Raw genomic sequence first — 72,089 nt, 5'->3', positions numbered from 1 at the left:
CTACTTATGTAGATAAGGGTAAGGGTGTAATATGGTATTTGGGTGTATGGATTTTGAAAAGGATTTAACAAGTTGTAATATAAAAGGCTTGTTTAAAAAATTAGCTCTGTAGGGGTGAGAGAAATTAGTAACAATTGTCAACACCAGAGGAAGTCTGGCGGATTTACCACCAAAAACATTTTTTTTTCTACATAATCGGCCATCTGCACTTTGTCTTTCACGGGGAATCGAATGCCGGACTTTTAAAGTCCATAAACTTACCGTTGTCCAACCGAGGGGCCCAACAAGAAATGAGGTGGTGTCCACGCAGATGTCACCAGACAGAACATCAGAAAGTAAGTATTAATGTTATACCAAAGAAATGGTCAAGGTTGTTTATTGGGTTCAGCAGTACGAAACAACAACACACTAAACTGACCATGAAATAAGTTTGTATCTCTTTTAAACAATAAACAAAAGCTACAAGTTTTTATCTCTTTTAAACAATAAACAAAAGCTAGAGGTTTTATTTCTTTTAAACAATAAACAAAAGCTACAAGATGTTTTTCATTGTAAATTATCACTAATTTTATTGTTATTGTTAAAATTGTAAAATATTATAGAGACAAGCTCTCAAGATTAACATGTTTATAAGGGGACTGACAGATAAAGAAACTTAGATGTTGATTACAAGACTGCCAGAACCTGACACTGATAACGATGAAAACTGTATTTTATTCATTTAGGTTTGGTTTGTTTTGAATTTCGCGCAAAGCTACACGAGGGCTGTCTGCGCTAGCAGTCCCTAATTTAGCAGTATAAGACTAAAGAGAAAGTAGTTATCACCACCCACTGCCAACTATTGGGCTACCCCTTTTACTAACAAATAGTGGGATTGACCGAACATTGTAACGCCCCTACGGCTGAAAGGGCAAGCATGTTTGGTGTGACGGGGATTCGAACCCGCGACCCTCGGATTATGAGTCGAGTGCCTTAACAACCTAGCCCTATTCATTTAGGAGGAAGTAAAATAATACACTTGATGAAACCACATAAAACAAACCACTACCTGTTAATCCAAAGTAACGTCAACTTGTATATGAAATATCAAAATGATAGAAACGTTGGACTTGCCATTTGCTGATAAAACCCTTGTCTTCAATACAACATCTTTGTGGGATTGGTCACCTGATTTGAACCCACTGAAGCCTAAACGAGGAGCTAGCTGTCATTCTCTTGAATAACTCCAACTTGAAAACCACCTTCGACCTTTGTCGACGGAACGAGGGTATTAGATCGTGAAACTCAAGAAAGACAACGATTATAATTCCAGTTTAGCAAGTATGTTGACAAATTCGGTATCGTGTAAGTCATACCGGTAAATCTTTGGAAAAACAATATAGACCTATCAATCTTTGGAAAAACAATATAGACCTATCAATCTTTGGAAAAACAATATAGACCTATCAGTCTTTGGAAAAACAATATAGACCTATCAGTCTTTGGAAAAACAATATAGACCTATCAATCTTTGGAAAAACAATATAGACCTATCAGTCTTTGGAAAAACAATATAGACCTATCAGTCTTTGGAAAAACAATATAGACCTATCAGTCTTTGGAAAAACAATATAGACCTATCAATCTTTGGAAAAACAATATAGACCTATCAATCTTTGGAAAAACAATATAGACCTATCAATCTTTGGTTTTATTTGTAGAAAATTATTTTTCTTCATGTTTCTTGGTGCTATGCGGGATCTCATTAGTAACTATAAATTTTCAGTCTAGATAACAAACGATATCCTAAAAATCGCATATTTTCCACCAACATGTAATTACTTGTTTTTTAAGTTCGCTTGTATTTTTTATATAGTAAAGCAACCTGCTGTGTTTACCGAGAGGAATCGAGCCCCTGATCTTAGCGTTGTAAATCCAATTAGTTACTGCTTCCCAAGTTTTGGGACTAAAGTTTAAAACTAAACAATATGTCAGAGAAACTTCAATCAGAATGTGGTTACTAACAATTCTGACCACAATGAACTACATAATTATAAAGGTGTTATAAAGTTTTGGGAAAATAAAGATATTTCTTTAACTAAAAGCACGTTTATTATACCAAATAAATACAATAAAAATATGAAAAGAAAAATTTGTGGATTTTCCCCAAGAAATAATTTTAATTTTATTTTCTATTGTCTATCTTTCAGTATAACGACAGTAGGATTTGGTCAATAGGGAAGTAACAGGGAAGTTTTCAACATTCCTTCTACCTATAATTTTATTATTCTAGAAAAGTACTTAAACTTTCTCTAAAGTTTTGAACTTGTTATATAAATATCCTTTAAGTTGAGATCAAGAACAGGCATTCTACATTGTGCCCACTGCGGGTATTTTAACCCTAGAAGTTAGTTATAAGGCTTAGCTAGAACTTACCGTAACTCATTCAGTACTTCAAGATATTAAAATCATGATATTTTACCCCACCTGGCCTACAAGCATGAAAAGATACTTTTAAGAAAATTAGATTTATTTTTATATGACAATAAAGAACTAAGAGTTTGAGATTTTAATTTCTAGTAGTTCATGACTTTTATTTGTTTAATTCGGATTGACATAATATGAATACTTTGTTTTATTGTACTTACTTAGCTAGAATTCTTTTTATTTTCCTATTACGAAATGTGTGTTATATTCAAAATAAAACTACAAAAGTTATCTATATACTTGGTTATAGCTCCTGCCTTTTTTAGATTTATATATATATTTTTAAAGTAATACTTAAACGGATTTAAGTAGAGTACACCAGGCTTCATTCAAATAAGTTTTTGTTTTTTTTATGAGTCTACTTAAAATGGAGGAGTCGAATAAAAAAATACGTGTTGCTAATTTTCTTTTGTCGTCAAAGATCACAGAATGAACTATCTGTGTTCTGTCCTCCGCAGAGAATTGAACACTGAATTTCAATCGGTTAGGGTTTCTGTGGGAATTAAAATCATGTACAGGACTATTATTCCAAAATCAACTATTGAAAGAGTTTGTTTTGAATTTCGTGCAAAGCTGCACGAGAGCTATCTGCACCAGCCGTCCATAGTTTAGCAGTGTAAGACAAGAGGGAAAACAACTTGTCATCACCGCCCACCGCCAACTCTTGGGCTACTCTTTTTATCAACGAATAGTGGGATTGACCATAACCTTATAACGTCTCCAAGGCTGAAAAAGCGAGCATGTTTTGTGTGACAGGGAATTCGAACCCGCAACCAACAAATTACGAGTCGAGCGCTCTAACTACTTGACCATGCTAAGCCTAGATGGAGAGAAAGAGAACTTCTTTGCACATAAGACTTTTTCACAAATATCAAAAGGCCTACACAACGTGAAACAACTTGCACAATAAATAATACACGAGAATCACTGTTTGGTACCAAACCGAAGAATACTCTGTGATGTGGAACACCGTAGTTACTGCGTAGTACGTGCACAAATGTTGTTTTAATTCATTTCTATCAATGTTTTGATAGAGGGGTAGGGAGCTGTGGTAAATATTCCTACTATTTGTGAATTTGTGTATTCTTTAAGCACAAAGCCCACACTATTGGCTCTCTGTGTTGCGCCCACCACGTGTATCGAAATCTAATTTTTGGCATTCTAAGCCTTCAGACTTGCCTTGTGCTAAAGAAATGGTTCGTCACCAAGCTTTGTACTATTTTTCCCGTCAAAGTAGAAAGTTGGGTGGTAGAGACGTCCATTTTCCTACGTTTACAGGTTTCATATAATTCGGTAGGTTGTGTACAGAGTTTAAGGTTTTTAACCGTCCAGAAAAGGTCAGACTGAGTAATGTTGAAATGTTTAGCACCAGCCACCACAGTATCCTTTGTTTAGGCTCTTTTAACCGAATAACAGTGATGACTTTCATGATTGCAGTAAACCATGTGGGTTCAAGAAGTCTTGATACGAAGTCATAGAAACCCTATAAGTTGAGTATTTTCGAAAGGTGGACCTTCGGGGTCAAACTGAAGAAAGGTCAGCCATTAGAACGTGCTCGGGTTGTAGAATTAACTCACTTTTTAACAGTAATGACCTACTTTCATAACTTGCCCATATTTAAAGATTTTATGAGCACCCTAACTAAGTAATCCACAGCCCGACACATTTACCACTAGACCACGCCTGGATCTTAAATTGAATGCTAGTAAGCATCCTGTTTAAACTTTTTACTTTTAACACAGTGGCTCCTCCTTGCAGCAAGAAATTAACATTTTAATCAAGTGACTAATTTAATCAGCCTTAGAAAAAATAAATAGTAATTACAGATTTAATTAAAACCAAAGACATTCCAAAGTTCCCCTGAGAAACACGACGAATATTACATCTGGTTTCTACCCCGTTCTGTTGTTTTTAGCTACGCGCTGTTTTATTAAACCTGTTCAGACACAAATGACTTAGTTTGTCGAATCACTGGACATTCTCGGGAATAATATTAATAATTGAGAGTTATTAATTAAACATCTTGGTTAGTCATGCGTGTCTATCACAATGAGTTAATCGTCTAACGAAGGGTTTATGTACTTTACTGGTTTATCATATACTAAACTATACCTCCTTATTTCTTGTTTCATTTAAAATCATTAAGTGATACTGGATATCTTAACTGATACTCTATGTGTGGTTCTATTCTTACAGTAAGGTATACTACTATTAGAAAACGGAGGATATTCTATCGTAATTAAACGGTGTTATATTACAGTTACTAACCGGTGTTTACTGACATTAATGTAATACTCTTTGGCATTTTTCAGCTTTAAGAAATGCTAATATTACTACACGAGGGTGTTCTACTATTGCTCTGTTGGTGTTCTTTTATGTTTCGCAGCCTTGTGTAAAATGTCATCACACCCTGGTGTTATCTTTATATTTAATAAAGTTCTAGAAGGAAAACTCGTGTTTCTTGTACAAACGATTTTGTTTGATTATACTATCTTGTATTTGAAACCACAAGGTCTATGAAGTGTAAAACCTCTGTTGTATATTGAAAGTGATTACAACTGTTAAGTGACCTACCTAAACTACTTACCTTAGAGGTTAGGTACTTGGGGTTCTGAACGAATTTGATGGCCGTGCGGAGCGTCTCAATGGCTGCGATGTTAAACCTATTCCACAACACACTATTCCAACCAAATAAACGGTTCGATCAAAAATTAGAAATTGATCGACTTGTGTATTATTAAAAGACACCGGATCTATTGACGGGATCGAAACCTGGGTATATGGAATAAGTATCAGAAACCAACAGGGTAACGGTACTCTAAAACTTGTATTAAGAAAACGAAGAATTCATACATACAACATAAACACTTCTGTATAAGATGTGGTTCTGAATAATGGAACCACTTGTCTATTTTTTTTCAAATTGTAATAAACAGTGCTATCTACCCGTGCCTCTGTCTTGTGGTGACGTTGTCCATACTTCTCTAAACCTAATTTCATTTTTACTTAGCATAATGAAGTCCTAAACTCTTTATATTATATCGATATTGTACGATAATTTACTGGCCTGTTTATTTTTATTTTCTGCCACAGCCACGTCTTTCAAGTAATCGCTCACCAATTACTCAATCTAGTAAAGAAAAACTCACCGTTCTAAGAAATCTTCATAAAATAAACACTAACTATAGCCCTTTCTTATGGAATTCCCAAACTTTATCAACGTATTTATCAGAGATTTACATTAAACCTACTCATATACGTCAAACGTAAAGTTCCACTGTCGTCTATGTCGCGATGGTTCTAATGAATGACTGATTTATTTAACCCTGATCAGAATATTATAAATTCGACGAAGATTGGTACTAGATTTCATGTTTGTTATAAAACTGTATGTTTTACGTGTAATCCATAATATTTAAAATTTCGTATATTAAAGGGAGTAACTAATGTTATAAAACTATTGAAAAAAAAAAAACGTCATTCATGAACAATCTAATTTGGATTGGTATTATTTCAGTTGTTTCTTTCACGTTTAGATGTAACGACCTCTATTGATGAATATAAAAGAATATACTTTTGAATTCAAACATTTGCGGCTTTATTTTTAGAGTACAGAGGTCCTTTTAGCTAAACGTTTTTATCAAAATCTTTAAATCCCTTCAGTATACACTGTATATTTTATCTTTGAAATAAATCATTACTCTCCAGTGCATATTTTAGGGCCCCCGCTAGTACAGCGGTATGTCTCCGGATTTACAACTCTAAAATCAGGGGTTCGATTCCCCTCGGTGGGCTGAGCAGATAGCCCGATGTGGCTTTGCTGTAAGAAAAACACACACACGCATATTTTAGCACTCTAACGTTAAAAATGAGAACTATATATATTTATATATAGGTTACCACGCGAGTATGAAAATAGTACACAGAATTTTTAAACTGTGAACACTTCCATCAACAATTTTTATAATCATGTTATGTTTTTTTTATAAAGTAACTTGCAAAAGAAAATACTTCGTATTACTAATATCAGAAAAAATGTTTGAAATATTGTGTCACTGGTGGCACGGACTCGCAACCTTTTCCACACTTAAAGTGTAGTTGTATCGAAACTTGCATCTGTGATAGGCGCTTGTCATAAAACTAACTATTGATTGATACGAATAAAACAAACTTGTTTATTCTTTTGTTTTAATTTACATTGGGGGATATAGTTTTAGTTGAAATATAAAACTTCCTGAGGTATATAATGAACACCACGTCATTTACAGGACTGCATTTATTCTAGTTATTTATAAACTATAACTAGAATAACTAGACTGGTTTGGTTTGTTTTGAATTTCGCGCAAAGCTACACGAGGGCTATCTGCGCTAGCCGTCCCTAATTTAGCAGTGTAACACTAGCGAGAAGGCAGCTATTCATCACCATACACCGCTAGCTCTTTGGCTACTCTTTTACCAACGAATAGTGAAATTGACTGGCACATTATAACGCCCACACAGCTGAAAGAATGAGCATGTTTGGTGTGACGGAGATTCAAACTCGCGACCCTCAGATTACTTATGTTACTTACCCTAGAACTAAAAGTATCGGACAATACTCTTAATTACAATAACTACTGTAAAACTAAAAGTTTCGAACATTCACTATTGTAAAACTATATAACTCTCAGACAATAACACCAGACGTTTCGGATAACACCGTTTGTTATGTTAACTACTGTAAAAACTGAACGGTAATGATAAAAATAACTAAAAGTCTACTTGTAGTTACTAAATCTAATAGAAAGAAGGCTTAAACGTTTGAGAAATAGCTGATTATATGCCAAACATCAATCGAGTTGACGTGCTGGTCGTAAAAAAATACGTCGCGAAAAAGGTAAAATCCTAAAAATAAATATCAGTTTTTGGCGCACGTAGCAATTAATTAAAAATATTTAAAACAATTATTTAAAATGTTTTTTATGTTACAAATCCAACAGTTACGTAAACATTTTGTTTACCTTGAAAATCGGGATTGGTAAAACCTCTAATTGTTTTGTTTACTTTAAAATCCTGTTTTTTTTAATTTTCATTTAATTCTACTGTAAACGAAATCAACCAATTACGACTTTCCCCCAATCGAAATGTGTTTAAAAACTGAAATTTTTAATATATAGTATTTTAATAATTGTTTTAGGCTTACATCAGCGTGAGTTTTGTTATCTTTATATGTAACTTTCCATTTGAATTCCTTGAACGAAAGTCTGAAATATATATTTTCAATGTTTGAGTTTAAACTTGAAACATTTTTTCCCGTTTCTTTAAGCATTTTAAACATATTTTATGTTTACCAGATAACGGTGAAATCTCTGATGATTGTAGCTTTATTATGTAGCTATTTCTTTGATGTTTTTCTATTTTTTATATTTCAACCGCATTCGAAAGTGTGAAGGTTTCATTATAAGACTATATTTACGTAGTGTTGTGTTTCACTTTTTCATATAAAAGTATATTCTTATTCCAACAGCCTTTTTTATTGTTGCTATTATCGATTTTGAATAGCAGAAATACTTACGTATATTTTCGATTTTTATAAGAGACTAGCTGTCAGTATTTTATCAAAAATTGCAAAAACGTAAACTTGACAATCATTATTTCATTTATGCTTGTGTTTTATGAAACTCTTTTTAGGCCTCTCTGTCTAATAGAGACTTGTATAACTTGTATAATAAATACAACTATTTAGTATTGCACTGTGGTACGACAAACAAAAAATATCCTTGAAAAACAAAAACTTGAAAAGTAAAATTAAAGAACCTTTAGAATATTAAACATCCATTTTATGCCTCATACCGTATCAGAAAAACCAATCCTATGGTACTCGAAAAAACGAATTTAGTTTTTTTTAACCAAGAACCCTTACGCTGTCCTTGGATAGATATCGATTAACTCCAGAGTCCCGACTATTTAATTTTTAGTTTCTTCTGGAATAATAAATTCTTTTAAGTGACAAATCGCAATAATAACCATTTCGTGCCACTGAATATCTTTTACAAGCTTTTTGCCTTATGGCCACTAGTGGCCAGATGGTCAGTATGTTTTGGAGAAGATTAATATGGCTGGAAAAAATAAAATTGCATTTTAAAATTCTGATCAAATTCCTAGCTGCAAATATAGCAACCAGCTTAAGAAAACGCTGAAAAAAATCTTCATTGGTAGAAAATTAGGCCTAACGATCGTTGGTGCCCGTAGTAACAGTAAGACTAGGCCTAAGGAGCGCTGGAAATATGAATTCGTTATGGTCAGAAGATCTATAACTATTGAAAGAAATATTTAACGACCAACGTAAAATAATACAGTCAACATTTCTTGGAATTATTTTTTTTCTGTACGCTAGCCTTCTTTGTTTATCTGCATTACAATTAACATTGTATTAATTAGCGAACTTACGTAATTCATGCATCTGAGTTGTTTTTTTCTGGGAGATTAGTCGAAAAATAAACTTTTTAATAAATTTTAAAATTATTCCTTTTTTAACATTTCACTTTTTTTGGTAAAACTCGTACAGTGAGAAGTGTGTGTGTTTTTCTTATAGCGAAGCTACTTGGGGCTATCTGCGCAGCCCACCGAGGGGAATCGAACTCCTAATTTTAGTGCTGAAAGTCCGTTGACTTACCGCTGTACTAGCGGGTGACGTCCAGTAAGAATTGAAGATATTTAATAAATTATTGATTTAGAAACTGAATAAAATTCATCATAATCGCAGGTCAGATAATGTGATTATGTAATACAACAGTTAGAGCAACAATCTCTTCATTTAATTATAGAAAAAAAATAATTTTTCCTTTTCTTTACATGTAGACTTAGTGACTGAAATATGATTTAATATATATTTATGAACGAAAAGCTAATTCGTCTTCTGTGACAGCTCTCATTGGTAGAAGTCGGGAAGTTTATGATTGAAATTAGTTCATTAACTGCCTCAGTTTCATGCCAAGAGACAAACAAAACATTTAAAACATGATCGTAAGTTAGACTGTAATGGTGAGAAAAAAAACACGAAATCTCGACATTCTGCTTCTATGACGTAATAAGAGACAAGAAATGTCGGCACTGTTCGTGACAGACAAGAATGTGCACATTGATACTGTTGGATAGAAATGTAACACGGTGGTAATGTTGAACAAGTTTGTGATTATGTATATTACATGTGTTTCGTTCTCCTGTGTTACTACCTTCCTCGGGGTACCCCGCTGGTACAGCGGTAAGTCTACGGATTTACAACGCTAAAATTAGGGGTTCGATTCCCCTCGGTGGACTTAGCAGATAGCCCCATGTGGTCCGATGTAGCTTTGCTATAAGAAAAAAGAAAAACACACAGACCAACCTCGGGCACATTTCTCTATTTTTGTTTTGTAACCGTGGTTACACGATGATTGACACCATGCACCTAGCTACTACATAAGTTTGGTTACGATAAAGAAAAACTACAAGAAATTGGTGGTACACAGAAGCACGTAACTGAAACCTGAAAGCGAAATTGTTTCTAATCGAATAATATAATTAGCTTCTGAGACGAGCAAGAATCGACATTAACGTTCGTTACATCATCGGAAACAAAAATCGAAGTGAGACAGACATGATTGGACCGTTGGAAACATTTCGTACAATGTGTTACTTCCAGAACGGAAATAGACCAGTCATTTATACTTAACCTTAAAATAGTTGTTCATAACATATTGGGCCCGGCATGACCAAGTGGTTAAGGCACTCGACGAGTAATCCGAGGATCACGTGCTCGAATCGCCGTCACACCAAACATGCTCGCCCTTTCAGCTGTGGGGGCGTTATAATATTACGTTCAATCCCACTATTAGTTGATAAAAGAGTAACCCAAAAGTTGGCGGTGATGACTAGCCTTCCCGCTAGCTTTACTGCTAAATTAGGGACGGCTAGCGCAGATAGACTTCGTGTGGCTTTGCGCGAAGTTAAAATAAAAAACAACAAACAAACATGTATAACGTATTGAGCGATATTACGTCTTTGTCTATTACAACAATCAATACAAAGAGCTCACCAATCGAAAGTTGAATCGCTCTTTTTTACACAAAATGTTTAGGAAATTCCCAAAAGTAATTATCAGAATGAAATGCGGATTTGTTTCAGTTTGTGTTTGGACTCGTGTCATCCGGAACCCTGTGAATAATAGTCATGGACTCACAGTTAACTTGATATATAAATAGTTTGTGTTTGGACTCGTGTCATCCGGAACCCTGTGAGTAATAGTCATGGACTCACAGTTAACTTGATATATAAATAGTTTGTGTTTGGACTCGTGTCATCCGGAACCCTGTGAATAATAGTCATGGACTCACAGTTAACTTGATATATAAATAGTTTGTGTTTGGACTCGTGTCATCCGGAACCCTGTGAGTAATAGTCATGGACTCACAGTTAACTTGATATATAAATAGTTTGTGTTTGGACTTGTGTCATCCGGAACCCTGTGAATAATAGTCATGGACTCACAGTTAACTTGATATATAAATAGTTTAGAAAAAATGGATTTTTACAAAGTCCTGGGGACCGGACTTCATCGGTATTTCGAGGTGTTAAGTGTTTTTACAAACAAGTGCATCTAAATGTCCAATCATGATTTGGGACTTTCCTAATGACTTGATAAACGTTTGTCGTGGTTCGGTTGGTGTAAATGTTAGTTATATCGCTTTGTTCTTGTTTTTTTATTTCGCGCAAAGCTACAGGAGAGCTATCTGCGCTAGCCGTCCTTAATTTAGCAATATAAGACAAGAGGGAAAGAAGCTAGTTATCACCACCCACCGCCAACTCTTAGGCTACACTTTTACCAACGAATAATAAGATGGACCATCATATAATAACGTCCCCACGGTTGAAAGGACGAGCAATCTGAGAGTCGCGGGTCTAGCACCCTAACCACCTAGCCTTGTCAGGCCGTAAGTTTTGTATCAATTTGACAGTTTAAGTAAGTGCTGTTTGAGTGTAGTTGTAGTTAGTGAATTATCAGAATACACCCACTCTCTCTCTCGCACTTACGAAGTCGGTGGATGCGCTGTTATGTCTGACGTGTCTATACTCGGTGCGAAGTAACACCTGGAACTACAAAGTCTGAGAACATATAAAAACTGTCACATTATAAATAATTTAATTAGCAACTTTCACTGCCGGATTTCTTTTAGGCTCTGATCCATGCAGGTGGCTTGCTTCGTTGATTAGGAGTCAATATATCATTATCACTGACTTATGTGATAACATTCGATATGATTAATCCAAGTAATAATTTTTCAGGAGATAAGTGAAGCGTGTTCGTTAATTTTCTTCTAGTAATTAGATACATTAATGAACGACGAATTTTCCCTTCTCTTCAGGTTCGGACATAGTTGTTCTGAGGTAATCGGAGATAAAGCTAATTCTTATGGAAACGTTGGTGTTTTAACTTTCCGTTAAAGCGAAATTCGAAACGCTGTTACGTTCGCGTTTATTTTTAATCCTTTAACCCCGATCTACTTCATGCATATTCAACACTAAGTAAAAGTTCTACTTCGTACTGGAAAACACAGAACACTCAAACAAACTTAAGATTAAATTAACATTTTAATTTACAGCTCGAATTTTCATTTTCTACTCTTTTTATTTATATAAGAGTTAGCGTACTTAATGTATAGCAACCAAGAAAGATTTTCAAAACATACTTGGAAGAGGCGCTCTAGTCTAACTCCGTTTGCTAAATGCAGAACGAAGCTACAACCTTTCAGTGATTTGTCTAGTAAAAATATCCAAAAATCCGCATAAAGATGTTGAAACAAATTTGAAATATTGTAACCTCATCTATAATCACGCATTAAATACTATTTTTGGATGCAAAACAAGTTCACTTACACCCGGGGACTAGCAAAACACTGGTTATCTTACGGTTTTCTTTGTAACCTAAAGAATAATCTAAGAATCTATAACCTAAAGAACCTAAGAAGAGCGAGTTGTATATTTAAATCACCACATCTTAACCCTTATGGTCATGTAGAAATAGTTCTTTAGTTTTTTACCCTGACAAATCTCAGAAGTTTCGTGCTTAGTGTTTTTTTTTTGTTTGTTTTTTCAGGGGAGTCACTTTTAAGATGTGCGAAGTTTCGTAAACGATCAGTAAATGATCTCTGGAATATATAAAATTCAAATAATAACTAATTCTATAAATGCCTATTTTCTGTGAAATATGGAATTTTCGCTCAGGCAGAAGCGTATGTGAAATATTGTAGTTAAGCCTAACAAATCTGAAAAAAAATAAATTGCTTATACAAGGTTTGGTTTGGTTTGAATTCCGCGCAAAGCTACTCGAGAGCTATCTGCGCTAGCCGTCCATAATTTAGCAGTATAAAACTTCAGGGAAGGCAGGTAGTCATCATCACCCACCGTCAACTCTTGGGCTACTCTTTTAGCAACGAATAGTGGAATTGACCGTGACTTTATAATGCCCTCACGGCTGAAAGGGTGAGCATGTTTGGTGTGGCGAAGATTCGAACCAGCGACCCTCTGATTATGAGTCGAGTGCCTTAACCAACTGGCCATGCTAGGCCTAGCTGACTAGCTTTAAATCCGTCCCTATATGTGATGTAGATCGATTTATCATCGAAGCAGAAGTGATTTTAAAGGTATTTGGAATGAACCTATCTTACATCATTATTTCACATTAAAAGCTCTCGCTGACTGCTGATAAATAGGTGTTATTAACAGTAGTTTTGTTTTGTTTTTAATTGTGTTTATTTGTTGAATTTCGAACAAAACTACCCTACCCCTATCTGCATTAGCCGTCACTAATTTTGAAGTAATATATTAGAAAGAACTCCAACCCCACATACACTAATTCTTGGAATATTCTAACACTATATTAACACTAGTGGGATTTAATGTCACATCATAGCGCCCCTATGACTGAAAGGGCGAACACATTCAGCATGTGATTCAAATTCTCGATTCCCAAATTGTAAGTCGAGTGCCCAAACCACCAGGCTGTGCTGGACCCCATTTTTCATCCTACCTGTGGATGGCCGTTTTTAATTTGTAAATGATAATATATAATGTGAGCACCACCAATATCGAGGCCATTCTTGTCTCTTGTTTTCTTAGCGCAAAGGACTACCTGCACTCTGTATACCACGAAGACACGATTCCCCAATTTTTAGTGTTGTAAGTCCGAAAAGTTACCTCTGAATATCTGGGAGTTTACTATTGCCTAATCGTATAGTGTGAGTTGACTGTCATTCCTATAACGAATTCACGACTTCAGTTCGTGAAGCGCGTCTTTGCATCAGCTGGACATGAACTTTATGCTGTCGGACTCTCACTTCAGAAGTGTTAACTACTAGGCTGCCCCGACCCTATTCTCTCTTGGTAAAAATAAAATGAGTATAATAGTACTAATATCAGGTTATTGCATATGAGATAATTACAAATTATTTTCGGAAATTAACGCTTAAAAGTTTATTTTAATTGTTTTAAGCCGCTGAAAACGAATTTCTAGTTGGACATAAAGTCACCCCTGCAACGCACGATATCAAAATAATTTTCTTCCGATTTTTTTCTTTAATGCTCGGTTCCTTCGCTGCATGTTAATGTGGTAAAAATTACTTGTTTTGTCAAACTCAAATCTCTTAGTTTCCTCATCCAAATCTATCAATCTATCCGGTCCTCGCAACAAATTGTTAAAAGACATGCGTACATATAGAAAGATAAAACAATGAGATAAAAAAGTATCCGAATGTGTTGTAAAGTGTCAAACTTTCGTTCTAACCTTCTGTTTCCTTCTCTAGTAGGGTAGCTGTAAGTCTACATACTTACAACGCCAAACGTTAGGGTTTGATTTTCTGCAATAGCCACAGTATATAGACCAATGGAACTACTCTAAAGCAAACAAGCAAACGACCCTTTATAATAGATAAAAGCTGTGCGGTGGGACGATATTTTACTATTATGAAAGTAAATCAAGGTAATCTAACTGCACATAGATGTCGCTGCAGTTATTAGTTTATGTTTCCAAACACCAGTATCACTAATAACATTTGTTAATATTTCTAAATCTGTAGAAAACAATATGCACGTGCAAATACCTCAGACTTTAAAAACGATCGATTAATGTTAACCCTAGAAGTTCATGTTTAAACCTGTTTTCTGAATGTCTATTGAACATTATAAGTTCAATAATTGGTACTCTATATCATAATTGGACGAAATCTTTAAATTTGGATTTCTGTTTCATTAGGATAATCTGCTGAGCCATCTGACAAACAAAGAGAGTTTACAACTGGCCGTTGCCGAGCGTATGTCTTAGAAACGAGAATGTAAACGTGTAATGGATTGTAGGGGACGCTGCAGTTAGATGTTAGGTTATTAATTAGTAAAGGTATAAAAGTGTTCTTTTATATTAGTTTAATTTTGGTTTTACTTTCCGTATAAATAGGACTTCTTTAATTTTGCGTTCGTTTATATTTGTTTCCAAACTTAGTATCTGTGTGTTTTCCATGGTTATGTCGTGTTTATTTGATTTGCAGTGTTCAAAACAGTGTGGTGTTTTTTAGTGTTTTTTGAATCTGGTTTCCATTTTTCTGCTTGTTTCTCCAATATAGAAGTCGTGGAAGTTATTGCATTGTATTTTATAAATTATGTTGGTGTGGTGTTTGTCAGTGTGGGCTTTAGTTTTGTACTTGGTTTTGAATAAATTTGGTGTTTACTGGAATGTTGTGGTGTTTTTTTTTTCCCCAAATTTTGGTTATTTTTTCGCTGATGTCCGGAATGTATTGCATGCAGCAGTGTAAGGTTTTGTAGTTTGTTGTATCTTGGGATTTATTATTGCTGGTCTAGGTGTGTGTGTATAATTTTTTCCACTATTTTTTGAGGAAATTTATTGATGTTGATGAAGTGTTGTTTTATTTTGTTGGTTTCATCGTTAATTTTATCAGGTGAACATAGTGTTGTGGTTGTGTTTATTTGGTTTCTTAATATGTTGAGTTTTTGTTTTGTTTCATGTGCTGAGTCCCAGGTAATGTATAGTCCAGTATGGGTGATTTTTCTGTGGATTTTTGTTTTGAATTGTGTGTCGTTTTTTTGTGATTTTGATCTTTTTAGTACCTAAACCAGCCGCCATGAGAATACATTTTTTACTTCAACTGGGTTTCTCGTCATCATGAAATTGAATAATAGTATCTTATAGTATCTGACCGCCTCCATGTGGGTGGAAGGAAGAATTCATTTACTGGTTTATCAGTACCGTTTTAACTGTATTATGTCCAATTGAGCCGCCCGGTATAACCAGGTGGTTAAAGTACTCGACTCGTAATCTGAGGGTCGCAGGTTCGAATCGCCGTCACACAAAATATGCTCGCCCTTTCAGCCGTGGGGGCGTTATAAGGTAACGGTCAATCCCACTATTCGTTGGTAAAAGAGTAGCCCCAAGAGTTGGCGGTGGGTGGTGATGACTAGCTGCCTTTCTTATAGTCATACACTGCTAAATTAGGGACGGCTAACGCAGATAGCCCTCGTGTAGCTTTGTGCGAAATTGAAAACAAACCAAACCGAGTCCACATATTCTGTCTTGACAGTGTCGTAAAGTACCTTATTTGTCGCCTGCTGCGGTCTCATTTCTTTTGGATGTCCATGGAGACCTTCCATGGCTTACTAACACAGGGGAGGTCATTATTCTATCAGCAGACTTGTACTGGAATTGATAATGATGAATCTCTTGTCGGCTTTCTATTTAACTGTGTTCGAGTACAGTCATCCACGTCATATGGTCTTACAATGCAATGGTTTCGTTTTCCGAGAGCTTTGTGGAAGTCGTCCACTTTGATCTCTACGTCGATTTGTTCCTGAGTAAGTTGTAGTCCCCACGGTGGAAGAGCGGTTTTTCTACGAACTTACAAGAGTTAAATCGGGGGTTCGATTCGCCTAACGTTGCTTTGCCCTAAAAGAAATAAAGTCACAAATATTGTATCGCTGTTATTATTATTGTTTTTATTTTAGTTTAACCGTTTTAAGAAATTCGGTGAACTTATGGCTGTCACCTGGTGGCGACTGTAGGAATTTTATATGTTTTACCTCTTTACGCAGAATTTTGTTGCTCATTGAGACGAGGTAAGTCCAACCAGCTTCCTCATTATCTTTGATGTAGGAACCATCTGTGACTATGATGTGTGGTAGATGTCAACTGTAGTTTTTAAATAGGGGATGCTGGATTTTTTTTCTTCATCATCTTCTGTGATGTTTCTACATCTGTGTGGAATTCTCATTACACACAGAAATGCCCAGGATCTGGTTTCGACTAATCAATAGTGGTGCTGGAATGTCCCAATAGAAAACAGTCTTGGCTCCCTGATGATTTACAATCTTTAACCTGCATGGGTCTAATGAATAGATTTGCTCGTAAGTGTTGTTAGTAGTCTACAACATTGATGAGTTTGTTTGTTTGTTTTGAATTTCGCACAAAGCTACTCGAGGGCTATCTGTGCTAGCTGTCCATAATTTAGCAGTGTAAGACTAGAGGGAACATTGATGAGACCTGTGTGGTGCAATAGGACCTCTATAGGTGTGGCCAAACCTCATTTTCGACCAGTCTTAAACAGATGTTTTGTTTCTAAAGTACTAAGTAAAAGTCTAGTCATATGCTAGAAACCGAGTTTCGATACTCATGGTTGGCAGAGCACAGATAGCTTTGCATCGTGTAGTTTTGCGCTTAACCACAAACAAACAACGCCTCATTCACTCACTGAACGGACTTGTAATTTACTTTCTAGGTGTTTGGACTCTGTGTGACCTAGCAATTACTGTGTCCAGACTGTAAACCCAAGTGTTCGTGATTCGTGTCTTATGGCTACAGATGTGCTACAAGAGATGGAATGGAAATCATGTTGTCTGGCGCCTTCCCTCTAGTTTATTAATTTAAAATTAAAAACTAGTATAGACAAACAACCCTAGTGTAGTCATGTGCAAAAATTCTAAATATATATTGTTGTTGTTTTTTGCTTGCCGATAAGATAACGTATCTCATGAATGAATGATGAATCGACCACACAGCAGAAATAAAATACAAGATTTATGTACCAGAGCGCATGCGCGAAGCAAAGGGATGTGCGTCTGTGAAGCGCATTGGTTGGTTAGTCTTAAAAAAAACAACTTGTGGTGAGCTAAATATAAATTGTCTTTCTTCTGAAAATTTATATCTTTCTTTTCGAAAAATGAGAAATAAGATTTTGTTGTAAATATTAAAGGTTTTATTTAAAAACCTTTTTGTAATCGGGTCTGTTATTTCATTTCCTCTGTGGTTTATCAAGTAATCCATTTATAAAACTCCTTTTTATGTACAAAAATACATAAATATATAATAACGCTGAAAACAACGGCAAATTGTATTTTACAACAATATCAAGATTGGATATATTTTGTTCACGTTGTCATAAAATTTCTATCCACTCGTTACCTGATGATCAGAGAACCTGGTGAATAAAGTCACAGAGAACCTACTGAATAAAGTCACAGAAAACCTGGTGAATAAAGTCACAGAGAACCTAGTGAATAAAGTCACAGATAACCAGGTGAATAAAGTCACAGAGAACCTGGTGAAAAAAAACACAGAGAATCTGATGAATAAAGTCACAGAGAATCTGATGAATAAAGTCACAGAGAACCTGGTGAAAAAAACCACAGAGAACCTGATGAATAAAGTCACAGAGAACCTGGTGAAAAAAACCACAGAAAACCTGATGAATAACATCACAGGGAACCTGGTGAATAAAACCATTTTACGACCATAATTCTTGATCCATAAGAAGCCTATACAAAAACCTGTGGCTGTCTCTAGGTGGGAGTCTATATGAAATGTTACACAAACCTGTGGCTGTCTCTAGGTGGGAGTCTATATGAAATGTTACACAAACCTGTGGCCGTGTCTGGGTGGAAGTCTATGTGAAATGTTACACAAACCTGTGGCCGTGTCTGGGTGGGAGTCTATGTGAAATGTTACACAAACCTGTGGCCGTGTCTGGATGTAAGTCGTTATGAAATGTTCTTGGTTACATCCATGCAGTAAGTAAAGTGCAACTAGATCATTGTGTAAACACTAAACTTTGCACTAAACCAAACAAAAAAATAAGGATACGATTTTGTAGGTTTTCATTAAAAACATGAAGTGTAATAATTTATTCTAAGTACAAATTTTGATTCCATTTACGTCACATGTTCTAAAATATTTCAGTTAGGCTGTGATATTTTAATACATTATATTTATGGAGAGTCTGACATTTAATCGTGTTGTTTTTGCTTCTGTATTCTTTCTTATGTTATTTATACAGAAACGTTTTGTCTTCATTCAGGAAATGTATTCGACTCGAAGTTAAGCGATTTTTGAAATCCTCCAACACTAAAACCTCAATCGAACAATTCGCTCATGTCTTTTCTAAATATTATAAGTTCACTTTTCTGTTAAAACTTTGATTTCTCTGTTTCTTCGTTCATTTTATGGCAATGCCACATTGGACTGTATCGAACCCCGAACTTTAAATTTAGAAGTTTATAAATTTCCTGATGTCACAACGAAAAACTTCCGAGAAATCGCAATTTTGTGTCTGTTTGTTTCTGGTTCGGGATTTTTAAATAATAACTTATCTTGTACAAAATTAAAACACTTTTCCCCACTCGTAAGAACAAGCAAGTGAATTGGATGATGAAAGAAACTTGTTTTAACAATCGAAAGAAACTGATAATCAGTGATGTAGATAAAACCCACTTGTAGAGAAATATATATATGGAAAAACGGCTCGTTTGGGTTGAGAAAATATTTTACGCAGAAGAGCGAACAACGTTTCGACCTTCTTAGGTCATCGTCAGGTTTACAAAGAAAGAAAGAGGTAACTGACCGGAAGCTGACCACATGTTTGGAACACAACCCCTTCGCTCTTCTACGTGAAATATTTTCTCAACCCAAACGAGCCGTTTTTCCATATATAATAATCGAAAGAAAGGCTACGCTACAATTCCTGTTTATGATATTGCTCGTAATGCAATTGTGTGAATGTTATTTATTACTTAAATTTTGTTACATATAAGTTTTTTAAAGTGGTTTGGTTTTTTTCGAATTTCGCGCAGAGCTACATGAGGGCTATTTTCCCTAACCGTCCCGAATTTAGCAGTGTTAGACTAGAGGGAAGGCAGCTAGTCATCACCACCCACCGCTAACTCTTGGGCTACTCTTTTACCAACGAATAGTGGGATTGGTCGTCACATTATAACGCCTCCACGGCTGAAATAACGAGCATGTTTGGTGTAACAGAGATTCGAACCCGCGATCCTCAGAATACTAGTCGAGTGCCTTATCCATCTGGCCAGGCCGGGCCTTTTTCAAAGTGTATTTGTATCATGCAAGCTCGAATGACTGAACGAATAAATTAAACTGTAGAAAAATAACCTTCTGATCTGTTTCCATGTGAACTCAATGTAGTTCTAATTAATCTTGGTTCTTTACTTGGTAAGACTTAGAGTCAAATATTGGCACTTGCTTAGTTGCTGGACATTAATGTTGAAACGTTGTATACTTTCATTCACACGGCGTGTGTGTGTGTTCTTATAGCAAAGCCACATCGGGCTATCTGCTAAGTCCACTGAGGGGAATCGAACCCTCTGATTTTAGCGTTCTAAATCAAAAGACTTACCGCTGTACCAGCGGGGGACTTATTGACATGGCATAGCCAGGTAGTTAGGGTGTTCGACTGGTCAAAGAGATTTTTTGTTACTAAAACGTTGGAGATAGAACAGAAAATGGTTTAATTCATAAACGATTTAAGTTTTCACTTTCATGATAAATTTTATGCACTTGGCTCTAAGCTAGGTGATCCCATACTACGTCTTTACTTTGTTCACTTGGCTCTAAGCTAGGTGATCCCATACTACGTCTTTACTTTGTTCACTTGGCTCTAAGCTAGGTGATCCCATACTACGTCTTTACTTTGGGCTTGTTATATCAACACTCACTACACGTATAAGGTTTCACGACATTTCTGAATTCCTGTAGCTAAAATCGTAATGAAAAGAGAGTGCAGATTGTAATCGAACATTTATCTAATGAAACGCATTTTGGCTTTTACGACTCTTATTTCGAGAAATCAAGCGTGACGTGACACACACTAGCTCTTATATAGGTTAGATATTTAACTTATATAATGAGTCAATAAAAATACACTTTTTAGTTATCCTTATTGTAAGTAACATGAAACTACAAGAACTGAGGTTTAGTGTTATATTTTTTCAGATCCTTTATCCAAATAATGTAATTTATTTATATTTTCGTTCCCAGTGAAGAATATTCCGTACATTTTACACATTTCAGGTTTTAACTGACAAAACGCTAATCTTATAACCTAATAGCCAAGTGAAAGAAGTAAACAAAAAAAGGAAAAAAATTCGAATAGAAAATTCTTTAATTAACAATATAATTAGTGCAAGTGGTACCGGAGTTCCAAAATTTAGAAACGTTAATTAAAGTTTCATCTTGAAATGATGGCAAAAAAAAAAAAATGATTTTAACAACATTAGATCTGTTTAACTAGCGACAAGAACTTTGTAAGTTAACTTCTGTTGAAAAACTGGTACATGTTATGTTTAAACTGCCTTTCTCTCACATTACAATTAGTCGTAGCTCATCTCGCTGGTTTACTGGTTGGAGTAACTGACTGTGATTCTGTAGTTCGCGCTCACTCTGTTCCCCCCTCCCGCAAGCATACACATTCTGCACTTTGAGATCATAAATGCGTTATAAGAGTGATGGTAAAATCCTATTATTCGATTAGAGTGGCTCGCGAGCTAGCAGATAGTAATGTTGAGGAGCTTCCTTCCCTGTATTCTAATGTTCAACAACTCAACTGTGTGGCACGTGGGATAACTACAAGGTGTGTTTGTGATAACTTCAGTACCTTTGTGAAGACGACGTGAGTTGAAATGGAAAACACATAAAACGTAATCACCGCCACGATTACAATATGGCAAAGACCATTAGGAAATTCTGACATTTACGATTCAAGAAGTCAAAAACGAATTAAAAAGCTTCTTTCGTTTTCTTTGAACATTCTGAAATATTTAAAAACTATTGTTAAAAAGAAAATTCTTAAAATGTAGTCAAATCCACTTGTTTTTTTATACGTTAGCGTAATGGCGTCAATGATTGTATGTTGAATTTTACTGTTATGTTCATTTACAAAAATTATAATTAACTTTTTCAAATAATTGAAAAATAGATTAAAATTAATTAAGATTACTTTGCTTGAGTAATAATAATTTGTTATTAGTAAAGAAGCTTACCCCTTGTTTAACATAAATCTATTACAATAATACTCAGTATTCGCCTGTCTTCAAAATACAAATACACCTTACTCTCTAACTGAGCATGCGCGCGCATTTGACGGTTGTGAACCAAACTCGGATGTAAATATACTTCAGTGGACCTTGTGTACAACGAAGATATTAAAAGTTTATTAGATTTTTATTATTATTTTAAAAAGTCTAACGTTAGATTGTAGAGCAACATTATAAATTTATTGATTCATATCATGAAGTACGGTGAAGCTTAGCCCTAACTATACTAAAGCAAAAATACGTACACGAGTTAATTTGTCTTCAATCTTCATTCAATATAGGTCATACTTTATAAAGGATTAACTAATGTTAGGCCTAGGACAAGTGTAGGCTTACGGATTTCTGTTTCTGCTATTAGAATTGTTTTATATATTTTAGAATTCCTGTATGTAAAGAAGTACTTACACAATAAAGGTACTTATTTTACCTCATATTTTGCGGGTCTATGCTAGTTTTATCATATTTGTCTGATATTGTTTTTGCTATTTTTACGATAAAGAAATGTACTACAAGTCTCGTCTTTAACACTAGTCGTAAGCTCCTTGTAGATTGTTTATCGTATGTGAATCTACTTGAATGCAGCATACTACCTTCCATAGGTTTTTGTTATATAAATAATATACAATACTCTATAATTCCATACAATTCTTATATACTAGCTACAAATAATTAACTTGCTTGATTTTTGTTTGGTCTGAATTTCGCCCACAGTTACACAAGGCCTTTCTGCACTAGCCATCCTTACTTTAGTACTGATGGACTAAATTGAAGGTAACTAGTCACATCACCCACCGCCAAACTCTTGGATTATCATTTTACAAACGAAAAGTGAGATTAATCGAACTATATGACGTCCCTCAGCTGAACGGGCGAGGATGTTTAGCGACGTTGATTCGAATCTGTCAGTCAGCATATAATATGTCCATATACTATCTACTGCTCTAACTACATACACGTTTTTCCTTACTATTCTATCTGCCCTTTCAGCCTTGAGGGTGTTATAATGTGACGGTCAATCCCAGTATTCGTTGGTGAAAGAGTAGCCCAAGATTTGACGATGGGTGGTAATGACTAGCTGCCTTCTTTCTATAAAAGGAGGGTTAGCACAGATAGCCCTCGTATAGCTTTGGGCGAAATTCAAACCAAACCAAACAATTCTGTCTAGAAATGTTCTAGTCGTATTTAAATTTATGAGATAATAATTAATATTTTCCCCTCGTGAACATACAGTCGTATTTAAATTTATGAGATAATAATTAATATTTTTCCCCTCGTGAACATTACGTAACTGAAGTAATCAAGTTTAAACAAGGTGATTGTGGTAATCTACTGTTCGCTTAAAAAAAACTGAATTGAATTTTTAACGACTAATTAAATATCTTCATTTAGAGGCCAACTGAAAACTTTTCATATAATTAATATCATACTTTCTACATCAATCACTGTAGAAACAAACCTTTAAGTTCTTACGAAGACAACAATCCCAATATTCCTGAAAAAAAAACACATAAAAACTGTGGATTATAGTAATTGTGGGTCTTTATTAATTTTACAAATCACGTTGACAGTTCGGTTCCCAAGAATAATCAATAACCGCTTTTGACTCTTAGGATGATAGCCGGAAGATGAAAAACAAGAACCACGCTATTCTTACATTTCTTGTCTTTTCATCTACTTTGTTTAATCAGGGAAGATGGAAACAGTAAGACATCACAGTTTGAACTTCGTCCCGATCTATTTTATTCTGCCTGTTCGGTTTTGCTATGAAACCTAAAATTTACAGTACTAATAATTTTCGAAGTATTTCAGACTTATGTCTTTGATCTGGAACGAGATACCTTTATCACGAGCTCAAAAGATTTCTGATAAATTACTTATAGTAAAATATATATATATATTTAGTTCATAAAAAAACAAACGTTTCTGCATTAATCATTATATTTACATACTATGATTTTCGTAGGGAAAATAAGTCTAAAGGAACTAATAATGTTGATAATGTCATAGAAATTTCGGACTACTACTTCCATATATATATTAATCAATTGTAAAAATAACGAATTAGATATAATTAGTTTGGTTTGAATTTCACCCAAAGCTACACGAGGGCTATCTGCGCTAATCGTCCCTAATTTAGCAGTGTAAGACTAGGAGTAAGTCAAAATAGTTGTCACCGCCACTTCTTGGGCTACTCTTTTACCAATGAATAGTGAGATTGACCGTCATATTATAATGCCTCCACGGCTGAAAGGGCGAGCATGTTTGGTGTGATGGGGATTCGAACCCGTGACCTTCGGATTAGGGGTCGAGTGCCTTAACCCCCTGGCCATATAATTAGTAGAAAACTCATATAATAAGACGTAAATTAAATGAATACAACGATAATTTCATTCGGTTTCCACTTTGAACTTGTTCGATTACATAAACGATGAAGTGTAATTAGGAGTGTTATATATTACACGTGGTCGTGTTTGTTTTGCACGTGGTCCTGTTGGTTCTGCATGTGCTCATATTTGTATTAAACGAACTTGTATGTGGATTACCTATAGTTGTATGTACAGTGTTTACCGAAGTTTAAAATTAATATCATTTTAAATTAAAATAAGTAACGAAAATCACCGAGACACCACGAGTACACGATTCATTACGTATTATTTTTAACTGGAATACACGTCATGAAAAGTTATATATCTAAACCTGGTGAATTATTTACATGTACAGTACAGTGCTATTATTGATATAGATACATTTATTTAGGCTAGTGTTTATTTAATAAGTAGTTTTAAGATGATTAGTTCCTATAACCTTTTCGTTGGACAACTAAGTAACTACGTTATGGCCATATGTGTCTACATATGGAAATGACACAGATAGCCCATTGTGTAGCTTAGTGCTTAACTTTAAACAAACAAAATCTACGAGTGTTAGTCGTTGTGAAGATTACTGTATATTTATGTAGTTGTGTTTTTCTACTTGTTTTCATCATTACTTGTGTTTTGTATTAAAACACGATTGGGTTTTTTGCAATGCACACACTACGGTATCGAAATTCGGATTTTAGCGTTATGAATCCGTAGATTTATCACCAAGCCACAAGTGGGCTTCATCGTTAAAACCGAGTCGTGTGTGCTTCAACATAAATACATGGTAATGAATGGTGTTGCAATTTGCGTTACTAGATAAATCCTCCAGGCAATACTTGTTGGTAAAAACAAATCGTCCTTTCAGCTGTTGGATAATTATAATGTACGGTCAGTCCTACTATTCGATGGTAAAAGAGTAGCCTAAGAGATGGCCGTGGATGGTTTTGACTAGCTGCCTTTCCGTCTAGTCTGTCAGTTCTAATTTAAGAACAGCTACTGCGGAAAACCCTTGAGAAGGTTTGCGCGAAATTGAACAACAACAACAACAAAATTAAACGCCACGTGAAGAAGAGGTCTTAATGAACCTGCCCATCCCTGGTCTGCAAAGACCAAAATCCTCATAACGAAACGAACCAAAGAAATCGCCGAGCATTAGATGTTCGATGTGTCGTGTGATAAAATGAAGAGAAACGTACACTATAGCTGACTGCTATTAGTCAGTATGACTATACAAAAATACCTCGGTCCTTGGACGTATGTCAAACTGTTTTTACACCACATCATAAGGTAGGATCCCCCGTTTATACTTCTGTTTCGTTGGATGGTCAACATGCTGTGGGAAATGTAAATTCCAGATGTAAAGAAGCCTTCAGAACGCTATCACTATGTTTTACTAGACTAAGTTTAAATAAAACAGTTTTTTAAAAAAAGAATAATTTTTTACTTGAGGTGAAGAAGGAATCACATTATGCTACTAAAATAATAAGTTGGGAAACTGTGACTTTTAAACATGATGAACTGGCTTATTTTGTTTCGAAAGATCATTGGTCTGTCTTTTTCGGGTATGTCGAAACATGTATGTCCCCCCCCTTAAAACAACCACTTTATTATGGTTATAAGTCGTTATTTATCAACTCGTTATTACAAACGAGTTCCAAAAGTGTTTATAAGTTTATGTTAAATGCAGGAAATAAACAGAGATGGTATAATTTGTTCTTTAAAAAAATATTTATTTTTATTAATGAAAAGAATTATATCTAAGCCTTGTTGAATCTTGTCACAGCAGACAAATGTTCTTATGTAAACGTTTCCTGACGTACTATCTTGTCTACCGGCACGATGGAAGGTTTTAAAGGAATATTACTACTTTATTTTGAGTCTCAACTGCACAATTTTAAACTCGTTTGACTAAACAACACTTTATATATGTAAAACCGGTTGTGGAAATTTTGTGATAAATTGAACCAGAATACCATTTTCTTTACCAGTTCCAGCATTTATCTGACAAAAGACTATTTCGTTCTCTGCATGTAAGATTTCTAGTTGACAGAAATACTTTATAATGAACAGACAAGTGTGTTTTTTTCTCCACAGTTTCTTCTTGAATTGTCTAAATATATTATAGCCTCTACAGAAGTTTGGTTTATTATATTTTGAATTTCGTGCAAAGCTACGCGAGAGCTACCTACGCCAGTAGTGATAGACAAGAGGAAAAGTAGTTAGTAAACATCAGCTCTTGGGTGCTCGATTACCAACGAATAGTGAGATTGATAGTAACAGTATAATGTCCCCACGGCTGAAAGAGCAAGCATGTCTGGTGTGGCGGGGTTTCGAACCTTCGATTTTCAGTGTGCGATTCGATTGTACATTAAGCACGAAGTCATGCTGGGCCGAGTATTTTGTTATAATAAAAAATTAATCTGTAAACGAATTGTTTTGTGGTCATTTCAGAAGAAAAACCACAACTGCTCCACGTGATTAAATAGAACTTCTAATCAAAAGTAGTCGCTATATTTCGGTTAGAACAAAATAAACCCTCATCTGTTAATAAAGCTAGTTCTGTACAACAAACTGACTAAAATTACATAATGTCATTACAGCAGAAAACCCTATTAGAATTTCATTGACCTTTCAGTTGAGTATTCTTGCTGTCGACATTAACGGTCGTAATCCCAGTAACATCCCAAAAGATTCGGCCAGCCAAAGACAATCAATAATGCAAAATTCATAAAGTGCTATAAACATGTAGGTTCAAGAAGTCTTGATAAATCTGAAATAGAAACCCTTATAACTCGAGCACTTTCGAAAGGTGGGCCTTACTTCTTCAGGAGCAATCAATAATGCAAAATGAGGTGTGAAACGTAATATTGAAAAATTACTCAGAATTATTTTAAACATTATAACCAGTAATATTAAACTATCAAAAATAAACCAGCTAGAGCAATGTTGATTTAATGAACACTTTGAAATCTACTGCATCTTGGCCTTTACATACCTCGTATATCAAAACCGCGTTTTAACCTACAGACTGCTGAGACACTAAGACAGCCCTTAAGCCATTTCTCCCACACTCGTATTTATTACAGTTAATATAAAATATTCCACAGTTGTTTGTGAAACTGTATTTTCTACAACCAATAATTAAACCAATATCACCTCTATATTTAAGTGAGAAATTATGATGTGTTTGCTACTCCTTCAGTGAAGACAGATCTTTTAGAATTAAAGACAAATCTTCAAGTGGCAACAATTATTTTTTGTTTTAGACAAAAAATGTAACTAAATAATGCTGAAAGAAAAATACTTATGAAACATTTCATACTTTTTATTGGTTATCCAAGCACACATTGAACTACCTTGACCCCTTAAAATAAACTTACTGACGGGCATGAGTATGAACCTTAGCATCTGTGTATTATATATAATATGAACTTTAGCATCTGTGTATTATAATACACATATTATAATTACAATATGAACTTTATCTCAATTTCTGTGTTTATAATTCTGCATTCATTTGAGAGAGAAAAGAATGAACAAAGATTTTACAAGGTTCCCAAATAATGTGTCAAATGTTTAACGTATTTTCAAAAGAAAGAATTTCAGTCTCTGTATACTATGATTATGCGTTTATTTAAAAAAAAAGACAAACTATTTTCAGATAATTTGCAATAATCAACAATGATTTTACAAAATTTGGATAGTAAAGTGTTGAGAACTTAACAGATTTTCCCACGAAGAAAAGGTAAATGAAAGATGACACAAGAAGTAAGAGTTGGCTCCATCTTCTCCCAACGATGATACCAATTTCTTTGTCGTAATGCATTTTTCGCTCTTTCCTACCCTTTCAAAATAAACAGTTTTATAATAATTTTAAAAGATTTTCTTTGTTATGTTTGTCATGAAAAACATCTTCCAATCAAGATAACTGATGCTACCTTCACGATTTCTCTGACACACTCCTTTTGGTTTTTTAGGGTGTTTGTGAATAGTACTAATTTTCTAAATGAATCATCTCCCGAGATGCGGAAGGTTACAAATTCAGCGTTAGGATGCAAAAAAATGTCCTCCATGTTGATGGGAAGAGTTGGTGGCGAGAGTCGTACAGATGAATTAGTTGTACTTTTAGGAGCTGTTTTAACGTAGGCCTAGCTGCACAATGGGCTATCTGTGCTGTTTAAACATACAATTTAATGTTTGTTATAAGCCCAATGTTTACCGTCTGGACAGCTGGGGGATGGTGTAACGAAATCCTACCATTCTTCTATTGAAGTAATATATGCGTCGCCAAATTAAAATATTAACCTGTTTTGGCAAAATTTTTAGTTAGCAATGAAGCTATAAAATACCAATGATTAGCAAAATACCACCATCAAGTTCGTTCTACTTTTCATATTTTAAAGAATACAAGTCCTAGGTGACGGAAGTTAGGCTTAAAATGACTATTTAAACTACTTGGAGATTTTATTAAAATTTACGAACAGAGGAAACTACAGATTTTTTTTAGTTTATCACGAATTTGTGTGCATATATAATAATTTAAATATATAAAAAGAACGAATAATGAATGGTTAACCAATAGTAGAGCTCAGAAAATTGGCTCAAAATCGCTCAGATTCCAAACATTCAGACACAATTTATTTTACAATAAGATTATTGAATGGTTGATACTGTTTACACTTGAACACAGATTGCTACGAATTTTAACGCATATTGGTGTGAGTTTTGATTCACGTTGTTAGAATTTTGGCACACACTGGTGTGAGCTTTGAAAACTCGTATAATGTAAATATTAACTTAACAAAGATATTACAAGAACATTTGAGAGACAATTAGCACATGTCGAGCACTGAGAAACACTATGGAACTACTATTATTACAGTAAAGTTTACAGTATTTCAATCAAAGACTGCTTCTTGAAAGCTTAACTGAATTAGTTAAAGAAGTTCTAAAAACAAAACTAAAATAGTTGTCATTCATTGCTGTATCCCGTATTAATTTTCCTTTTATATTAAAACAATAAGACGAAATAAGACAAAGGCTTACATCTCCTTGTGTCTTCAGTAGATACAGGAAGAGCAGTGTTAGTAATTGATTCGTGATATAATACGACCATTAATGCTATATAACCAGACATTTTCCCCGCCTTTACAAAATCCACGTGTTCTTCTCTTTATTAATATTAAAACACGTACCAAAACGACTACCAGGAAGGATTCCTCTAACACATGTAATCTTGCGTAACTCGTTCTACGAACTGATAAACTTATTCAGATTGTTTGTTTGTTTTTGAATGTCGTGCATAGCTACACGAGGGCTATCTGCGCTAGCCGTCCCTAATTTAGCAGTGTAAGACTAGAGGAAAGGCAGCTAGCCAACCATTGGGGCTACTCTTTTACCAACAAATAGTGGGATTGACCGTACCATTATTATGACCCCAAGGGCGAACATGTTTAGTATGACAGGGACTCGAACCCATCACCCTCGGATTGCGAGTCGAGTACCTTAACTATCTGGCTTTGCCGGACCGTTCAGGTAGTTAGTTATTGTAATTCTGACATAGGAAGTAGTCTGATATATCATAGACCTGACTTGTCTAACCAAAAATAAGTTTAATTTAATTTAGATAACAACAGTCTATGAAAATAAGGGGTCTTCTCAATATGAGATGACGAAGTATCAATATATTATTCTGGAAACATAAGTGACTATATAGGACGGACTACCTGACCAAAGAAGGATTACATGGATGGTATCTGGAATGGAAAGGTTGCTATACTAATCATGACAGTGAAGAGTTGATAACTGATTTTTAAAATCAGTTTTAATATGAATATTAAAAGCAATACCTATCGAAACCGACAATATGCGTTTTATTATACATTAAAGTTTACCTTGACACTTGTGAAGATGTTTTGTTTTACATGTTTGTCATATTGGCAAGTCGCGAAACCGTCTATAGAAAAACAGTCTTATAAATGTTTCATATCTTCACTGAATTCATAGTTTATATCGTGTCTTTGATATGTTTTACATCGTCTCTTGAGCATGTTTCATGTCGTCCTTCAATGGCAATAAAATGCTTCTTTGGAAACAATGCATTTAGAACTAGAATCCTCGAGTAGAAAACTCAGCTTTCCACACTTTTTTATCTTTGTATTTTTCTCTAAAATTGCTATCATACTGAGCTAAACGTAATCCAGCATCACGACCTCTCAAACACCGAGATTCTCCGAAAGTCGTGTTTTAGGAACATAATTTATACAATTCTATCCTTTTGGATCAAGGATCTTGAATTTGCCTTGAAGACCTTAAGCTGCTCTCGAACGTGTAAATATTCGCCATTTATCAACCTAACAGAAGCAATTCTTTGAAGTTCAATGTTTTGACTCTCAAGTACTTTGAAATTCACCGAGGGACTTTTTTTTTGTTCTTCAGGACCTGCTTATTTACGTCAACTTCGAAACTTTGCTATTTTGAAAATTTAAGACTGCTTTATATAAATATAGATGGAATAAAATAAATCAATTTCTTGTCTTAAAAATATAGCTAACTTCAGATTTTTAACGGAAGAATAGCTTCAGATTCAACTCTGGGATAAGAAATCAGTTGTTTTTCGTTCTGTTTGTTATATTTAGGTGTCAAACATCTTTAATTTTCAACCTTTCAGTTTGAACTAGTGAGAACTCAGGTTTTTCTGCCTCAAAAAAAACTTTTTAGGCTTAGTATGTGATCCTGAGGCTTAGGCCTATACAGGTCAAAGTTTAAAACGAAAAAAAAATAGAAGTATAAAATGATCTAGACAATGCAAATAAATAACAGAATTTTTAACCAGTTAAAAAAAGTTACACTAACTGAAAATATGACTAAATATGCTTTTTTCAACTATTACATTTGTATAACATGAATATTTACATAAGCCTAAAGTATACTACGGTGATGAGTACATCACTGAAATTAAGCGTTCTAACTACAGTAAAAAAATAACAATAAAAAGGGGTATTTATGTGAATATTTCAATCATACTTTCTTCTGGAATATTAAAACTTTAACAACAAGCAAATCCAGTTAATCGTTTTTTAATCCTTAGTTGAATCAGCGTTACTTACACTGGTGTAATTAGAGATACACATACAAATCATAACAAATATGTTGTAGTCAGTGACCTCTAGTGTGCATCTCTAATTTCTTTGATTGCTAATTGCACTTAGTCTAAACTTGCAATCTCAAGTCATAGAGATGACGAAGTTTATTATTCTGGAACAAAAGTGACTATATAGGGTTACCTGACCAAAGAAGGGTTACATTTTACCTTTTACCTAATCATTTTACAACGTGCCAATAATATGTTGTTTTCAGAATTTCAACGTACCTTTAAAACTACAACCATATTGAAATCCCTTCCCAATACAGACATATATATATATCAAAACTACTAAAACTGTTTGCACAACATACTGAAATCCCTTCTATATAGTACAGTAAAGACAGCACACAAAAGCAACAACAAACATATAAAACACATAAATTTCGGAATATCTATTTAGGCTAGCTTTACGAAGACAACGTGAGTTTGAGGGTGTTTGTTTGGGCTAGCTTCATGTAGACGTAAGTTCGAGAGCATCAATTATAGAAGTTTAACTCACTCCAAGTAGTGTTCATGACTTTTTAACTGTTTATATTTGTTTTAGTCAGTACAAAAGTTGCTTATGTGAATTTCGGATGCTTATTTTGTTGCATCATTTATAACGTTAACAGTCAAGGGTAACTTTCTTGAAAATGGGCAAATCTGAATACCATGTTCATCCGACACTCGCCACCAGGTTGGTATTTTAAAGTCTATTTTCTCAACACTACGACGAAGGTAAATTAATCGCTGAGCGAAAGGTTGAATTAGGATAATAATCAAAATAACAATCGCTGATAAATCTAACCGCTGAAGACAAAGCTAGCTTTTGGTGACTGTAGTTAGGGTTAAGCCAATTAACGTATTTGTTTGTTTGTTTTTGGAATTTCGCACTAAGCTACACGAGGGCTATTTGTGCTAGCCGTCCCTAATTTAGCAGTGTAAGACTAGAGGGAAGGCAGCTAGTCATCACCACCCACCGCCAACTCTTGGGCTACTCTTTTACCAACGAATAGTGGGATTGACCGTAACATTATACACCCCACGGCTGAAAGGGTGAGCATGTTTAGCGCGACGCGGGCGCGAACCCGCGACCCTCGGATTACGAGTCGCACGCCTTACGCGCTTGGCCATGCCAGGCCAGGCCAATTAACGTATACGAAGCTAAATCATGAAATGGAATACGCATTGAACCGTCTTCGAAGGCAGTGTAAAAGTAATAACAATAAGAACCACGCACCAATCAGGTGACATGTAACAAATGCTTTTTTTTGTCTTTTGAAAAAGCAGTATTAGAAAATGATAGAAAATACTTAATTTCAAATAATTCTAATAAATGGTTTAAGGACTTCACAAAAAAATGTACTTTATTTTTAAAAATTATGCCATCGTTTTGCCGCAAATATGTTTTTCCAACAGAAAATATTTTATATATGAAATATATAACCGCTAGAGGGAATTAAGCAGGGTGTAGCCACATTATGAGAGGGAAGAAAACGTTAAGACTAATGGAGAATTGGGTGGAATAAAAAGTAAAATGAAAATTTAATGGCAATACTTAACTCGTAAAACAGCGGAAAGAAGTAAGTTCAAAAACTTGTATTTTTATCATTATATAAAGTTTCAAAGCAGATTTTTCGTTATACTTTTGTGAAGTAGTGTTTTGGTTTATAGAAAACTAAAGGATAGGGCATTTTAAAGTTAGACAGTTTTTCTTAAGAAGATAAACCTGAAACTGAACAGAATTTGAAGCAGTGGTGTCCCCATAGAACAATGATAAGTCGATAGTCTTAAAACGTTAAAATTCAGGGTTCGCAGTGAACATAGCAGATAGCCCAAAGTGGCTTTGCTATAAATCAAACAAAGAAATCGAAAAAGTAATTATCTTTACTGAAGAGAATGTTGCTGGCTCTCGCTTCCCACTCATTGGTAAATAACTACAGACGAAATGGGGAAATCCTGGCACTTATTAAACAAAAGCAGCAGTTGGTAGGTTTTGTGCTCAACAAGCTGATTGGCTAATCGTCTCTACTGATCATTAAAGTAGAACAGAAATAACAGAAAAACACGCGAGAGCTGCAGTTTCTCTATAGTCGAGAAATTACTTGATTAAATAAATCCTTTAGCTAATAAAGTCCCGCGTTCAAAATATGATCAGTGTTTATTAGTTCGTGCTAACTATACTCTGCCAACCACTGATATCTAAACCGGAGTTTCAGGGTAATAAGCCCTCAGACCTACCGCCGAGCCAGCTTGGGGACAATATTTATCATTTTCGTTATTTTCGAACTCTTGAAGGAATTTGGTTGTTTTAAATTTTGCGCAAAACTGCTCGAAAACTTTGTGCGCCAATCATATCTGAAGTGATAGACAAGACAGAGCACATCTGGCCAACACCAACCACTACCAGCTGTTGGGCTGCTCTGTATCAAGAAATAGTGGAATTGAACGTCACAGTATAAGTCCTCCACAGCTGAAAGGGCGACCACGTTCGGTGAGAAGATTCGAGCCCGCAACTCTCAGATTGTAAGTGCTCTATAAACGTAACGGTCAAATTCCATTATTCGATCGCACAAGAATATCCCAAGAGGTGGCGCTATATGCTATTCAGTAGCATTATTCCCTCTAAATAGCCATCAAGATTTTAAACGAAAACAAAATCGTAAATAGAAGGCGTATGGTAGAAGGCATATATACACACACACACAAAAAAAAATAGTTTTATAAAAGGCTTAAGTTTCTCGAACAAAACCTTTTTTTTTTAATTCGCGCAAAGTTACACGAGTGCTATCTACGCCAGCCATCTCTAATTTAGCAGTGTAAGACTAGAGGGAAGGCAGCTTGTCATCACCACCAACTCGTAATCCAAACTTTAGCTTGTAGGCATGTGAATCATATTGCGAGATAACTTAATATCTAACTTATAGAGTCACACTTTGCAACTGAGAAAAGTTGTGATGTCAGAAGTTCTGAAATCGTTTTAACGTAACGTACTGAGTAACAAATACAATGAATAGTGGCACATTTCAATGCTATTTTATGTTACGAATGATCTTCGAGTCGTATACGTTTATAGATATCTGTGAAAAGTATTTTGAAACATCAGAAAATATGCTGTACTTGTTATCTTCGAGTCTTGCTCTGAAATAACATATTTCATGTTAACCGTTAGTATATAATACTTTAAAAGCATGAAATAATTCACCTCCTTGCCACGGTATAACCCACGTTCCATCCCTGGAATCATGTAATTTTTCATTAATAACATTTCTCACTTTTCTTACATTAAATAATTCACCTCCTTGCCGCGGTATAACCCACGTTCCATCCCTGGAATCATGTAATTTTCATTAATAACATTTCTCACTTTTCTTACATTAAATAATTCACCTCGTTGTTACGGTATAACCCACGTTCCATCCCTGGAATCATGTAATTTTTCATTAATAACATTTCTCACTTTTCCTACATGAAATAATTCACTGAATTTAACAAAGACGAAGTTTAAACACACGGTCAGTTTTGACTCTTTTAACAAGTTAATTAACTTTAACAATCTCGAGGCATACATTTAGTGTTTCAACTTTGAAACACACAAACCTATACGAAACATACAAATACCTACTCCAGAAAGGAATGCTCTGATTAAGGTAATAAATCCTGTACATACATACCTCGCGAAATATCTATCGTTCAGTCTGGGAATCATATAGATCTATGAAGAGCTGAGAGGACACAAGCTTGTCTGACAACAAATCTAGTAGGAATGAAACATCGGACTTTGATTTCACAGTAGCATAATACACAACGTCACACTTATTGTCAGTTTGAGCGATTAATAATATAAACTTTCCTTTGTCTGTGAGTGTGTGTGTGGCCCTGGCATGGCCTGGTGATTAAGGCGCTCGTCTCGTAAGTAATCTCAGAGCCGCAAGTTCGAATCCCCATCACACCAAATATGCTCGCCCTTTCAGCCGTCGGTGCGTTATAAGTGACGGTCAATCCCACTATTCTTTGGTAAAAGAGAAGCCCAAGAGTTGGCAGTGGGGGTGATGACTAGCTGCCTTCCCTCTAGTCTTACACTGCTAAGTTAGGGACGGCTAGCGCAGATAGCCCTCGTGTAGCTTTGTGCGAAATTCAAAACAAAGCAATATAAGATAATAAATAGCATTTCATCTTTTATTAGCAAGGTCATATTACTGAGCTTTACTAACCTTTTAACTCGAATATCTTGACAGTAACTTCACTTTAATTCAAGGTTACGAACACAAAATACCGAACAGACAAAATAAAGAACCGAATTTGATCTTTCGAGTCCAAAACTGTAATTGGATATCAAATCGGTAAAGAAATGACGAAGCTATGAGCTAAAAGCACGTCCTAGGAAAAAAAAACCCTCAGAGAAGTTATACGAGCCGTTATGCCGCGACTGAATATATTATCCAGATATAAACAACACATTAAAAATATTTTAGGTGGACGCCCTTTCTAGTTTGAGGTTTACGATTAACCATGTACATCAAAGGAAGAACACTGTAGTTTTATAAGATGCAGAAACTCCTGCTTAGGTTCGAAACAGTTTTTTGTTTGTAATATTTTGTATTTCATAAAAGTTATAACATATGAAAGCAATTTTGTGCGTTTAATGTAATAGAATATAAAGGTTTCGTTGTGTATTAAAAGTGATTAAAATAGTTAAGTGACCTGTCTCAACTACTTGTGGATGAAGTTAGGTACGTAGTTCTGAACTAATCTGATGGTTGTGCCAGGCGTCTCAATGGTCAAACACAATTGTATTGAGCTTCTGCAGTTCATTCTTATGAATTCCAGTTGTTGTAGTTCACAAAGTAGAATTATTATTGGTTGGTTTACTTTGTGAATTTCGCACAAAGCTACAAGAGAGCCATCTGTCCCGAATTTTGAAGGCAACTAGTCAACACCGCTCACCACCAACTACAGAGTTATGCTTTTACGAACGAATAGTGGGATCGATCGTGACATTATAAGGCTCCCCTGCGGCTGAAATGACGAGCGTGTTCGGTGCATGGATTCGAATTTGTGCCTCACAGATTGCGAGTTCAACGCCTTCTATTGGCCAGAGCTATAATTGAGCGTATAACTAGTAAATGTCTTGAAAGTCTACAAATACAGATTCAATAATCTATTCTTTGGTTTAAATGGTTTCATTTCTTCGGTGGCACACATATAAGCATGGTAGCTTATAACACTAAACTTTGGGCTTTGTGCTTAATAGCAAACTAACAAATCAAAGTTGCTGTGTTTACCGGCGAAAGCGATCGTGTGTTGCTCATATATTTGCTTGTCTTTCAGCATCGAATGATGTGAAATGAATCGTTGTTTGCTAAAAACAAAGAACGCAAGCAATTTCGACGCAGAAATACAATTACGCTTACTAGATTCTGTGGTTTCAGCTAATCGCATAATTCCATTACCAAAACAAAGAAAACTATCTTTTAGGGTAATAAGTGCGTTTAGATAATAAAGTTGTTCAAGACTAGTTACTGATAGAAACATGTCTATGCTGGCTTCGCGAGAGAAATAAAGGTAAAGAACTACAGTTCTCTCCCCCCCCCCTGCAGGAAGGAACATTCGCCCCCTTACATTTCACTAAACATTTCATGTATTATAACGAGAATTTAGCTTCATGGTTAGGCTAAACCGTTTTACAATTTTTTATTAAAATTGTACATTTGTGTCAGTGTTTACATAACACACATTCCACTAAGAAAGCTCTTTCATTCCTTACATATATGTTTTCCCACTTCCCGAAAGAGGACGCTGGTAATCTAGTTTTTCTGCCTACCCTGATGGAAAGCTGGACCTGAATACAAAGGTGTAGGTTTACTTGCTGAAACGTGGTGAACGAGAAGTCATAATGCACGTCTTGAAAGATTATAGAAACTTCGATTAACTTAGGTTTCCGACAAAGTAAGCAGCGTAGTTTTCTCTGGTACTTTAATACGTAGACTTAACCCTATTAACATGTTCTGCCATAAGTTACTTTCCCTATGGAAAGTAACTGAAAGCGTGTGAGAACTTCTTTGCTGTCGTTAATGTGTTTCCTTTACTCTTTTTGCTTGCTTAGTAAATTACAGTGTTTACATATTTACCTTATATGCATTGTGAATCGTGTTGTCTGCCCCAGAGTTCGTCTGTCTCCTGTTTGAAAAGCTGTGCACGCAGACAAAGCTCAACATTCACTTTTAAAATGACGATATAACAGGTATTAATAAAGTTGATGTTACATCGTAAGCAGGATATTCTATACTAAATTATTAGAAACTAATCACACTATTATTCAAAGTGTTAAATAATAAAAATGTAGGTTTACCATATGTTATTGTTGTGTAGCTATTGTTGTGTAACTTTTAGTATGAACTGAAATGTTCAATCACTCTTCTTTGTTTATTAAAGTTTATTGTCTTCTTTCTTTACAAGAGATAACGAGAAAATCTTTTTTTTTCACAAAATTATCAATTTCCAAATACAAGGTGATTAAGAAAGAAACCATATTTATGTGTCTTAGCGTGAAACTACATAATGGACAATATGTGCTATGTTTACCACGGAGAATCAAATCTCGATTTTAAATACTTCAAATTCATGCACCTAGTTTTGACCTACTGGTGTTTTAAAGAAAAATCTCATATATTCTCTTCTGTGACTTGTGAAGCATTTATCTGGGTAAAAGGTCTAAATCCAGTATGTATTCTGTTGAGACAGTACTTATAAGATACAATAATCTATATAAAATGTTATTAAATATATTCTGAATCTCTGGTGTTCTGTACATATTATAAATGTTCTTTTTTTATGTTCTTTCAAAACTTCTGACTACTTGCACTGTGTATCCCCTCCCCCAATGGGACGGCGGAATGTATGCGGACTTTCAACGCTAACAACCGCGTTTCGATACCCGTGATTGACAGAGCACAGCTAGTCCATTATGTAGCTATGTACTTCATTCCAAACAAATACTACGTTCACTGTTTCCAGTCGCGATGCTCAAATCATGTATTTTAATGTTATAAAAGCTGAAGCTTACGGGACACTCAAACTTCTTGTGATGTAAGATATTTAAAGGCTATATTTAGATAAATAAATCAGAAACTATAGTGGAAATATTTAAGCTATATTTGAGTTATGTTTAAGTTATATTGTATTTGAGTTATATTGTATTTCAAATGACACTACAATTCTTTTGGCAGTCAGTTTTATCTTGTAGTCTTGTAGTGGTCATCAGATACTTAAAACCGGATAAGTCTAATCCGATAGTTCAAAACGACGTGAATTTGTTTACTATATACTCGTTTTCACTGATTAGTAAGTGGCAAACAATATGAAAAGATAAAAACCCAAAGATATGTGGGTCGTGAAAAAAATGTATACACAGTATTTTTTTTAACTGCTTGGATCTCCGCCTGGGCTTCTGATGTCAGTCCAATCAAAGAATAATTATTGCCACTTTAAGTCACTTTGAGTTGATTAAAAATATTTTAAAACAGCCAGCTTCAATAGCGTTGTCGCTTTGTATCAATAGTGACAGCAAAATAAAAAGTAACCTCTCCATCATTCGACATATTGGTTGCCATAGCAACAGACTTATGACGTTATACAGAATATGGCGAAACTAAATAGCAACTTTTCGGCACGTTTCGTTTGGTGTACTTTTTTGGGGGTAGGTGTGTGCTACGAGAGTACACTATACTTTTCCTTAGATCACCCTCTTCGTTAAATTGTTGTTTGGTTATAAGTTCCACATAAATGTAGTCAATGGGTGTTTGCGCATGGTCACCTTTAATTTTCAGCTTATAAAGTAGGAGGGCAGCTAATCAACAGCACCCACCGCCAAATCTTTGTCTCCTTTCGTCTGACCGATTACTGAATCCCTTCCATAGCACATCCCAAGGTGTAGAACGCCTTTTTTTTTTTACAGTGACGAGACGCGAACCATGAATTCTAGTATTCGTAGTCTTAAAATGTTAATCATTAACCATGTAGTTATTAGCGATTTAACTTATGAGTGTTTTCTTTAATAAGCAGTAATTTAAAACAAATTATTATTATTTTACTCTAATGTGGCCCATTTTGTTAACTCCATTAACCATTGGTTCCCACTTTTCTGATTTTGTTAATGCTGCGAAGTATTAAATATTATATAGATGTGTGTTTCAGTATGGCCCAAACCAAGTAGTTTGTGACGACATTTATCATTGTACCGTTATTGCCTATGTTCGTGTACGCTTTACCAATCACAAAACCAATTACCTAATGTTTTATATACAGAAGCTCTGCTAAACTGTAGTTAGCCTGATACCAAATCCACTCACGTTTTTTGTAGGGTAGATTAATTTTCAATGGTTGGGAACGATTAAGCCCCGCCCATGTTGGTGACGTCACGTATCTGAGGCACACTATCAGTTGAATTAGTTCCGGAACATTTTAAGTGGGACGTGTGTCTTGAACTAGTCACTCGGCGCTTCACACGTGTGGGAAGACACGAAACGCACGGAGACTCGGAGCGCTAAGAAGACTGAACTGTAAGTCCACGTCGATGTTTAGCAATTGAGTTTTTATTCAATCAAGTTCCATTTAGGGCAAGAAGTCAGTAGTGATAAGCCTAAAAAGTGTTTTTGTATTACTGAGGTTTCTAGATCTACTCTCGTACACAATGGTTTTAATTACAAAAGATAAAAATAAAAATAAACATTAGTGTGTTTCATCCTTTCAATTTCAGGATGACAAGGAAAAAAACAAAGGGGTTCCGAGTAAATAATCAGGTTTATCGATAATGTTAAGTTATTTCTGGTAACTTAAAAGGTTAAAATAGTTTATTTTAGTAGAAATGTTAATCGGTTTAATCTTTTCATCAGCAAATAAATGGTCATTAGTTAAGAATCCACGACAAAATCATTCTTCGAGAGTGAATGAAGTTTCAAGACTCTCGGACACAAAGTTGTATTTATTTAGTGCTAGCTTTCGATTTGTTAGACTGAACTGTACCACGTGGCGAACGAGGAAGATGTAGATACTTCTAACATTGGTTACACTGTGACGGCCCGACATGGCCAGGTAGGTTAAGGCGTTCAACTCGTAATCTGAAGGTCGCGGGTTCGAATCCCCGAGGCACCAAACATGCTCGCCCTTTTAATCGTGGAAACGTTATAATGTGACGGTCAATCCCTCTATTCGTTGGTAAAAGAATAGCCCAAGAGTTGGCGGTGGGTGGTGATGACTAGCTGCCTTCTCTCTAGTCTTACACTGCTAAATTAGGGATGACTAGCGCAGATAGCTCTCGTGTAGCTTTGCGCGAAATTCCGAAATAAACAAACCTACATTGTGACATCAATCGTATCCAGAACTGACCACTTTCGGAGACCTGATCCTGGACACGTACTTGTTGATAAATAACTTAAGGAAGACTTGGGACAAAGAAACGTCTGCTATCAGTCAATAAATGATTGTTTAATACGGTTTCTTTGGGTGACAGTGTGTTACCAAGAAACGTCCTGGAGACAATAATTATCTTTATTGGTTCATTGTAATGCTACGCAATGGCCTGTCAGTGCTCTACCGTCCACGGTATCAAAACCTGATTCTTAACATTACAGTCCCTCGCTTGGGTCTTCGGACTCACAACGTTAAATCACGGGTTCGATTCTTCTCGGTAGACTCAGCAGATAGCTCAATGTAGCTTTGCTACAAGAAAAACACACACTTTTAACAATACCATCCTTTAGATACATCTCTGAACTATAGGAAGGCACTTCCAATCAGGATAAGATACCTACTTAGATCAAAATTGAAAATAAGCCGGTACTGACAATAACTAGTTAAATGTATTATTATTTATTATGAACATAAAAATGCATAATTTTGTCAATTAGGTACTCTTGATGTTAAAGACATTTTCGTCCATAAACCCAATAATATCTCACGAAGTTCGGGTGGCATGTTAAATTTTGGTTAGTTCTTAGTCCATCTGCCAAGATAACGATGCAGAATATAATCTCTACGAAGATAGAATAATAAAAATGAAGATTTTAACGAAGACGGAACGAACGAATGAGTGTGAATAGCTATGCTTGATCCCTAATCGACGGAACTAGTATTTCAAAATATGAATGCTAGTTCTAACTTGTTAAAGTGTTTAATTGAGGAAACTAAAGAGTGTACTTAAGATACGAAACTGGTATTTAAACTTTTGGGTATGAGCGTTTTATTTATCTATTTAAATTAGTAATTATAATAGAATGTTTTAATTTTTAAAATCATATTTGATTTATTTTATTAAACATTTCCCTGAGCAGATTTGATTCAGTTCATGTTGACATGTATAGAATACGTTCATCTTCTCTAATTTATCTGTAATATTTGGTTAATTTTTCAAATACGCTAGTTACGAAGAAAAGGCTTCAAAGAACTGTTTTTATTTACAGTTAACTACAAAGGAGTAAAATAGCTGTAACAATTACACTAAACAGGAATTACTGTACAAGACCCTTAAACAAAACGTAAAAGAAAATAATGTTTAGTTTAGGAACTTTTGCATAGAGATTAAACTTAGGAAAAGCACAATATTTTCCATTTGTGGTTAAGAACACAATTCTCCAGTTAGAACAGAATTGTACAGTTAGAACAGAATTCTACAGTTAGAGCATAATTCTACAGTTAGAACACAATTCTACAGTTAGAACAGAATTCTACAGTTAGAACAGAATTCTACAGTTAGAGCATAATTCTACAGTTAGAACACAATTCTACAGTTAGAACAGAATTCTACAGTTAGAACACAATTCTACAGTTAGAACACAATTCTACAGTTAGAACAGAATTCTACAGTTAGAGCATAATTCTACAGTTAGAACAGAATTCTACAGTTAGAACATAATTCTAAAGTTAGAACACTACAAAGGGAAATTACATTTCAAGATTTATAAAAACGTGTGTGAAACCGTTCAAACTATGGAACGTGTTTCGTACACATTTCGATCTAACTTTTCACAGTTTTCTAAATAAAGTAATATATGTTAATTTCCTGAATAAAAATGAAAAATTCGTATAGAATGTTCTGTACAAAATACAGTGTGTTTAGTATAAAGTGCTATTTTATACGGACTGTTTAGTATATATTATTTTGTACAGCATTTATAACTGCAAAGTTGAGTCTAGGTGGTGCTGTGATAACTTTTCAACTAACACATTAGATTCAAATTCATCCGACTTGTATTGAGTAAATGTGTGTAAGCAGAGCAGAGAACGTGACAGATATTTCGGTTTAAAATTATCTGACTCCAAGCCGGAGTTCAGGGGCAAAATTAACCGGGGGCGCTTATGATTTATATGTTAAGTTGGGCTTCGTGATAAAAAAACAGCTTTAAAAAATATATACGTACGCAGGAGAAATGTTGAAGTGAAGGGGTTTTACATACTGTGGGGTTTGTTTAAGTCATGATTTGAATTAGTAAACAAGCAAGTAGCGGCAGAAAAATCGACGAAGGCCACCAGTGGCTGTCACAAAATCAACGATCAATGTGGTACTTAGGATCTACAGATCTCCTGCCGTCTTGAAGGACCCTATGCCAAGAATCCGAGAAATCTCACGTTCACTTCCCGGAGGCGAGTAAATGTGTGGGGGAGTTTCTAAAAGTAGGGACGTACGGATGATGTCACCATTTATGTAAGGTTAGCAGCACTCTGCTTTACAAATCATTTGGGGAATGGACCTTTGACCTCTCGGCCCCCCTCTCAGACAGCAGTGTTTGTGTTTTGTTTCTGAATTTCTCCATTTCTTTATAGAGTTTTCATATTCACCTCCGATACCTTGTTTCTATTATTAGATAAATCGATCGGTACCTCCGATACCTAGTTTCTCTTATTAGATAAATCGATCGGTACCTCCGATACCTAGTTTCTCTTATTAGATAAATCGATCGGTACCTCCGATACCTAGTTTCTCTTATTAGATAAATCGATCGGTACCTCCGATACCTAGTTTCTCTTATTAGATAAATCGATCGGTACCTCCGATACCTTGTTTCTATTATTAGATAAATCGATCGGTACCTCCGATACCTAGTTTCTCTTATTAGATAAATCGATCGGTACCTCCGATACCTAGTTTCTCTTATTAGATAAATCGATCGGTACCTCCGATACCTAGTTTCTATTATTAGATAAATCGATCGGTACCTCCGATACCTAGTTTCTCTTATTAGATAAATCGATCGGTTTGTCATTTTTTTATCAGACCATTCAGTTCAAAGGGTATTTTGAATTATAGATGTTTGGTGGGTATGTTGTCTTCTATAAAAGGTTTGACCTTAAGTGTAACCTCACAACCATTGAGACGCCCCACACGTCATATTAATTCAAAGCTCTACGTACTTAATTTCATATGTAACTAGTCTAGGGAGGTCATTTAACTCTTTTAATTAATTAACTTAAGTATACAGAACTACCTTTTATATTTTATACAATTTATGTAGTCAAATACAAAATACCCAAACATTCGTATATGTTTCGAAACGTTCTTGATGGTTCAACACATCAATTTCCAGTTTGATTTATTCTGTGTTGCTGTGATGATAGACCACGAGCGTATATTTACACGTGTTAAAACGATGAAACTGGTGCGGGAAGTGTATGATTTCGTACGATATTCAAGCTTGTATTTGTGCAGAAATCAAGCCTCTAATTACGTTACTTATTCTGTCAGTGTGTTTTTATAAAAATCCATGTTACAGGCTTGACACTTGTTACCTTTTAATTAAACGGTTCACCTGCTGCTCTAGCTAACAAACCCTGAACGTAACGAAATTTACAACGTGACGGAGCAAAGTAAACACGTGCGAAAACCGGAAAAAGATTCGACTTAATTTGATACTGTACTTAATAAGGTATCACATAATAAAATGGCCTTGTAGAAAAAAAAAATTCACAGACATATGTCTTATCTTTTATGTGCCTCATTACTTCATATATGTGTTTGTGTTCTGTATTTTTGTCGAGTTATCTTGGTTATTTCTAGCTGTTTAACGTAACGTATTTGTGTCAATATTTTAATGGTTCACCACAATAAGTTCTTGTTATTGCTGAGCCGTAGGAGAAAATATATTGAGTTTTAACAGCTTTGACGTAGTCTGAAAATACCTTAAGCCTAATAACTGGTAAAGTTAGCAATACTTACATTGTTTGAAATGACTTATCAAATTGTATATTACTTTTATTTTTTGTTCTGCGGTTTTGGGCGTATCTGTATAAATGTAATAGTACTGTCTTATGTATGTCCATATAAATGCTTCTCAAGGTTTGGATGGACCTTCAACAATATTGGTATAGAGGTTCATTAGGTCCATGTTTTGTGTTCAGTGACTTTTATTTCTTGTTGGTTTTTTTTACTTGGTCCCCTTTTGATGGATCTCCGCCAAATTTGATATGAACGTTTGTTAAGGAGACACGTACGAAGTTGCGGTTTTACATTTTGAATAACGGTTCGGTTTGTTTTGAATTTCGCGCAAAGCTACACGAGGGCTACCTGCGTTAGCAGTCTCTAATTGAGCAGTGTAAAACTAGAGGGAAGGGAGCTAGTCATCACCACCTACTGCCAACTCTTGGGCTACTCTTTTAACAATGAGTAGTGGGATTGACCGTCACATTATAACACCCCACGGCTGAAATGATGAGCATGTTTGGTGCGATGGGGATTCCAGCCCGTGGCCCTCAGATTACGAGGCGAGCGCCTTAACCACCTAGCCATGCCGGACCACATATAAGGGAGGCAAATTTCTATGTCCTAAGATAATCATAACTGTGTAACTTATGTCCAGGCGACTGGTACTCCAACAAGCTAGTTTATCAATACATCTGGAATAATAATTTTTGGAGAAAATTAATATATCTTGCGTTATTGATAAATTAGTGCATTCCAGAAGATAATATCAAAAATTGTAATATACTGTTCGTTTTTTCTATTGAAATCTATATATCAGTATCTCCTACATTAAATTGTTAGATCGGAGGCCTGTAAGTTACATTCTTAGCTAACCATAACTTAGAACTACTTGGCTAACCAATTAGCAGGACTTGCTGGTATATTGTAGAGCTCTGGATGTCGGAACTGCTGAGCCGAGTTCGAAACCGTGCGACAATGTAAAATATTTTCGGTACTTTAAACTGTAGGTGCCATAAAATAAATCATTGTCCTGACGCGGGTGGTTGGCGGTAAGGACATCGCTGATTAGCTGCCTTCCTTCTGTTCTGTAGTTCAAAACTTGGGACGGCGGCGTGTAACCTCTGGAGCTTCCCGTAAAACACAAAGTACAAATATACAGAGAAAAATGTTCCCTCCATTAAAAAAAAAGGTAAGTCGTCGATCTCTCAATTATAATTAAAGAAAAATTCACCAGATGTCAGGTAGGACTGAAATTGCGAGTGCATAAAAAAGTCTGCAAGTCGTTTAGCGTAGAAGTAAAACAAGTAAAGTTTTATAGAGCCAAGCATGTTTAGACTAAACGATTCTAACGTATTATCGTGTTCATTCCAGTTTATCATCAGACAGAAACGCACGGAACTTTGTAACGTGGCACGCACTGATTATCGGTTTTGTTGAACGGGACACATTGAAGTTAATGAGAGGTGTTCAGAACTGAGAACTGTACGGATATGTATTGAAATCAACGTTCAGGTTAATTGGAATAACTTGTGTCTCATAGAAGCAGGAGCACGTGACGCTGTCAATAAAGACTGTTCTCGAACATTTTCTTGTCAAACTGCATGTAAACTTGAATATCATTAGATAGAAATCCGTGTGATGCCTTGCAGATAAACGTGAAATAACATTAGACATACGACATACCTTTATTTAATGTCAAGGACGCAAATGTGATTCCACAGATAGTGTTTATCTATTCAGTTTCTAACATCTAGAGATAATTTTATTTTTTCGTATCTTTCAGTGGATAATTCTGGGCACAGAAACTTTGTGGTAAGCATATGATATTAAAACACGTGGGCTTTAAGTTGGTTCGTGAACAATAATTTATAGACTGAAGTAAAATGTGCGTGACGTTGCGTAGTCTGAACTGGATAGTTGTATAACTTTAACATTTATTAGCCAAAATATAGTTTGATAGCTTTATATTAAAATAGACGTTTCATATACTTAGACAATTTTGAAAACTGAAACAAAAGCCTAAAATGTATTCTTAAAACAGCTGGTATAGATATTAAAACGGCTGGTATAGATATTACAACAGCTGGTATAGATATTACAACAGCTGGTATAGATATTAAAACAGCTGGTATAGATATTACAACAGCTGGTATAGATATTAAAACGGCTGGTATAGGTATTAAAACAGCTGGTATAGATATTAAAACGGCTGGTATAGATATTACAACAGCTGGTACAGATATTACAACAGCTGGTATAGATATTAAAACGGCTGGTATAGATATTAAAACAGCTGGTATAGATATTAAAACAGCTGGTATAGATATTAAAACAGCTGGTATAGATATTAAAACAGCTGGTATAGATATTACAACAGCTGGTATAGATATTAAAACGGCTGGTATAGATATTAAAACGGCTGGTATAGGTATTAAAACGGCTGGTATAGATATTACAACGGCTGGTATAGATATTAAAACGGCTGGTATAGATGTTACAACAGCTGGTATAGATATTAAAACGGCTGGTATAGGTATTAAAACAGCTGGTATAGATATTAAAACGGCTGGTATAGATATTAAAACAGCTGGTATAGGTATTACAACAGCTGGTATAGATATTAAAACGGCTGGTATAGATATTACAACAGCTGGTATAGATATTAAAATGGCTGGTATATATATTAAAACGGCTGGTATAGATATTAAAACAGCTGGTATAGGTATTACAACAGCTGGTATAGATATTAAAATGGCTGGTATATATATTAAAACGGCTGGTATAGATATTAAAACAGCTGGTATAGGTATTACAACAGCTGGTATAGATATTAAAATGGTTGGTATATATATTAAAACGGCTGGTATAGATATTAAAACAACGGGTATATATATTAAAACTTTAATTAAAGTACAGAACAACGTTTAGATCTACTTTGGTTATCTTCACGTTGAGAAAGTTTGAACGTGAGCGTTGCTGGACACACATCTTAGGAACGAGAGTATGAACGCGTACGGTATTGTAGGGGGCGTTGCAGTTAGATGTTAGATTATTAATTATTATAAAAAAAACCTGAAAACTTTTTGTTCTGACGTTATGAGATAATAGCAAGTCAATGCACTGTTGGCATGTGTTTCTTATAGTAAAGCCACGTTGGGGTATCTGCTGAGTCTACCGAGGGGAATCGAACCCCTGATTTTAGCGTTGTAAATTCGTAGACTTACAGCCGTATCATCGGGAGACCCGCTGTTGGCTTGTTGTACAATAATAACAAATCAATCCGCTGTTGACCCGTGCTTAACTCCTATTGACGTAACAACACAAAGACAATAACACATCAACACAACGTTTCGCCAGTATTAAAGTAACAGTTGTAATTATATTACAACTAGACAATATCGTTACTATGACAACATCAAATAATAAAGTTCAAAACATAAACGCATCGTTTCGCCATCATAGCAACACTTTTAAAATTAGGATTAAAACAAACATCAGAAGGAGGCCACATTTTATCGTTAGTAACGTAGGCTGAACTGAGGTTGAAACGTCTTGTTGAGACTAGCGAAACGTTTGGTCGATGTGTCGTTTCTTTTTCCTTCAGTTTTAAACTGTTCGTTATGTATAACCTAAATACTCAATGACTCATTTTCAACCAAGTCATATTTATGTTTTAGATGGGGCGCCACTTGTCAATTATTAAACTACAAAATAATAAAGAAAGAAACGTCACAATGGATTTTGATGCTAAGGCTCTTCCAGAGTTCGTATTGGTTGTCCACTCGTATTCAACCGCCTCGTGTTTTGTATGATATTATTTGTTTACAAATTTTATCACCTGGTGTCGGAGGCCTAAGTCTGAAACTGGTTGTAATTTGAAAATATTATTTTAACGTTGTTGTTTTATTAAACCCTGCGAGTTTTAAGGGTTATTTTAATTATTTTCCTAGCTCTATTATAAACTTTCAAAACAACACACGAAACCGATCTCTTTTAGACAAGTTTAGAATTCAATAAACTGTCTTTGATCCAGCAACAGTAGAGTTGCTGTTTTTTTAAACCGAATTCTTAATTGAACTAGATAGAAAATGGGTGGGCATTTAAATTATTTTACATTCTAATCATGTAAAGTTGTGATTTCTTTTACAGAAGGTAAATTATATAAGTAAAGACGGTTTATTTGTTTGCAGTTAAACATAAAGCTACACAATGCTGGGGCCACCACGAGTATCGAAAAACAGTTTCTGGTTAGTATTGAGTCAGCAGACTTACCGCTGTACCACTTAAAATGAGGGTAAAGTAATTCGGTTCCGTCTTTAAAAACAAATACTACTTCTACAGTTATTTTTCTTCATGTGATTTCTAGAATATTCGGTTTCTCATCACTTCTCACTTCTAACCTATACGCCCCCTAGTGGCACAACTGCAAAGCTGCTGATTTACAACGCTAGAAGCGGGGGTTCGATACATTTGGTGGAGAGAGTGCAGATAGCCCATTGTGTAGCTCTATGGTTAACTTTAAACAAACTACCCCATGTATCGAGAACTCCCCGAGGTGACAACTTCAAGAGTTATTTATACCCTAACAAAATCGCGTAAAAGCACATGGGAGACTTTCTGCGCTAACCATCTCTGATTTGAATAGGCTAGAGGGAAAACAGCCAGGCTAGATCACTGACAGCCAGCCCTTGGGTTGCTCTTTACTTACCAGATAATGGGATTTAACTGTTACTCTTATAACATCTTTGTGACAGTTCCGTATTCAGGTTTTGTGTGTTAAAGTCCGTTACAAACACTTGAAATGTGAGCCTATTGAACCAAACACAATTTTTAGTTTTCATATCGCTGCGCATTTAATATAACTGTAAGCACTGAAAGCTACAGAAACGTTAACAAACACTGAAGGGGTTTTGCACGATCTGGTGGCAGAGACATTCGACTTATCCTTTGGCCCGTGAGTGGAGTTGGCTAGGTGGCATCCCTCTTATCTATTATTTCTATATTAGGGGCGACTAGAATAGATAGTCTTGTAGTACCTCTGCACGAAATTAAACAAACAAAAAACGACATACTTGAATTTGTGGAGTTTCAGTTATCTAATTACGGTAACGGTTCGATTGAGCCAATGCTTGCAATGGGAATGATTGTCTCTTTAAGACACACCAACGAAGGAGGACACACCAACCCCTAACTTACTTCATTACTCTCATACCTACAAATATGCGAGGGGAATTCTGGGACTTGCATCTATCATATTTGAGTGAATTAACTATTCAGCGACTCTTTCCCGTTCTTTATTATGCTCTCGGTATTTCACGATTGTACTCCGAAAACATACAGTACATAATACCAAGATTGTCTGTTTTTAACTATTGTTGGCCAGTCTGTGTATCTATAAATCTGAATTATAATGTTGAGCCAATATACGTACCATCCGCCTGATGACTTCTTCGATACGTCTGTCTAAAATGCACCACCTGCCTGTCGACTTCTTCGACATGCCTACTTAAAATGCGCCACCTGTCTGTCGACTTCTTTAATATATCTATGTTTTCTTGCAGACAAAATCGTACTGAAAAGTCTGGACATTTTAAAATAATATTTTCCTTACACGTTTCTTATTGCTTAACTAGAGCATGGTTTCTTAAATCGTTTAACTATATGCTCATGCGTTGCCTTAAGAACAAACAGAACGATTTTCAGGGTAATAGTATATTTTAGTTTGTGTACCTGACATTTACACTAAATATTCATTACTTGTGTCAAATATTTAATACATTCGTAATGTCTGTGTCTGCAGAAGACATTGTTCTGTCTTGAAAGTACTAAATATATATAATTATTCTGTAATTCCAGGTAAGCCTAATTTCTTCTGCCTTCAAGTCATAAGCACGTGGAACTTATGGTTGGTTAGGAAGAGTCTTAAACTCGAAATACCTCCTTCAATGTCTGATCCAATTACCTGTCTTTCTTGGTGAAAAATAAACTGTTGAAATTGGCTTGGATGAAACAAGACTCGTGTCAGATGAACCATTCCTCTGTGATATCTCTTCCTACAAGGACCACCACTGAAACAGGCTGGCTTTACTCATGAGGAGGAATATTCATATTTCTTGTTTGAAGAAAGTTAACACTTGACAAAACAAATCAAACTCCTTGAACATTCATTTCTTCTGACTTTTAACTGTTGCAATGACAGTTTTAAATATATTGTGAAAATGTGTATTACATATCTTCAGGATATGCTAATGGAATGTTCTTACTGCATTATTACAGCTAAATTATTACTGTTATAGTATATTCGTTCATCTTACTACTGTTCGTTTTGTGGATGTTGTGCACTAACAGTTTTGATGATTGTTTTATTTTAATATTGTTCCCGGAACTTAGAAACGTGATATAGAATATTATTTCTAATACTGTACAGTTCACTTGTTATCATTACAATGTTTATCGTTCATTTTAAATATTGTTTCACTTCAACTAGATTTTCCCACCCGAAAAATGTGTAAAATGTAAAGAAATATGATTTAGTATTTATATTATTGGAATTCGATTTTAATTAATTGTGATTTTATAAAAAAATATCAACATAAATTTGTTATTTTCTTATGGAAGTAAGTAATGATGTTTATTTATAGTCTAATTCTGTAAGAAGAACATAAACATTAATTATGAACGAAACAATTATATTATTGAAAAGTCTGGGTAATAGCTCCCTGGAGAATGACGTCATTGATATAATGGCATACGACAATTCTTATAATTTTTCTATCACTGTATACGAAAACCTGACACACAACCTAACTGAAACCAGTATCCTCCATGGTCATACAGAGGACGTTTTGCTTATGACTATAACTTCAGTCATTCTTGGACTTCTTATTCTAGCTACAGTCATCGGAAACGTGTTTGTCATCGCCGCCATATTTATGGACCGAAATTTACGGTGCGTTGGGAATTATTTAGTATTCTCGTTAGCAGTCGCTGACTTAATGGTGGCATGTCTTGTGATGCCGTTAGGAGCTGTTTACGAGGTAACTCAGGAATGGGTCCTAGGTGCTGCCCTCTGTGATGTGTGGACTGCGTTTGATGTTTTGTGTTGTACAGCTTCCATTCTACATCTTCTGGTTATTGCGGTGGACAGATACTGGGCTGTGACGCAAGTTGATTACGTCAGAAACCGTAGCGCGCGGCACATCGGTACCATGATACTCACAGTATGGACTGTTGCATTTGTCGTCTCTTTAGCTCCCATCTTTGGGTGGAAAGATCCTGACTTTTTGAAGCGCGTGGAAGAGGAAAAGCGATGTCTTGTCAGCCAGGACGTTGCGTATCAAGTGTTTGCTACCTTTTCTTCCTTCTACGTCCCTCTAGTCCTGATTCTCATTCTGTACTTCCGCATTTTTCGAGAAGCCAGGAAACGAATTCGTCACAAACCAGGATGTACGACTCTGAAATCTCACAAGAAACGAAGATGTCAAGAGTCATCCACCATGGCAGCACCGGTACCTTCTTGCAGTGAAATGACATCTTTCTCAAACTTGAATTCTCAGACGGTCAGCCCAGATATGAGTAGCTCAACAAATGGTCTGGCAGGTCAAACTTCAGATCTGAGTCCGATGGAGATGCTTCCCAAAAAGAAAAGACACACCAAGGAGTCACTGGAGGCCAAACGTGAACGCAAAGCAGCCAAAACGCTCGCCATCATCACTGGTGTTTTTGTGATTTGTTGGCTACCATTCTTTGTGATGGCGCTGCTGATGCCTCTGTGCTCCGAATGTGAACCAAGCGCGATACTATTCAGTTTCTTGCTTTGGTTAGGCTACGTTAATTCTATGGTCAATCCAATTATCTATACTATATTTAGTCCGGATTTTCGGTCGGCATTCAAAAAAATGCTCTGTGGTGAGATGGAAAGGCATAGACGAAAGAGGTAACTTCTGTAAATGTGTATTGTTACTGGCCAAAAGTGGCCAATAACAATATAACTACATTACGAAGAGGCAATGCTATTGGTCACAACAATAACTGTGGTACAAAGATATCGTGTTACTGGATAAAATTGTGAATTAAGTCAACAAACAATTGTCCACCACATTGAAAGATGCTGTTGTTAGTGCGAAACAACTGATTTGTCTATCGGCAACCTTTAACTTGTTTGAAATATCTTTAAACGATCATAAGACGTGTTAAAGAATATCTTGTCAGTTTTAGAGTTGACGTCGAAATGAGAATCATATTAAAATGTCGACTTACCAGTGATTACCAGGTAAATTACCAGTGGTTATCAGGTAAATAAGGGTACAGTCGTGTAAACACTCTCTCGAACAGGATCGAATTATTGAATTAAAATATACTGTTGTGATTCGTCGATTCTCTACTAAGACAAAATCAACGCCAGTGACACAGCTGACAGAATTCCCAATTTGTCACCAGTTGCGTCAGATCTGTACAGGTCTGCTTATTTTGGGGCTTATTTAGCAAATCCGTACACAACTGACAGTTTCGTTGTCGTGCTTAAACGAGCTTAGACAAATGGACAAAAAAAATCCAATGTCCTACAGTAACTGTTCTGACAAAATTAAAAGACGTGATAAGAGTAGCGTGTTTCCATAGTTACCTTTTTATAAACCTTATTGTATACCATTGTTAAGCTTTAAGTTGTTAAATAAATTTTGTGACGACTTCATGTATTAGCTCTGCTTCAAGCAAAATTCTATATTTTACCTGTCATGCGATATTAATATTTTTTATTTAAGGATATTTGGTTCTTACTTATAATGATTAAATATAATACTCGTGGTTAAAGTGTTGAAGCAAAATACAACCTCCAAGTGTCAAGTAACTTTCCAGAATTTTATATTTTGCAGTTATCTATAGAACAGCACAGTGCTCAAAGATTGAACAAATATCCATACATCAATAATGGAAAATCTCGACTTATTTCACAAACCTGTATATTTCTAATATTAAACTTAACATATTATCTATTAATAAATATATAACGTAAATATTTCAACATAACGTATATAACATTTTTATGTATCCTTTTTATCTGTTATTCATTATCAAGATGTGTAAGTGAATAGTAAAGTAACCCGATCACTATTGTTAACTGTTACTGGAAAGATTGGGATATTTCTAAGTTAATTAAATCTTTATTGTGAACGCCACGATATTTCTGAGTTAATGAAAGTGCTTAGCTAAATTATTGAATAAAATGGTTATTATTATTGGAAACCTTTGGGTCTTTTTGAGTTACTTAAAAAATAATGATGGTCTAGAAATTAGGAATTATGTTTAAAAAATGTGAAAATAGTATCCACGACACATTGTCCTAGTTGCGGGCTTTAATCCCCGTCACACCAAACATGGTCGATTTTCAACAGTGGTAGCATTATAACGTCGCAGTCAATCCCACTATTCGTTGGTAAAAGAGTAGCCAAAGAATTAGCGGTGGGTGATGCTGACAAGCTGTCTTCCTTCTATTCTGTCACTTCTAATTTAGAGATGGCTAGAAAAAATATCCCTCGAATACATTTGCTCAGTCCCCTCCCTCCAAAAAAGAAAAGGACGTATAGATTCTGAATGAGTCCTGTAGATAATTCTTAATATCATTTGGATACGGGAAACTATCAAACAGACCAATATCATCTGGATGGCCCGGCATGACCAAGGGTGTTAAAGCAAGCGACTCGTAATCAGCGGGTCGCGAGTTCGCATCCCTATCGCGCCAAACATGCTCGCCCTTTCAGCCGTAGGGGCGTTATAATGTGAAGGTCAATCAGATTATTCGTTGGTAAAAGAGTAGCCCAAGAGTTGGTGGTGGATGGTGATGACTAGCTGCCTTCCCTCTAGTCTTACACTACTAAATTAGGGACGGCTAAAACAGATAGCCCTCAAGTAGCTTTGTGCGAAATTCAAAAAACCAAAACAAACATCATCTGGACACCATAAATTAACTACCAAACAACCCAATATCATCTGGATACGAGAAATTAACTATCAAACAACACAAAATCATCAGGATACGAAAAATTAACTGTCAAACAACACAATATCATCTCAATACGAGAAATTCACTATCAAACAACACAGTATCATCTGGATACGAAAAATTAACTATCAAACAACACAATATCATCTGGATACGAGAAATTAATTATCAAAGAACACAAAATCACCTGGACACGAGAAATTAATTATCAAAGAACACAAAATCATCTGGATACGAGAAACTATCAAACAACACAATATCATCTGGATACGAGAAATTAACTATCAAACAACACAAAATCATCAGGATACGAAAAATTAACTGTCAAACAACACAATATCATCTCAATACGAGAAATTCACTATCAAACAACACAAGTATCATCTGGATACGAAAAATTAACTATCAAACAACACAATATCATCTGGATACGAGAAATTAATTATCAAAGAACACAAAATCACCTGGACACGAGAAATTAATTATCAAAGAACACAAAATCATCTGGATACGAGAAACTATCAAACAACACAATATCATCTGGATACGAGAAATTAACTATCAAACAACACAATATCATATATATACGAGAAATTATTTATCAAAAAACAAAATCATCTGGATACGAGAAACTATCAAACAACACAATATTATCTGGATACGAGAAATTAACAATTAAACAACACAATATCATCTGGATACGCGAAATTAACCATCAAAAAACCTAATATCACCTGGATACGAGAAATTAACTACAAAAGAACCCAATATCATCTGGATACGAGAAATTAATTATCAAAAAACACAATATCATCTGGATACGGGAAACTATCAAACAACACAATATCATCTGGATACGAGAAATTAACTATCAAACAACACAATATCATCTGAATACGAGAAATTAACTATTAAACAACACAATATCATTTGGATACGATAAATTAACTAACAAACAACACAATATCATCTGGATACGAAAAATTAACTATAAAACAACACAATATCATCTGGATACGAGAAATTAACTATCAAATAACACAATATCATCTGAATACGAGGAATTAACAACAAAACAACCCAATATCATCTGAATACGAGAAATTAACTACCAAACAACCCAATATCATCTGGATACGAAAAACTAATTATCAAAGAACACAATATCATCTGGATACGGGAAACTATCAAACAACACAATATCATCTGGATACGAGAAATTAACTATCAAACAACACAATATCATCTGTATAAGAGAAATTAACAATCAAACAACACAATATCATCTGGATACGAAAAATTAACAATCAAACAACACAATATCATTTGGATACGAGAAATTAACTACCAAACAACCAAATACCATCTGGATACGAGAAATTAATTATCAAAAAACACAATATCATCTGGATACGAGAAACTATCAAACAACACAATATCATATATATACGAGAAATTATTTATCAAAAAACAAAATCATCTGGATACGAGAAACTATCAAACAACACAATATTATCTGGATACGAGAAATTAACAATTAAACAACACAATATCATCTGGATACGCGAAATTAACCATCAAAAAACCTAATATCACCTGGATACGAGAAATTAACTACAAAAGAACCCAATATCATCTGGATACGAGAAATTAATTATCAAAAAACACAATATCATCTGGATACGGGAAACTATCAAACAACACAATATCATCTGGATACGAGAAATTAACCATCAAACAACACAATATCATCTGAATACGAAAAATTAACTATTAAACAACACAATATCATTTGGATACGATAAATTAACTAACAAACAACACAGTATCATCTGGATACGAAAAATTAACTATCAAACAACACAATATCATCTGGATATGAGAAATTAACTACCAATCAACCCAATCTCATCTAGATACAAAAAATTAACTATCAAACAACACAATATCATCTGGATACGAGAAATTAACTATCAAACACGACAATATCATCTGTATACGAGAAATTAACAATCAAACAACACAATATCATCTGGATACGAGAAATTAAGTATCAAATAACACAATATCATCTGAATACGAGGAATTAACAACAAAACAACCCAATATCATCTGAATACGAAAAACTAATTATCAAAGAACACAATATCATCTGGATACGGGAAACTATCAAACAACACAATATCATCTAGATACGAGAAACTATCAAACAACACAATATCATCTGGATACGAGAAATTAACAATCAAACAACACAATATCATCTGGATACGCGAAATTAACCATCAGAAAACCTAATATCACCTGGATACGAGAAATTAACTACCAAACAACCCAATATCATCTGGATACGAAAAACTAATTATCAAAGAACACAATATCATCTGGATACGGGAAACTATCAAACAACACAATATCATCTGGATACGAGAAATTAACTATCAAACAACAATATCATCTGTATAAGAGAAATTAACAATCAAACAACACAATATCATCTGAATACGAAAAATTAACAATCAAACAACACAATATCATTTGGATACGAGAAATTAATTATCAAAGAACACAATATCATCTGGATACGGGAAACTATCAAACAACAATATCATCTGTATAAGAGAAATTAACAATCAAATAACACAATATCATCTGAATACGAGAAATTAACTACCAAACAACCCAATCTCATCTGGATACGAAAAACTAATTATCAAAGAACACAATATCATCTGGATACGGGAAACTATCAAACAACACAATATCATCTGGATACGAGAAATTAACTATCAAACAACAATATCATCTGTATAAGAGAAATTAACAATCAAACAACACAATATCATCTGGATACGAAAAATTAACAATCAAACAACACAATATCATTTGGATACGAGAAATTAACTACCAAACAACCAAATACCATCTGGATACGAGAAATTAATTATCAAACAACACAATATAATCTGGATACGAGAAATTAACTATCAAACAACACAATATCATATGTATACGAGAAATTATTTATCAAAAAACACAAAATCATTTGGATACGAGAAACTATCAAACAACAAAATATGATCTGGATACGAGAAATTAACTACAAAACAACCCAATATCATCTGGATACGAGAAATTAATTATCAAAAAACACAATATCATCTGGATACGAGAAACTATCAAACAACACAATATCATCTGGATACGAGAAATTAACTATCAAACAACACAATATCATCTGGATACCAGAAATTAACTACCAAACAACCCAATATCATCTGGATACGAGAAATTAATTATAAAAGAACACAATATCATCTGGATACGGGAAACTATCAAACAACAAAATATGATCTGGATACGAGAAATTAACTACCAAACAACACAATATCATCTAGATACGAGAAACTATCAAACAACACAATATTATCTGGATACGAGAAATTAACAATCAAACAACACAATATCATCTGGATACGCGAAATTAACCATCAGAAAACCTAATATCACCTGGATACGAGAAATTAACTACCAAACAACCCAATATCATCTGGATACGAGAAATTAACTATCAAATAACACAATATCATCTGGATACGAGAAATTAACTATCAAACAACACAATATCATCTGGATACCGGAAATTAACTACCAAACAACCCAATATCATCTGGATACGAGAAATTAATTATAAAAGAACACAATATCATCTGGATACGGGAAACTATCAAACAACAAAATATGATCTGGATACGAGAAATTAACTACCAAACAACACAATATCATCTAGATACGAGAAACTATCAAACAACACAATATTATCTGGATACGAGAAATTAACAATCAAACAACACAATATCATCTGGATACGCGAAATTAACCATCAGAAAACCTAATATCACCTGGATACGAGAAATTAACTACCAAACAACCCAATATCATCTGGATACGAAAAACTAATTATCAAAGAACACAATATCATCTGGATACGGGAAACTATCAAACAACAAAATATGATATGGATACGAGAAATTAACTACCAAACAACCCAATATCATCTGTATAAGAGATATTAACAATCAAACAACCAAATACCATCTGGATACGAGAAATTAATTAACAAACAACCCAATATCATCTGGATACGAGAAATTAACTATCAAACAACATAAAATCATCAGGATACGAAAGATTAACTTTCAAACAACAGAATATTATCTGGATACGAGACATTAATTATCAAACAACCCAGTATCATCTGAATACGAGAAATTAACTACCAAACAACAAAATATCATGTCGATACAAAAAATCAACTATCAAACAACACAATATCATCTGGATACGAAAAATTAACTAAAAACAACACAATAGCATCAGAATATGAAAAATTATCTACCAAACAACACAATATCATCTGGATACGAGAAATTATCTATCAAACAACACAATAGCATCTGGATACGATAAATTAACTATCAAACAACACAATATCATCTGGATACGAGAAACTTTCAAAGAACACAGTATTATTTTAATATCAGTAAGATACGTCTTCGGAAAATATTGGTATCTTAAGAAAGTCGGTGTTTTTTTTAAATATTGAATTTTACCAAAACAACTCGGAAACATGTCTGATAAACTTTTTGGACAAAGCGCTCGGCCCTCTTTGTTTTGACCAACTTTACCCTCACAAAACCCTGCGCTAAGACTAAAACGTGAAAAGAGCCGACTCAGTCTTAAATTAAACATGGTATAGAAATGATCAGAATTTGAACAAAGCTCAAATACGTGGAAACTATTCCCACTGAAAATTTAGTTATCTGATACCACGTTTCGTTATTCGTTCTTGGATTTAGGGTTCTTCGTGGAAATTTCTTTCTTATAAAGTGTATCTTGCCAAAGAATGTTGAGCGACTACAATACCTCAAGCGTTATACATGTATAAAAAAAACAGGAATATTGAATAAACGTTCACGGAACTTAGATTATGAGGTGGGACTTGATAGTTTAATCAATTTCTCTCTTAATGAGATACGTTTTACATCACAATGAATGCACAGCATTTGTTAACTTATGAGTTTTATCTGTCGTCGTTTGAGATGTGTATTTGCATTAGGACTTACGTATAATTTGGATATTAATTGTAGTTGTGTTAGGCACAGCTTTGACCATCTTCTTTAGTCTACGTGATCGTTTAATAAACGAGGCCTAACTCGTCAAAAATATTCTTTTCTCCTTTTAAGACATATAAAATAAGTCTAACGAATCCATCCGCGATAAATATTGAGTGAAAAAACCCATCCGTTTGTTTTCCGAATGTAAGATGTTTCTACAAGGCGGTACATCAAAGGTTTTGTCTTAATTTCTCAACCAGATACTTTGGCCGTTGGTTACACGGTTATTAAATATGAATTGTGATTTTTTCTTCTCATTAATTAATCATCTGGTGTAGTTCACAAAACGTAAGGTAGGTTCTTTGAAATTCATCACCTGAAAAAAATAAAGGTTTAATTTTGTCGCACATATTTACAGCACTGTAAACTACAACGTAAAATTTTAATTATGCAGTGTAACTTAATGTACTGTAATATGTAACTTTTGGTGTCGTTAACAGTAAGTGCACTCAGCTGAATACAATGAATTCTAAACTTTACAAGTAAGAACAGTGTGTGTTTAATTAGCTATATACATTAGCAATACATATTAGGTTTTAGTTTCGCTCTAAATGGAGAGCTTATTCAGAACGGAATTTAATATTAATTAATTAACTTAACGAATTTCAAACCTCTATACTCTAAACCAACTTTTATTTTCCATTATCCTAAAAACATGTATTATGTTAGCTAAAATCCTTATTCCGTTTTTCCAGAAACCTATATTAAACTATTAAATTATATAACATAGAGACAATTCCACTAACCAAAATCTATATTGCACTCATTATAACCAACATTCTACCAGCCAAAATTTATATTTTTATAATCAAAGTATACACTCTACTACTGAAACTCTGTTTCTGTAGCCAAAATTTGTATTTCACTATTTAAGACTCATGTTCCAGTAGTCACAATCTATATTTTACAAAACAAAATTTGTATTTTACTATTTAAAATCCATGTTCCAGTAGCCACAATCTATATTTTACAAAACAAAATTTGTATTTTACTATTTATAACCCATGTTCCAGTAGCCACAATCTATATTTTACAAAACAAAATTTGTATTTTACTATTTAAAACCCATGTTCCAGTAGTCACAATCTATATTTTACAAAACAAAATTTGTATTTTACTATTTATAACCCATGTTCCAGTAGCCACAATCTATATTTTACAAAACAAAATTTGTATTTTACTATTTATAACCCATGTTCCAGTAGCCACAATCTATATTTTACAAAACAAAATTTGTATTTTACTATTTATAACCCATGTTCCAGTAGCCACAATCTATATTTTACAAAACAAAATTTGTATTTTACTATTTATAACCCATGTTCCAGTAGCCACAAGCTATATTTTACTATTTAAAACACATGTTCCAGTAGCCACAATCTATATTTTACAAAACAAAATTTGTATTTTACTATTTAAGACTCATGTTCCAGTAGTCACAAACTTGAGTAAATTACTATTTAGAATCGATTAAAGCTTCGTAAAAGTCCAGAGATTTAAAGCGAAAAAAAGGTAAGTGAAAACTTTGTATGGTAAAACGAACGGACAAATATTTACATCGTGAAGTTAGAGCTTCTAAGCGTTGCAAGAAAGTTTCTCGAAGAACAGTTATTAGGATAAAGGTCTAATACGTTTATATATTATACAAGTTCTTGGATGTGTGATGATGCATTTAAGTCATTTCTTGAAATAATTTTATGTTAAAGATAACAATTTAGGTACCAATTACCAGAACACTGCCCTCTACACTGCATTCATATTTATGAAATTTTTAATTACTTCTATAACGGCCCCGGCGTGATCAGTTAGTTAGGGGCGCTTGACTCCTTGTCTGAGGGTAGCGGGTTCGAATCCTCGTCTCACTAAACATACTCGACCTTTCAGTCGTGGAGTAGTTATAACGTGATTGTCAGTTCCACTCTTCTTACCTAAAAGAGTAGCCCAAGAGTTGGCGGTGGGTGGTGATGTATAGCTGTCCTCCCTCTAGTTTTTCACTGTTAAATTAGGGTCAGATAGCCATCATTTTGCTTTACGGGAAATTCCAAACAACTCTCTAGTTTGTTGTATAATTAGATATTTACTTAGCTGTTTCAAAGTCCGAAAGGTTACCACTGAAGTCAAGAGGATTTTAAGTCTTTACTTGTTTTTATTCCAGTTTTTTTTTTAAATACTGCAGGACTAAAAGGTTTCATTGTTTAAGTACCTGTTCGTTAGCAAGCTGTATATATATCATGATAAAAACGGTTATACGCAGCTTCAAATTCATATCTTTCTTTACCTCACCATAGCCACGAAAAAAATTTACATCTTACATCTTTGGGATAAAAATTAAACCTTTTTAACACACACAGATGAGCAATTACAGTGTAACTGAAAATACATTGAAATTCCGTTGTTTCTTTAGTGTTACTTTTGTTAACAACATTGATTGAAATCGCTAATTTATAAATATTTGACATACTTATGAAACAGTCCCTCGTTAGGACAGTGGTAAGTCGACGAGTTTGCAACTCTAAAATGAGGGGTTCGATTTTTTCTCAGTGGATACATCAGGTAGCCCGATGTGGCTTTGCTATAAAAAAACACGTGCTTATGAAACATGTTGTCTTATGCAAGTCTTATCTTGCCCTTGTGTCTTATTCAGAGTCAATTTAAATATCTTCAGCTGTCCTAACCTTTTGTGACGTCATGGTTTAATAGTCTTGGTGTACGAAAATCTTCAACAAATTGTTTAGTTTACTACACTTCAGTCGTTGTAATTTGCTGTTTCGTTACATTGCATAACCCTACTGAAGCAAGTATATCAGTTATGTAATCACTGAATTTTTTTAAGTTCTTATCTCTGACAATAGGTGGCTTTCAAAAGAAGTTTATCGGTTTATCTTCTTTTAAAAGAATTCGAAATATTTCGGTTGTTGTTGTCACAGTTTTTAAGCCATTTTGTTTTTTCTCAAATAGTCTTTGGTCAATACTATTGGCGTAATGCATTTGAAATCGCGAACCTGGTTTATTTTCATTAAATATATTTTACACGGATGGTCCCTTGACATTACATACTTGACTTGACTGTTGAAAGTAAAATGGCGGAAGTTTTTATCTTAAAAAAAACAAAAAACGCTAAGTTCCTCGTTCAAACTTTGACGTCTCTGAATCCGAAGTTTCAAGGAGAACTTCGTAAAGACTAGAATATTTTTATCCGTTTGCACTATAACAATCGTTTGTAGTTCGTCGGACTAGTAAAGAATGTTATAGGATTTCAAAATTGAGTCTTGAGTTACTAATGTATCGATTATTACGTGGGTACACCGACAGCAGTAATTTTTTGTTTTGTTTTTTACAGATTGTTTTGATGGAAAAATGTAGTATATTTGCTAGTGGAATGTTACAAATGTAGTGTTCTATTATTCGCTGAGTATAAATACTTGATTGTTATAATGAGCGTTTTGTGAATGATCACATGACATGTTTCGTGACTTCCAACATTTCTGGAACTTTGTTAGAGAATAAGAGCCGTTGCTGATTGGTAACCTGTGCGTTTGTAATAAGCCCACTTTAACAGCAGCTCTTTCCTTGTTAGAAACCCGTGCCTTAACTGACAAGGTGTAAAAATCTTTTAAAAAATATGATGATATCTTAAATAGCTGTTGACAAAATTAGGCTTAGCAACTTTCAAATTGAATTATATTCCACTGATTAAAGCAACATAGCTTCAAAATTTTTCATATTGTAAATGTACACAAGGAACTAGCTGCACTCCGTCTTCGGCGGTGAATCTTACCCAATAATTTAGCATTTCGTGTTACTGTAGTTAAGGTATTTGAAATTCGTGTATGCGCGTGCTTTTCAGCTTATACTAGTCTCCCAGAGACAGAACCTTTACTTGCAATACATTTATGGTCATGGTTTGAGACTCCCTAATTAGTGTGAGGCCCTGGGCTTCAGCCTGGTAAGACCATGCTTTAATCAGGAGTTACCTAAATTTAAAACTGGCCCACAGAAGGACATAACTTGAAAATAGGTACGCCACCTAGAAATTATATCTGATATTGTGAAATATTCTCAAGTAATACTTGGTTTAGAATTTTTTTCTTCCTGTTTGTAGTTCACAAAACAAATAAATCCCAATAATTTAGTGTAAAACTCACTCACATCTGACAGTCCACCGGTTAAATCACGAACAAACAAGGCTAAATAACGAGGTTCGATCTCCCTGGTGTAAAAGTTGAGATAGCTCCTTGTGCAAATTTTTGTTTAAAACAAATCACTATGACTTTAATATCCGGCACCTTACGTGAAAAATTTCGAGGCTTGATAAAAAAACAAAAACTGATGTAAACTTAACGATCCATATTTAAAAAGAACATTTTTACTGAGTTTTAAACACGCAAAGTAATAACTTTAAGACTTTAAAAAGAAATCGTTGTTTTGTTTTTGAAGGAATATACTCAGAATTTGATAAATAAATCAGATCCGAGCTGAAAGAAGCTGTGTATTATACCAAACAATCGTTGTTGCTGTAGAAACATTAACATAATTTTAACCTACTTTTAAGCCTTGTTTTACTAATGATTTCTTTTAGTAAGATATGTTTTGTTATAATTATGAATTGGTCATGCAGACAAGGTCTTAGTTTTAATGATATGTTTAATTTTTAAATATAGTGCAAATGCGTAACTTACAACATCTTTCGTCTGCTGTACGACAAACAAAATCGTTGTCATAGTGACAAGTTCCAAAGAATATCGCTGTCGTGACCTAATAAAATGACCTTTCAAATGACGTGAAACCTCTTATTCATAAGAGGTTAGGGTCGTAGTGTATGCATTTGACGACCACCTTTCACACCCAGTAAAGCTCGACATGGGTCAGGCATAGCCTGGTGGTTAAGACACTGGATTCGTAATCCGAGAGTTGCGTGTTCGGATCCTTGTCACACCAAACATACTCGCCCTTTCAGCAGTGGGGGGCGTTATAATGTGACGGTTAGTCCCACTATTCGTTGGTAAAACAATAGCCCGAGAGTTGACGGTGGGTGGTGATAACTAGTTGCCTTCCCTCTAGTCTTACACTACTAAATTAGGGACGGCTAGCGCAGATAGCCCTTGAGTAGCTTTGTGCGAAATTCAAAAACAAACAAACAAAGCTCAACATCGACACCTGGTGAGATTTATTTCAAGCATTATGTAAAGAAATATTAAATGATACAAGGCGAAGCTAGGGCTCAGTGGCTTATTAAGGTAAAGACCGGGGTTCCTTTCCTCTGGAGGGCATAGTCCTGATAGTCCATTGTGTAGCTTTGCGCTTAAAAGACAACAACAAAAAAGTCCCCACATCACGGAAACCTTTGAACAATAAAGCGTAACCGTTTTCAGTAATCGTTTGATTTGATGTCATTACGTCTTGTTCTACAGTACTGCGCAAAAGTGTTTGGACTAAGTTAAAAAATTAGATTTCAGGCTACTTTCAAAAAATAATGGAGGATAAATCACAGGTGAAACGTCAGCATGCTATTCATGTTCATATTTAATACAACATAGTATCAGTAAAAGTGCTTGAGTTCAGCAAACAGTCAATATTTTCTGGGTCCTCCTTTGCTTTAATAACTTCACACAGTCTTTCAGTTATCAGTGCAACATATTTAATCAAAGTATCCTCTGGATTTCACTCTAAATATCTCTTTGGAAGTAGCTGTTGATTGGTTAACTTTCTGATCAATCAAATCAGAGATCTGCTCATTTTGATTAAGATCGGGGCTCTGAAGGGGCTATTGTATCATTTGAATGAATCCAGTAGTTTTTTCTTAACTGAATAATTTCTGTATAGGTTGGATGAATATTTCGGGTCGTTATCTTCTTGGTAGTAAAATACTTTACCAATAATACACAAACCACTGGGTACACCATGACAGATCAGTATCTGATGGTACTTGTAGTGGTCCATTATTCCAGCTATTTGATAAATATTTACTGTTGCCTCAACAGAAAAAAAATCACACCCAAACCATTACACTTCCTCCCTCATGCTTCATCGTTGGTGCTATGCGTATGGGCATTGGGCATTATAACTCACGATAAATCCCACCATTCGTCGGTAAAAAAGTAGCTCTAGAGTTGGCGGTGGGTGGTGATGACTAGCTGCCTTCCATCTAGTCTTATACTACTAAAGTAGGGACGGATAGCGCAGATGTTCCTCGTGTAGCTTTGCGCAAATTAAAGAAAAACAAACTTAACAACAAATAAACCCAAATATATAAGATTTCTGTTTAAATTTAAACCTTTAGGTATCGTCTCTTATTCTATAATGTTTCCAGTTTTCTGTTAAACCAATTAACGATCATTTTTAAAAAATAATAACATGGTTGCACATCCCATAAAAATGGGAGAATCAATAAATTAATGGGTTTTGTAATCATTCTAAAGCGTATCCCATTAACCATTGAATGTTTTGTTGCGATCAGAGGACCAGAAGTTGAAAAAAGTGTATTACAGACAAACATACAGAAGAAATCCGTTTTACAGTGTGGATTATTCCAGCTGAGATAGTTAAGCAAACGAACCTCTATCCATAAAGACTTGTTTGGCTTCAGCTTTACTGGGATCTGGATATAGTTGGGGATCCGAAAGAGTCAGGCTTCTGTAGAAATGGATAGTTGCGCTGTTAAACGGTGAACATCACACAACAGATGGCGCTGATATCACTGCTATGGTCCAAACAATCCTATCAGTATCATGTCCATTCACATTCGACCTTTATTATGTTTACATTTTGCTTTATTTGATATGTTAAATCTTGCATATTGCAAATAGTCCCCTATACTCCAGTGCTTATTCATTATCTAACAAATCTTATATGTATTGACATATAAAACCCTTTTTAATACACAATATATGCACCACATAAATGATATCTCAGTTAAGCCTAATAAATGATATCTCAGTTAAGCCTAATAGGTAGTTGGGCTTATTTTCAGCACGTATGACACAGCGATCCAGTGTGCGTCGTAGTTCGTGCTTACTTAGGTTTTATGGAAATAAGTGTACGATCTGTTTAGAACTCTGTCATAAAGTGAGCTATTAACATAGTTACAATCTTTACTAATAAGGTGACACTTCAAACAACGCGCTGAAATGCCTGGGTTTTCTGGTGTTTAAAAGTCGTGGGTGCACGTGCTTAAAACGTTAGGGTCAAACGGTTATTTGGTTTTGCTTCTTCTATTTTTTTTTATTTTTCTTGTACCTTGTTACGTAATACAATATACCACCAGTTTAAGTCACGAAGAAATCCATTAATCAGATCCATAATAATATGCCTCTAAACATTTCCACTAATTTTGGTTCCATTCATACCAGAATCGGAAAACGTGAAGTAACGATTTAAAAACAACAACAAATTTTCAAATAATTTGAGAACATTCAAAACACTCTAGAACAAATTGATCATTCAAATGTTATTTAAACCCTAATCAAAAACAATCTCTATTTAAGGGTTAAGTAAATCTTGGTGTAAAACAGTTTTTTATTCAAGGGTTATGTAAATCTTGGTGTAGAACAGTTTTCATTCAATAACATTTTTATTCAAGGGTTAGATAAACACTGATAGTAACATTATCCATTTAAGGGTTAAGTAAACTTTGGCTAAGAACAGTCTTTATTTAAGAGTTGAGTAAACTTTGCTGAAGGACAGTTTTTATTTAAGGGTTACGTAAACCTTGCTGAAGGACAGTCTTTGTTTAAGGGTTAAGAAACTTTGGCTAAAATCAGTCTTTATTTAAGGTTAAGTAAACCTTGCTGAGGACAGTCTTTATTTAAGGGTTAAGTAAACTTTGGCTAAGAACAGTCTTTATTTAAGGGTTAAGAAAACTTTGGTTAAGAACAGTCTTTATTTAAGGGTTAAGAAACTTTGGTAAAGAACAGTCTTTATTTAAGGGTTAAGTAAACCTTGCTAAAGACAGTCTTTATTTAAGGTTTAAGTAAACTTTGGCTAAGAACAGTCTTAATTTAAGGGTTGAGAAAACTTTTGTATAGAATAGTCTTTATTTAAGGGTTAAGAAACTTTGTTTAGAAACAGTCTTTATTTAATGGTTAAGTAAACTTTGGTTAAAAATAGTCTTTATTTTAGGATTAAGAAAACTTTGGCTAAGAACAGTCTTTATTTAAGGGTTAAGAAACTTTGGTTAAAAATAGTTTTTATTTTAGGGTTAAGAAACTTTGGTTAGAAACAGTCTTTATTTAATGGTTAAGTAAACTTTGGTTAAAAATAGTCTATTTTAGGATTAATAAAACTTTGGCTAAGAACAGTCTTTATTTAATGGTTAAGTAAACTTTGGTTAAAAATAGGCTTTATTTTAGGGTTAAGAAACTTTGGTTAGAAACAGTCTTTATTTGATGGTTAAGTAAACTTTGGTTAAAAATAATCTTTATTTTAGGGTTAAGAAACTTTGGTTAGAAACAGTCTTTATTTTATGGTTAAGTAAACTTTGGTTTAAAATAATCTTTATTTTAGGGTTAAGAAAACTTTGGTTAGGAACAGTCTTTATTTAATGGTTAAGTAAACTTTGGTTAGGAACAGTCTTTATTTAAGGGTTAAGTAAACTTTGGTTAAGAATAGTCTTTATTTTAAGGGTAATAAATCTAACTGAAGAACGGTCTTCACTTTAGTGTTAAGGAAGCCCTGGCCATGAAGAATCCATTTTTGTCATCACTCAAACCAGTCAAAGCAAATTTCGACTAACACTAGAATTAGAAAAGAATTGGTGAAGAAATGTCTTTAAAAAATGAACGTAAATATAAAATAAGGCAATTTTTAACAAGTTAGTGAAAACGGTCGCCATAATAAATAAATTTCCTGCAGTATTAGAAGATCTAAGTGTTCAGATTCCAATATATTTTAAATGTTTATTTTGACATTTCGTGTTTAAAACGAATTTTCCCCGCATTTTCAACTATAAGTGTGTTATAACAGTGAAGGTCAAGTATCAGCATGAACGTCGGATGGTAGATTGCTGGTGACACATTGTCTTCCCTTTGACCAATCGTACAAAATTAATGACAATCAGCATATAAGCCTTGGTGGGTTTGTCGTACATACGAATAGAACAGGAGTAAATATTTAGTAAGATAATTATTCATCTTTAACCTAGTAAGATAAAAGACCTGAAAGCTCATATATCCAAGAACGATCGCTCTGATTGAAGGTTATATTGCTTCAGGTATGGCACAATGCTATACTGTACATATTCTAAGTATATAAATTTCTATCTCTGTTTCTAATCATGAAGACTAGGCCCTGACATGGCCAGGTGGTTAAGACACTCGACTCGTAATCCGAGGTTTGCTGGTTCGAATCTTCGTCACATCAAACATGCTCACAATTTCAGCTGTGGAGGCGTTATAATTCGACGGTCAAATCCACTAATCGTTGGTAAAAGAGTAGCCCAAGAGTTGGTGGTGGGTGATGATCACTAGCTTCCTTCCCTCTGGCCTTACAGTGCTAAATTAGGGGCGGCTAGCGCAGATGGCCTTCGCATAGCTTTGCGCGAAATTCAAAGCAAACCAAAACCCGAAACAATTATTAACGATTTTTTTGCGATTTTATTCTACATCCGCGTGGAGTATAATTACAGAATACATTTATTACAACAGCGTATAGAGTACCTAAAACCACTTCCTCAAAGTTCATGCACAAATACTCATGAGTGATGAAGAGAGACCTAAACACCTCTCCCAGTTAAACTTGTACATTAGATCTTTAATTGTCTAGTGCACCTGACTCTCCTAGGTATACAAATATATATACCGAAACACCTAGAGAGAGAGAGTTACTAACGAGCCTTCAGGAGCGATTAGTGTGGCTTTTATTTAGAGACGGCTTGACGAACTACCATTGTGGAGTTAAAGCATTTATTAACCTGTAAATAAATAAAAACTGTGTTGATTCTAAACTCCACTCCTGCCAATGTGCACGCGTGCATTTTTATCGAAGTATGTTAGAGTTTAACATAACTTTAACTGAAGGAGAAAAAACAGTGAATAAAATAATCTCGGAACAGTCACCAACTTTCCCTGTTTTTATCTCTTCTCTCAAAGTCTGTCTGTGAGATATATATATATGTCACTTCAAAATTAATATACATGAGAAAATAAAACTGTAGTGATGTAAAACCACGCTTGTAAAACCACATAATTTTAATATATTCAAATCATATCTGTTTACGAATAACACACCAAATCTGACTGCCACAGGTCTCTGTCAAAAAGGCCTTTCGTTACCTATCAGAACTCGTCAGCTGGACGCACATGCTAGCTGTGTATGTGTGAGTCTATACAGTTCCCATTGCCTATCAGAACTCGTCAGCTGGACGCACATGCTAACTGTGTATGTGTGAGTCTATACAATTCCCATTACCAATCAGAACTCGTCAACTGGACGCACATGCTAGCTGCGTATGTGTGAGTCTATAGAGTTCCCATTACCTGTCAGAACTCGTCAGCTGGACGCACATACTAGCTGTGTATGTGTGAGTCTATACAGTTCCCAATTTTAATAGCGAACAAGAGCCTTATTTATTGCTTTAAAAAATTAGGTGTTTTACACCTATTTCTTACTTTCCATCAGTTTCGTTCTGAATATTCTATATATGTTGTATACCTTTCCAACCTTAACCTTCTAAAAACTAAAATAATAAAACCTGACTAGTTTGTTAACCTGAAGTTGACCTAAGAAGGTCGAAACATTCTTCTGTACTTTGTTTTAATACCTACCGCCTTTATAATACATAGTTACTTCAGATGGGTTTCTCGCCATCACGAAGTCTGTTTGCTTGTTTTACAGCAACAATCCCATGGGGAAGCAAACCCCAGATTTTAGCATTGTAAATCAGTAAACTGATCCACCGGGATACGACAAGTACGTTATAGATATTGAACAAAGCATTAAGAGCTAAAGAAACTAGAATTGTTATTAAACTAACAATACTGAGAGTATAACAATAGCAAATTATTTACTGGACAGAATCTGACAAAGGAAAGACCGTGTGAAAGACAAAACATGAACTAAATATGCTAATTATTTACCTCTGTACAGGATCGTGGCCAAGGGGGGGGGGGGGTTGGTGGTTAAACCCCCATGGATCCAACCTTTTTAGACAAGTTCAGCTGCCACCTGTGAAGTTTCATAAAGATCCGTGATTGTATGGCAGATAATTTCACACACAACAAATGGTCAAATGTAAATTTCTTATTGAACACGTTTAATACAGCAAGTTTTGTCAGAGCTAGAGAAATACAATCGAATATCTATGAAAGGCTCAAACGCCTGTTCGTTCTTGTCAGGACATCTACAACACAGTTTGGTTCAACTTTAATATCACGGTGAATGTATAATGAGGCCAAGCCATTCAACTGATCTTCAGTGGTGATATTTCTCAAATAGGTTTTGAGTCTTCTGAGAGTTGAAAACGAACGTTCTACTGAGCTCGTTGACACAGGCAACATGACGAATACTTTCAACAGTCTAGAAATGATTGGGAACATTTCTGTATTGCACGTTACATATGCATCTATGACATTTTTTGGTCTGATGTTCGCAAGTGATCTGTACCAAACCCTAAGTTCACCTACTGTAGCTAGTGAAGTGCTGTCAATGTCAGCCTTGTATATATTGACCAACTCTTTAATTTGGTCACATTGTTGTGCTGTAGGTTCTGACCGTTCTGTGGTACATCCTGATGGTAGTAGACACATGAAGTTTGTAAGGAGAATTTCGTGACTAGACAGACGGTCACATATTTGTGAAAGAAAGTGATCAACAAATGGTACAAATACAACAATACAAAAGTACTCCTCAGGGCTAGTGGTTTGTGGGTTAGCGCGGTACATCTGTCTTCTAGCCTGCCTTGGCATTATGATGTCAATATGAAGCTCACTACACAGAGTTTGAGCCTCACAGAAAATGTTGCTAAATTCATTCACAGTATTATTTCTGGGTGAACAGATTAAATCTTCCACTATTTCTGCGTGATGCATCGCAGCACCTAAATCAATGTTCTGTTGCTGCAGTAAGTTGCACAGAGGTAAACTAAAGGAAAACAGTTTAGCAATGGTAAGTAGAGTGATGATGAATTCTGGCTGTGTTATAGAACACAACAATTGATTGGCTTGCGTGGCAGAATCTCTATCTTGCCAACCTGATACGGTCTCAAGGACATCTGCAACTGCATGGATTAATTCTAGAAAGACAATAACTGAGTCATGCTTCTCAACTCACCTGGTAGGACAGAGACCTTTCAAACTTTATTCTCCACCGAAAGAGGCAAAACGTGCTTTAGTTTAGGTCTATTGAGAAAGTTTTCAATGTTATAAAT

At 34.8% G+C, this 72,089-nt stretch overlaps 1 pseudogene across 2 annotated transcripts; it reads left to right on the top strand.

Annotated features, from left to right (window-relative positions):
* The first annotated feature begins 39,800 nt into the window (after positions 1-39,800).
* LOC143234657 (5-hydroxytryptamine receptor pseudogene) lies at positions 39,801-53,747 on the top strand (annotated as a pseudogene). Of its 2 annotated transcripts, XR_013018746.1 has the most exons (3): positions 39,801-39,917; positions 45,643-45,740; positions 50,408-53,747. The product of XR_013018746.1 is annotated as a 5-hydroxytryptamine receptor pseudogene, transcript variant X2 (transcript). The 2 variants fall into 2 exon arrangements; XR_013018745.1 differs by lacking the exon at positions 45,643-45,740 and having other exon boundaries at positions 39,832-39,917.
* The last annotated feature ends 18,342 nt before the right edge of the window (positions 53,748-72,089 follow it).

The sequence above is a fragment of the Tachypleus tridentatus genome, chromosome 12 (genome assembly GCF_004210375.1).
Source record: "Tachypleus tridentatus isolate NWPU-2018 chromosome 12, ASM421037v1, whole genome shotgun sequence".
Taxonomy (NCBI): Eukaryota; Metazoa; Arthropoda; class Merostomata; order Xiphosura; family Limulidae; genus Tachypleus; species Tachypleus tridentatus.
This window is presented reverse-complemented; position numbering and strand designations above follow the sequence as displayed.